The 61,405-nt window shown below is 43.1% G+C and overlaps 1 protein-coding gene and 1 long non-coding RNA gene across 9 annotated transcripts; one reads left to right on the top strand and one right to left on the bottom strand.

Moving 5' to 3' along the window:
* Window positions 1–3,938: 3,938 nt before the first annotated feature.
* Window positions 3,939–45,571, bottom strand: ZNF592 (zinc finger protein 592). 6 transcript variants are annotated; one of them, XM_063092301.1, is made up of 11 exons: window positions 45,494–45,571; window positions 33,447–33,555; window positions 29,206–29,289; window positions 19,006–21,244; window positions 14,552–14,730; window positions 8,671–8,847; window positions 8,249–8,408; window positions 7,849–8,136; window positions 7,517–7,629; window positions 6,771–6,906; window positions 3,939–5,344 (listed from the first exon to the last, which is right to left on the bottom strand). In XM_063092301.1, the coding sequence occupies exons 4-11, from the start codon at window positions 21,223–21,225 to the stop codon at window positions 4,841–4,843; spliced, it is 3,777 nt and encodes a 1,258-aa protein (XP_062948371.1). In that variant the 5' UTR covers window positions 21,226–21,244; window positions 29,206–29,289; window positions 33,447–33,555; window positions 45,494–45,571; the 3' UTR covers window positions 3,939–4,840. The 6 variants fall into 6 exon arrangements, with proteins under 6 accessions (XP_062948371.1, XP_062948370.1, XP_062948373.1 ...); XM_063092300.1 differs by lacking the exon at window positions 29,206–29,289; XM_063092303.1 differs by lacking the exons at window positions 29,206–29,289; window positions 45,494–45,571 and adding an exon at window positions 44,954–45,248.
* LOC134374103 (uncharacterized) lies at window positions 45,121–57,190 on the top strand. 3 transcript variants are annotated; one of them, XR_010023013.1, is made up of 3 exons: window positions 45,121–45,259; window positions 50,879–50,982; window positions 56,557–57,190. It is a non-coding gene; the product is annotated as an uncharacterized LOC134374103 (long non-coding RNA). The 3 variants fall into 3 exon arrangements; XR_010023014.1 differs by having other exon boundaries at window positions 50,879–51,020; XR_010023015.1 differs by lacking the exon at window positions 45,121–45,259 and adding an exon at window positions 45,773–46,551.
* The last annotated feature ends 4,215 nt before the right edge of the window (window positions 57,191–61,405 follow it).

The raw sequence follows: 61,405 nt of genomic DNA, 5'->3' as shown, positions 1-61,405 counted from the left end.
GAGCTGCCACAGCTCCAGCTCAGGCAGCTGAGCCTCTATTGCAAAAGAGGGGAGACTTCAGGTCCTGCTGCTCTGGGATGAACTGGCCACTATGGCACGCTCACATCCAAGGATTGGAGATGTAGTCGCAGCCGTGCTTGGTTAACTGGACAGCAATTAAAGGATTAATGGCAAGAAGCCACTCCTGATTCTGTTTTAATTGGGAGGGGAATTGGGGACTCAAGGATAGAGCTGCCCCAGCCAAATGTCGTCCCCAATCCACCTGCTCTGATTCCACTCTGGACTGCCACAAATCTAGCTAATTTCCATAATAAAGTAATCATTAAATGAGAGGGTATCAGGGGCAGCAATTAGTCAATTGGCCCCAGGTCACAAACCACATCTTCAGTGGAATCTAGCAAAGCCCCCTCCCAGCCCAGGCCTCTCCTGGTCTTCTTGCAGGTTGAACCAGTCTTTTTCCTCTCTTCCAAGTCTTTTTCTGAGTAACTCTTTGTATCTCAGCTCTTCTTTTCCTCAACAGCTATATCTTCTCATTCTTTAAAAAAAAAGTCCAGCTGCCAAAATATTTTAAAAATTGAAAAAAAAAAAGTCAATACCTCTCAGCAATAGCTGTCGCAGTTACTGCTCAACCAACGGATGTCACTTAACTGCTCTGAACATCAATTTTACTGTCTTCAAAGCCTAACAGTAGTGTCTATCTTATAGGATTGTTATGAGAACAAATAAGAGAATAAATGTGTGAATAATGTCTGTCATAGAGAAATGTTCAATGTTAACCACTGTTATAATTATACTATAAATTCAACAATGAATGTGGTGAACAAGGACTGGAAAGTGATATGCAAAAATTAAAATAACTGCAAAGGTAGAATGAGATTATAAATATGTGTTAATTTTCTCTAAAAATGTTACATCATTTTCCAATAAGAAAAAGATATTTTAAATAGGGATCTGGGAAAAAACCCATACTTGGGACCTGAGTCCTAGTCTCTGCTCTTTCCTTCTGGGGCCCGCCCAATCCTTCTTCTACTCAGTTCCTAAGACTGCTATGGCATCTGTTGATGAAGAAGGTGAACAGCAGCCTGAACCCCTTGGAAAAGACAGGGGGACATGTTCTAGAATCTAGAAGGTCCTGTCTTGATCAGACCCTAAGAGAACTTTGCAGCTACTAGCTGAATCAGACTCATTCATGCACTCACTCACCATCTGTATACTTTTTGAACCACTGTATGTAAGGAACTGTGCTAGGAGGTTTTGAAGAATTACACTGACCCAGTGTATGAGTTTGGAACAATCTCCAAAAACTATAGAAATGAAAAAGCAAGCTTCAGAACACTGTGTATAGAATGCTACCATTTGTATTAAAAATATATATATAAATATACATATTTATAAACTTGTAAATGCATAGAATTGCTCTGAAAAGATACACAAGATAGAGAACAGTGATTAACTCTGGAGAGGGGACTGGAGGCTGACCTCCACTGGGAAATTTATTTTTTATTATACCCTTCTGTATTGTTGGAGGTCTTACCACATATATGTATTAATTTTTCAAAACAAACTAAAAATAAAAGTAAAAGAAACTGCCTCGTACTGAATACACAGTGGTGAACAGGGCGGAGTTTCCTCAGTCTTGGGGAAGGCAAAGTATTGAACTTGTTGGGCCACAACTGATAAGTTTTTAAAAACCAGACTGTTTACATAAGTTAAGGGGAAAGTTCTTTCTACAATTAGCTAATAGTAATTCAGCATATCATTTTACAGAGATAAAGCCATTGGAAATTAAATACTAGTCATCTGTCAAGCCTTAAGAGTATATTAAATTGTAGTTTCTACAAGGGTGGGGATCTTATCTGTTTAACTTGATCAGTAGAGCATTCACTGCAGCATAATGTGCAGATAAGTGCTTGTTACAGCAAGCATTTTCTGATGATGACAAATGATAGCACAACCATTAAAAAACATCTTGAAAAAGAAAAGATCAGAAGATACTGGACTCTGAGGGAACCATGTGTTCCCTACGAGGGTTAGGCAACCTTTTCTGGGAGGTTCCCCCAAAATCCCAGTGAGAATGAAAGGTCATAGAGACACTGCATGTGTCCTCCTTGGGGTGACAAGGCACAGATGGACTCAAAGAGAATCTGGCACTTGTGGGGCACCCCAACTGTATGGGAAATAGAAAAATGGACTTCTGGATGGCTGCAAAGCACTGACAAACTGGCAGCCAGCCAAAGTAGGCTTGGTCACTAAGGCAGCACAGCAGTCAATAGGCTTGACTCAGCACCATCATTACAGGTGGCCCACCATATCATTTAACCTCACTGAGCCTCAGCTGTCTTCTCTTTAAAACAGAGAATAAATGCAAGATCTTTGTGAGGATTAAATGAGAGAATCACCAGAAAGTGTTTAGCAAGATGCTGGGCACATGAGCAGGGCCTAAAATGCCACTATCATCACTATTACTGAATAATGGATAGGTGTCCCGGGCCAATTCATAACTGACAATCAGCATCCAAGTCTAAACAGCAGACAAGGTGTGCTCTACCCTCCATGCCCTAAAGTCAAGTAAAGAATCCCCTACATTCATATAGTATAAGCCAGAAAATGCTTCCAGATTCATGATCTCACAAAAGCCTGTGAAGCCAGTTGGATGGGAATTACTAGCCCTGTTTTGAAAGGGAGGAGCCAGTGAAGTTACGGGTTTTGTTAAGAGCTGGTTAAGGGCAGAACCCAGGCCATGACCCAAGTTTGCCAGTAAGTGGCTTGCCATTCTTCCACCCCACACTTTTTCCCAGGGAGCAGAGATGTATCTGGGGTCAGCATGGATGGTCAAACCTGCAATTTCACCACCTCGTCTTTATATGCTCCAGCTTTCATTGTTTCTGAGCGGAAGGGGGTTCAGCCATCCATTTCAAACCCTTCTATCAGCCTCCTCTAGAATCTGTTCTTGTGAATGGACCCGGGGTGCAGGGCTGGCTCCCTGCAATTGGAATTAGGAAAGGGACAACAGCTAAGTGCGGCTAGCTCTGGCTTTGCAGGCAGCTGGAAGTAGGCCTGGCTTGCCCTTGCTGCCAGCTTGAGAAGCAGGGAGGTGGTGGCCTTGCAGGGAACAGCCATCATTAAAATGGCACAGACAGCCAGAGTCTCTCTGAAACTGAGGCAAACACTAACCTTTTCCATTGCTAGCATTTTCACTAAAAATTTGGCATTCGATAGAGGAAGAAATGTATTTTTTTTTTCAATCTGGAAAAGGTCAGGCATATTTATCTGACTTAATTTATAATTGATATTCAATGCCTGCCTTGAAAGATCACCTCTCAGGACCCAGCCAGCACCCACTTCCCTTCACTACACTAGATCCTGCTGGGTACAGCCCCATGCCACTGGGTACAGAGGTCAGAGGACACCTCTACACAGCTTGCTCCTAGTGTTTGGGGAGGCCACCAATTGAAAAGATAGCCCAGCCTCCCAAATCTAACCCCAATTCTGCCTTATCTGAGTTCCCTGTGGCAGTGGCAATACCAAAGTCTCTTGACTACTACAAGAAATTACAGAATTCCTCCTCTCCACCTCTTTTCCCCCCTCATCAGTAAAGGGTTCCCTTACATTGAAAATGCATTTGTAAGAAAGATGGAGGTGACCAGAAAACTTTAATAGGCCATAAAGCCAATGCCACTAGCCCAGGGGAAACCTTAGAGGTGACACTTGACCGGTATTGAGATCCTCCCCTCACCCCTTCACAAGGTCTCCAGAGAACCAAGTCTGGGGCTCCTGGTTTCCTAATCACAAGCTCCAGAATTTAGAGAGGACCTTCTTTGGACAGTAGGAAGCACTGTTCTCCTCAGAGATGGAACAAACAAGGGAAGTCTAGGAAGGACCCTAAGGTGGAGCAGAGTAGGGCCAGGCTCCCTTGAAGAGGAATACAAGAGCCTACCTGCATAATAAGAAGATTTTTATTTGAAATATAGTCTGAGCAACATGAGTGTAGCCAAGAGGAGGAGGGGCTGGCCTACCTGGGGCAGCAGCCTCTCTAATGGCACAGAATACAAACATTCCAATGGCTGTGTGCCGCAAACCCCACTTGTCAGGAAGGGCAGAGCAGCAGCAGAACAAAGACCCACCCACAGCTCCTTCTGAAGGGAGTCTGGCTCTTGGCACCTGCCTGCCTGCCTTTGCCATACCTCCCATTCTCCCTGGGTTCCAAACAGAGGTGTCCTGCAGAAGTTTCTCCCACCCACAGAGACATGATAAGCCAGTGTGACAATTAGTTCTCCGGACTATTTTGGGGGAAAAGAATCAGAGAAGACAGGAAGGACAAGGTAACCAAGGGCCCTCGCCAACCCAGGCTGAGCAGAGCTCTCCCGGGGTGACTGTGTCAGCACTCTTCATGCCCCTTCTTCTTAGGCTCTGAAGGCAAGAAGGAGAGCTGATGCCTGTAGGCAAGCAGAGATCTGAGAAATTCCCCAGCTGAAGGCAGCAAGCGGGGAGCCTCCCAGAAGAGCACAGCTACTGAGGGGTTTCAAGCTAAGGTGACAGCATTGGGATTGGACCTCATCAACGGCCTGGGGTGTGAAGGACACAGACAAGAGTTGGGGTACCAAGAAGCAGCACAAAGCCATAAATAACAGAAGCAAATTCAGAGCTGTGAAGATCCTGGGCGACCCCACATTTCCTGGGGCTGGGCAACACTCAGCACTGGCAGCTCAGGGCAGATGCTGCTCTAGGGCACACCTGGCCACACTCACACTGGGGCAAAGCCTTTTATTTCCCACAGTCCACACAGCAGGTGGAGGGCTCCATGGCACCTCCCTGACCACACACAGTGCAAAGCCTCCGGTCACACCTGAGGGGATAGTGTGTGACTGTCCTGGTCCTGAGAGGCCTGTGGTTGGCTCTGAGCGTCTTGGGCACCATCCTTCTCCTGGGCTGGGCCCAGTGATCTCCTCGCCTCTGGGTTAGCCAACAAAGGCTCGCCGGCATATTCTTCCAGTCCGTTCTCTCTAGCATCCATGGACACCTCCTCCCCGGAACCCTCCTCTGGCTCTGCCGCCTCCTCCTCTTCCTCCTCCTCCTGGTCTCTCACCTTGTGGACAATGAAGAGGTGGCGGCTGAGGGAAGTGGCAGAGGTGTAGCACAAGCCACAGAGGAGACACTGGGCTGTGGAGCTGTCCATCTGGTGCTGAGGTATGTGGCTCTGAAACTCGAGCTCTGAGTCCGTGGCAAAGCTGCATTTTGCACACTGAAAAAGGGGCTTGTGCCTTTTGGTGGAAGAGCCAGTCGCACCATTGCCGGTGCCTGGAGCATCTCCTGCTCCGCTGACTGGTCTTTTCAGATGGTTCACCTGAAAAGAGAGACAGTGTGAGCAGAGTCCAGGCCGAGCCCTGGACATGAGCCCCCAGACATGACTAGTACAGCCCAAGGACTCAAAGTAGACACCACCCAGACCAAGGTCACCCTAGCCCTGAATACTGGTTTAGGTTTGGTTTGTTTCACTTCTTTATTTGTTTTTTAATGTAACATATGCCTGTGATACAACACTACAGAGGTATGGAAAGGACATAGAGATCAAGTTTCTCCTACCCCACTCCCCAAGCCTGCTTTCCAGAGAACACCCATTACTTGGGTTTTATGGCTCCTCCAAGAGATATCCTATGCATATATAAAAACAAAACGATTGTCTTTTACAAAATGATAGCATGCCATGCACACTTTTCTTCACCCTGCTTATTTAACAACATATATTGGAGCTTGTCTCCATGGGAGCATGTACAGAGGCTTCATTCTTCTAACAGTGACACACTAACCCATTGTGGGGATGAACAGTCCCCAGTGGCAGACATTTAGCTGAGTAGGATCTTTGTTACTGCATGCAGTACTGCAGAGAACATCCTTGAACACACTTCTTTATGCCCAAGGCCAAAGATCTCAAGTTCTACAAGCAGAATTGCTGTATCAAAGTGTATGTGTATTTTGCGGGGAGGGGAGGATGTGCATTTTACTCACGGACAGATGTTGCCAAAAAAAACAACTGATACCCCAAAAAAGGCCTTTGCCAACTAGCGCCACTCTCTCTTTTTTTTTTTTTTTTTGGCGTCCCTTGGTGGGCACTAGCAATACCCTCTGAACAGCCAAGAAAGTTTCAAGAAAGCCCTAGAACTCAAGGCAGCTCTCAGAGCTTCCAAGATATGCCTGACCTCTCTGTGGAGTACCCCCATCCTACCATGGGGTGAGAAGAGCTTACGTACAGTGAGGAGGAGAAACCAGGTTGCTCCAGAAGTTCACCAGAAATAGGAATAGGGCATGGAACAGAAATGAGATCATGGGGCAAAGGGCCAGGACAGCAGGTTCTAGGCCTGTCTCTCCCCATAACTAATGAGGGGTGGGTGGGGAAAGTTACTGGGACAAGCAGTATCATCCTCATGAGACATGGCAGCCCCACCTGCCTCTGCCCCACAGGACTGCTGTGAGGCAGAAACAGGATGGTATGTATGAAAGTGCTCCAATGTCCACAGAGCACAGTGCATCCCTACGGAGGGGATCACAGTGACAGGGAAACAGTAAGAAAAGACTGATGGGCTGCCTTGTGGGTCTTGGCCCCTGTCCTCCACTTGTCCTCTACAGTGCTCAGGTGGGTCACACAGGACTAGAGAGTGACCCACATTGTGGGCAGTTGTCACCTGGTCACTCCATGGCCACAACTACAAATGGGCCCCTTGTGGCCTTCTTAATGCCCCTCCAGCTCCCTCCAGCAGGGAGCCCACACTCACCTGAGGGGAATGTCCACCCGGAGGTCTGCCTTTGGATGTCTGGCTCAAATCAGGGTTTCTGATACCATGCATAAGGCTGATGTGGCTCTCCAGGAGGGAGGGCCGAGGAAAACTGGGACTGTCCTCTGTGCAATACCTACAAAAGTAGGTGAGATCCTCAGTTGCAGGCTCCCTCCGTCCTCCTCACATAAAGACCAGGAGGGAGGAATCTATAGCAGGCAGACAGCTGTGTCCTCAGGCTGGCTGGCTGGAGCTGGGTGCTCCCTGGAGAGATCCAGCCAGAAAGCCAATCAGGGTGGCAGACAACAGCAAGTTAGAATAGTGAACTCTTGACTCCTGGCCCTTAGCTATGATCTCACACTGTATTCCCTGATACCACTGCCCAGAGGCTGGTCAGCATGAAACTGCCAGGGTACATCCCGAGGCACAGGCAGATGGTGTGGAAGCCTATTTGGCCAGGGGAGTTCACATCATGTCCCCACCACTCCTCTTAAACTCAAACTCATGACTGACTGGCTGTGCAGCCAGGGCTAGAGAGTAAGATGGGGAGGGCTCAGGAGCTGTAAGGTTCTGGAAGCTGGTTTCTGACCTGCCCCTGACTTCTGACTTAGCTACGGTGTTTTTCCAGTTAGAAAATTGCTTGTGTTTTGCCTTAGACTCCTGATCTCACAGCAGAAAAAAAAGCCCCAAAGGTGCTAGAGTCTTTTGTACTTCAGGTCTCCTCACTTCCATCTCTAGGGACTCACCCACAAGTGTAGACCTTCTTTACTGTGTCGTGGTTGTTTCGGATGTGTTTGCGCAGGCTGTTGGGGGTGTGGAAGGACTGTTCGCATTGCCGACATGGGTACCGCTTCAATGTCTAAGGGAGGAGGTGACAAGACATGAAGCTTCAGAATCATAGCTCTGGATGCATGGTTCTTGTGGGCAGAAAGGAGGATGCCCCCAAGACCTCAAGATCTGTGGTACCCCCATGCCCAAATCACCAGGAACCCTAAGGGGTCAGCTACAGAAGGGGGTTCTGATCCCACAGAAGTCCAGAGAATCTGGTGCTGTACTATGACCATGTGGCTACACTTACCCGACCGTGGCTCTTTTTCATGTGGGACACATAGCTCTCCCGATCAGGAACCCACTCCTGGCACTCCTGGCAGGTCCAGCCAGTGTTCCTCAGCCGGGGCCTGGCTTCAGCTCTGCGATGGGCTTCAGGCCTGCCCCAGCGGCCAGAGGGCAGGGAGCTGCCCCGAGCAGCCACACTAGTGGCTGGGGGCTCGGTGGGAACTCGAGAGCCAGGGCGGCTTGAGGACGTGTCCGTTGAAGACTGGAGGCTTGACAGCTCGTCCACATTTCGGGGAACACCGTGGGTGCTCTGGGGATGGGGAGAGCGATTACTGACTGGGCAAGGGGAAAGATGCACAGAGTCAGACCCCTGGCCTGAGGTATGTGCCCTCCTCCCCAGCCTCCTCCCCAAGACATCCCACCTTGACATGTTGCATCAACTCCGGCTTCTGCACGAACAAGAGTGGGCACTCAGGGCACTTGAAGATGCCCACCTGCGTCTTGCTGACATTCTGGTAAAAATGCTGTTGAATGTGCCTCTTCTTGTTGAAGACCATTTCACAGGAGCACTTATAAATGAGCCTGATGAGACAAGCCCCAGGGCATGAAGTGGCCAAGGCTCTGCTGACAGAACCTCACAGTCCCTCCACCCCATCTTGGCCAAGTTGGGGAAAGCACTACACTAAACCAATGTAGATACTCCCCTGCCTCAGAATGTCTTTAGTAGACTAGAGTCCAGGCACCTCTGCCACTAATCTTGGCTCCCCAGCCCTACACCACCCCCTACAGCACTCAGGCCACTCCTCTGACCCACAGGATCTACTAGCCCTGGAGCTGCACTCACTGGGAGGGTCTGTGGGGCTGGGTAGGGTGCTGTGTGGCGCTGTGGTCCGCTGTGCTGCTGGCAGTCTTGAAGGCCATGGGACAGAATGCACATTTGTGGAAAATCTGGCAATGTCGCTCTTGGATGTGACTTTTCAGCAAGGCCAAGGTCAGGTGGACGACACCACAGTGGATGCACCTGGACAACAGAGGTGGGATAGTGTGGGTAGGGTGGGAGGAATGTTAAGACCCAGAAGCAGTGCTAGAAGAGGAGAGAGGGCAGGAACGGAGTCATCTTGGGGACCCTTTCCCTCCCTCAAACACTCAAGTCTTCTAGCCTCCACACATACATTCTGAGAGCCTGCTTAATGCAGTCTGGCACAATAGGGCCATTCCAGGCTCCCAAACCCAAGGCCATGCCTGGTAGAGAAGGAGGAGAAACCCCAAACCTTCCCCCACTGGCCAGACCAAAAAACCCAAGCCCACCTGAGAAGTTAGCAGGAGTGGAGAAGGAGAATGGTTCAATAATGACAAAACAGTATCAATTTAAGTGTGATATGACCACAGAAGTCCAAGGGGAATTTCAGAAGGAGACTGCAGAAAGCCTGTGCCTTCTCATAGGCTGGTATCTACAAGGAGGAATGGCCACCTAAACAAAATATACAGTCAGGAAATGCTACGCTCACCATAACAACTACATTAAAGCCCAGGAAGAAATACTTTAGAGTAGAGTTGTCCAATGAACTTGCTATGATGATGCAAATGTTCTATAGCTGTACTGTCCATGTGGCTATTTAAATTTAAATTAATAATATAAAATTAAAAAGTTCAGTTACTTAGTTGCACTGGCCACATTTCAAGCACTTAATAGCCACATGTGGCTGGTACCATTCTGGGCCACACAGCTCTAAAGCATTGTAATGTCTCGTTGGTGGGACTATGAATAACTCTTTATTTCTTTTTCTCCCTACCATTTTGTATTTTCTGAGTTTTGTTTGGTAAGTGTATATTTCAGCTTCAAAATATCTCTCTATAAATACTGCTTTTCCTTTTTTCAATATCAGAAAGAGATATGACCTTCGTCCATGCCAACTTGCATCCATTAAGGTTCTAGTTCCTCTCGTGTGTGTAGTGTTTCCTCCTGCCTCCCCTACACAAGAAAACACCTTCCCTGCTCCCTGCTATTTCCTTTAATCTTTCTTTTGTTGCAGTTTATCTGTCCCTATATCCTTGACATCCCAATAGGCATCAGAAGAGAGGTTGTTGCTTTACCAAAAGAGCATGCCTTCACTTAAGAACTCTTTGACTCCTGAATTTTAACCTTCATTTTACTATATTAGCCCATTTTCTCAATCCATATAAATCATGGATTTAATCAAGGACCACAGAATCCTGATCTATCTTTTTTCTTCCTTTGCATGTGTGTTGGGAGTGGGGGGAGATCACCTTTGCAAACTTAATTAGCAATGAGGAGCAGCCCACAGAACCAGAAAGCTGTTTGCAATTAACTCTGAAGAGCACTCATTACTAAATTTGTACATGCTTTAAATTAGAGTTTCTATACAAGCTACTTACTTAATTTTCTTTTTTCTTGTGCTAATCAACATAGTGAAACCAACTTCTAGCACAGAGAAGTACCTCCATACCACAAGGTATTATCAGGAGAAAAAAATTAACATATTTCCAAAGTGGCCAAGTACATACACCTGATGTGTGTAAAGAATCTATTTAAGTGGCTGTATTAGTGCAGTTTGACCAAACTCCTACAGAACTAATATAAATACATTCTTCCCAAATGCCATTGAAAATCTATTTATCCAGTAGACATTCTCTGAGAAACCTCACTGAAAGCAGAGCACAAAGAAGTAAAAAAACACATGCAAAGTAGCCTCAGTGAAGGACTGAATCCAGGACTGAATCTACAAATAGATGAAAAAGTGTGCAAAAAAGAAATCCAAACAAATGACAAAACCCTTGGCCACATTTCTTTTTTAAGAGAAAAAGAAAAGGAACAGACAACTCAAACAATTATGAATTCATAATTCATATGCTGTAAAATATGTGAAGTTTTAGAAAAGATAATAAAAAGCATAATACTTAACTTTGCTAATAATCACAAATAAGAAAATAATATTATTAAAACAGCCTAAACTTGCTTCCTTATAACATCATTGGCTACTCTCCTAATAATCAACAAAGAGCAGAATAATTTATAAAATTCTAATATATATATATATATATAATGTGTATATATACATTTTCCACAAAACACAAATTATAATGTGAAAGCTTTTTACATTGTCTTCAAAAAAAGCAAAAATAATACAAAACACAAAATAGTACTATAAAACTCTGCAGTAGCACTCAATGAAATAAAACATAGGTATCTTTTGAGAATTTACTAAAAAACATTAATACCCACAGAATGAGAGAAAATATTTGCAAATAACATATCTGACAAGAGATCTGTATCCAGAACATATAAAGAACTCTTACAACTCAATAATAAAATACAAATAATCCAATTAAAAAGTGGCCAAAGGGTCTGAATAGACATTTTGCCAACAAAGGTATACAAATGACCAATAAGCACATGAAAAGATGATCAATACCATTAACCATCAGGAAAATGTACCACAATAAAATACCACTTCAAACCCACAAGGTCGGTTACAATCAAAACATCAGACAATAACAACGTAAAAAGCTCTCACATTATAATGTTAGCAAGGATGTAGAGAAATCAAAACCTTCATAACCTGCTGGTGGGAGTGTAAAAATGGTGCAGCCACTTTGGAAAATAGTCTGGCAGTTCCTCAAATAGGTAAGTACAGACTTACTATTTGACCCAGAGATTCTACTCCTAGATATACACCCAAAAGAACTAAAAACATATGTCTACACCATAACTTGTACACGAATATGCATTACCATTATTCATAATAGCCAAAAGATGGAAACAATCCCAATGCCCATCGACTGATGAATGGATAAATAAAATGTAGTATATATCCATACAATGGAATATCATTCAGTCATAAAAAAGGAATAAAATACAGTCACCCCTCCGTATCCATGAGGGATTGGTTCTAGGACCTCCTTGTGGATACCAAAATACACAGATGCTCAAGCCCCAGATATAAAATGGCATAGTATTTGCATATAACCTATGCACATCTTCCTATATACTTTAAATCATCTCTAAATTACTTATAATACCTAACACAATGTAAATACCATGTAAACAGTTGTTATACTGTATTGTTCAGGGAATAATGACAAGAAAAAAAAGTCTGTCCATGTACAGATGCAATTTTTTTTTCCCAAACAGTTTTTTGGGCAGCTGACCAGTACAGAGGTCAAACCGTGCAACTTGGTGTTATCGGCACCATGTTCTAACCAACTGAGCTCACCAGCCAGCCTTCCCTAATATTTTTGATTCAGGGTTGATTGACTCCACTGATGAGGGACCCAGTGATAAGGAGGGCCAACTGTACTGATAAATGCTACAATGTGGGTGAACCTTGAGAACATTATGCTAAGACCACATATTATATGACTCCAGTTAAACGAAACGTCCAGAAGAGGTAAATCTATGAGACAGAAAGTAAATGAGTGGTTGCCTACGGCTGCAGGGATCAGAGGATTGGCAGAAATAGGGTTTCTTTCGGATGATGAAAATGTTCTAAAATTGTTTGTGGTGATTGTACAACTCTGTGAATATACTAAGAACCACTCAAATGTATACTTTAAATGGGTGAATTGTATGGTATGTAAATTATACCTCAACAAAACCACAAAAAGACAGTAGTTGAGGATCTTGAGTGGAATGAACACTGTAGTAATGTGTATGTTTTCTGAGTTCAACCATAGATTATTGAAGATTTTAATGTCACTATTTTCAAGAATCTCTATAGCCAAATCACAATACTTTATGCTTGGTATTCCTTAAAAAAGGCTTGATAAATAGAATTGCTTTTGAGATACTATATTTCTTTTTACTCTTACAGAACAAAATAATATAAAATACTCAATTAAAAAACAACAACAACAAAAAGCTATTAATCCATCTGTGAGATTAAAAACTTCTTGGATTCAGGATTCAAAGATAAATATTTAAGTGTTGATTATATTGCTATTGAATTGGATCTGACCTTAGAACAAGCAGTACAGACTTAAGTCAAAGTTAGAAAGGTATTTTTAAATGTTATGGGATACTATAAAAAACACATGTTCAGGTGTTTAGTTTAAAATGTAGCCTAGGATGCTGCCAAGCAATGCTCTTCTGCAACATGGTGGTAAGGGCTTTGTATAACTCTGTTTCTGGTTTGTCTTGCTTCTCATGCACTTTAGAATTCATCATCCTCCATAATACGTACAAGAAATCAGTCCACATTTGGCAATGTTTATAACAAGACAGTAACCCCTCCCCAGCCCTCTCTCCCCTATATAAGCTATCATCAAATCTTGATGTTTCCACTTCCTAAACCCCTCTCAAACCTTCTCTCCATCTGAACTGCCAAGCCTCAGCTGAAGCCCTCAGCATCTCATCTGGACCATCACACTTGCCTCACAAGCAGTCTCTAGTTTCTCCCCTTGCTAATCTATTTGTCAGCTTCCCAGAATGATCTTTCTAAAACACAGACGAGATAGATCACTGCCTGCTGCAAATCTTTCTATAGCTCCTCACTGTCCACTGGATAAAGTCCAAATGTCTGCCAAGGAATACAAGATTTTGAATGGCCTGGCCTCTGTCAACTCTCTAGTCTCATTTCTCACCATTCCCCTACTTCATCCTGATGCACCTGTATACAACCGCTTGTCATTCCCGTAAACCCCTTTTGTGTATGCGGGCATCCTTGCCCATACCCTTGCCAGAGTTATAATTAGTTGTGTTCAAATGTTTGCAACCTACCAGACTGAAGCCCCCTTGAAGGCAAGGGCTGTGCCTTAATCATCTTTGTATCCTTAGTGTCTGGCAGAATGCTAAAGACAAGAATATGTACACACACAAAAAATCAAATGAACTAAATCAGAAAATTTTTAATTGCCAAAGAGCATAAAACTTTACTAAATTTGGTAAAAATTAATTTTCAGAAGTGAAAATAATGAAGCAGAAACTCCCAAATGTAGTAAATCAGTAAAAGAGGCCTAACTGGGCCAATGTAAAAATTACAGATCAATGAGTTTAAGAGGGAGTTTTCTCCTCCAAGTTGATCTTTTTCCTGAAAATGACTTCTTGCTTATATGTTTGACACAATGGAGGAGATTCAGTCTAAAATAAGAGTTTTCTTGGTTTTACTATGAGGCTATTTTTTTCCATTCTCAGGTTTTGACTGTTTCTCAAAAACTGACAAAAACTAACAAAAATGAAGATACCAGAGCCCTTTGAGTTTGATGTCTTACAGACTCTTTTGTTAACGAAAACTGAGAACATTTCTAAGTACTGCAATTAGTAAATTTATTATTGAAAGAGTACTTCAAATTTAAATGCCAAATACAGTAACTTTGAGAGCAAATTTAATTTGTATACTTTTTAAAACCAAACTGACAAAGCAACTGTTATACGAGTTAAAAAGTTCATGGGAAAATAGAATTAAAAGAGAATACGAATCTTTCCATGAACTTTTTGAAGTACCCCTGTATATATTCTAATCTCCCCAAAACCTTTCCCTTCAAAGCTATTTTTTAATATTTACTTTTCAAAACTCCTTATTCTTCTCCCCTTGCTCTTCCTGCCCTCTACAAAATAAAAATGTCTATCCATATACCAACCCACATTCTTGTTCTATTAGGCTGGAACCCAGGCCTCTTAAAACCAAACCTCAGACTAAACGAGTTCTGGCCTAGGAAAAGGACCAGCCATCAGGCATTACCAAGACATCGAGCCAGGCAGCACCCACCTGTAGCCCACCTTGCGGGCATAGTGAAGGCAATTCTCCTTTACGTGGGTCTGGAAATAGGCAGAGCGACAGAGGACCCCACACTCTGGGCAGCAGTAGGGGGACTTGTGTGCATGAATCCGCTGGTGGGCACAGAAACTGCACTGGTTGGGCAGCAGCATCTGGCATACCTGGCAAGTCTAGGAAAGAACACCAAGAAAGCAGATCATGCAGGTGCCGCAGGCCTGTGGCTCTCCAATCAGAGCTGTTTGGCTTTCCTAGGTCATGGGCCAGAATGGCTCCCTTCCCCAACCACTCTCTCTACCAACTCTCCTAGGACACTTGTGACACCTCCAGACCTCATTAAAAGTGTTAATACTAACCAAGCAAGCGTTGCCTGCCACCTTATTACTCAGAGACAGACCTGACCTTATTAATCAGACCTGGCCCTATTTTCCCTATTTACCTCTAGTACTATTAAGTGTTTCTTTCCTGTGGCTTAGCAGAAGACAACCTTTTCCTTTCCAGAGGCCTAAGGCAATTCTTGAATTCTAAGACCTCACTGCACTGCCAGACCCACCAGGGCCTCTGTCGCAGCTCAGCAGAGGCAGTTCCCGGGTCCTGCCCCTACCCACCCCAACAATGGCCTGGTGGAGACCGGCTCATGACCTCTAGTGAGGTGGTTCAGTGACTTCCAAAGCAGACCCAAGCCCACCCTGATTGGTACTCACAAGGCCCCCAATACAGACTGAATGGTCTTGCTAGTTTCCATTTTCCCAGCCCTGTTTGCCCATTCTGGGAGGTGACCTGAGCCACAGCTTACTAAATATACCCACTGATAAGGGCAAATCAGGCAGCAGCTCCTTTGTTCCTAGCCCCAGAATAAAATCAGGGGAAGACAGGTCCTACAGACTCACTAGACAGAGCTCAGACAGCCCAGGGGGGGAAAGCAACAGACTGAGCTGTTGCATCCTGGAGAGGCCCTTCCTAACTTCTTAGTAAAAAGGGGACACCTGCACTATTCAGAGGGGGCCATGGACCTGGGGTCAGAGGAGTTGCTCAGAGGGACAAATGTTTTAATCAGCAAAATCCATAATGTGGGGCTTCTACAGGATTTTTTCAACAAATTGCAGGGGTAAAAAAGGAATTAACAGATTAAAAGAGATTTGATAGATATTTCCAAATAGCTGTAATGTACAGCCCCTATTTGGTTCCTGATTCGAAGAAGCCACATATAAAAATAAATGAGACAATCAGAGATATTTGAACAGTAACTTAATGATAACATGAGTATTAGTACATTTGACACTTGATATTAAGACTTGACAAAAAATTATTAATTTTTAGATGTGATATGTTCATTTTTTTTTTTTTTTAAACCTTCATCTTTTAGAGATACGTACTGACATATTTATAGATATGATGATGCTGGGATTTGTTTAAAAATAATTCATCCACTGGGGTAGAGCAGTGGGTAAAAAAAGATATGAAACAAGATGGGTCATGAGTCGACAATTGTCAACGAAGGTTCATTATACCATTCTTTCCACTTTTGTGTATGTTTGGGACATTCCATAATAAAAAAAAAAAATTTTTTTTTTTTTAAGTTTCTACGTTAGGTGCAGAACAGCATATACAGTATACTACCTTTTATGTAAAAGAGGAAATATCACACATACACACACACACACACGCAGGTGCGTGCGAGGGGTCTTCAAAAAGTTCATGGAAGGATTCGTATTATCTTTTAATTCCATTTTTCCATGAACTTTTTGAAGTACTCTCATATTTGTAGAAAAGGAACAATGGAGGAATAAATAAAAAATTAATAAAAATGATTACCTATGGGGAAAGAACAAGGTGAAAAGGACAGGGATGGATGCAAGACTTCTCCAAATGTAACTTGTTACAGTTTCAACTTTGGAATCACATAAATGTTTTAGATCATTGAAAAATAACAATAAGATAAAACTAAATTAAATAAACAAAAGACTCCCTAAATACTGAAAATCAGAAACAACTCATCTAAATATATATCAAGTTGGTGACATAACCATATAGAGAAAAAGATTATCTCTGGTGACCTTAAAACACAGGATGTTGGCTGTATATAAATTCTTAGTGTATTTGTTCTTCAATAAGTCAACAGCATGAAAAAAAGGGGGTCTGGTGGGGTGGAGCAGGAAGTGGTACTATTACAGATTTGAGTGATTGAAGAGATATAACAAACAAATGTAATGTGTGGCCCATGTCTAGATCCTGACTCAAAATAAATCCAACTGGGAAAATTTGCATATGATCTTGTATTAGGTAATATTAAGGAATTGTTAACTTCGTTAGGTGTGATAATGACAATAAAGTTAAATAAAAGCTTAAAAACAAGAAAAATAATCCCTCTGTGTTGACATCCCGACCCAACAAGATGGCTTGGAATGCAAGGGGAAGGATGAAAAGAGGGAGGCATATTTGGTTCAGGGGCAGACTCCCAAGAAGACGAAGGAAAGCTCAAACACACTGTCCCCATGGTCCCTGCTCTGCTATGAAGCCCAACCCCACCCCATCTGTCCACACCTTGCCCCGGACACATGGCCTGAAGCCTGGGTACTGTCGAGGGGAAACAAAAGCCCAACAGCCATCAAGACTAGTTTTTGATCCCAGAGCTCAAGGCTTACCCTTTTTCCCTGAGACACAGAGGCCACATTTAGTGGCAGAAGATTTTGGGAGGGATTCGAGCTAGGCTGAAAGAAGCCTGACAGCCTTCTTGAGCACTCCTCCCTTGCTGTCTGGGGGGGTGGACTTGTCTGACTCTCACTACAGAACGACACAGAGAAGATGTAGGATAAGGGTGCCAGCCTGAGATCCTACACCCAGACCTCTGCATACTCAGATTTTAGAAGATAGGTAAGGAGCAGTGTAAAAAAACCACAGGCCCAGGTATCAGACCTCCACTGCCAAGGGTCCTTATCACATGACTCAGAAAAAGTAATCTTGGTCCAACTCAACCATGCCCAGCAAGAACACTGAAGCCCCCAGGGAAGGGGTCCAGGTAACCACACTCCATCTGACTCATCAGAAGGAAAATGCAAACTGAAACAGAGAGAAGGTAAAGATGAAAGGCCCCAAAGTGACCCTATGGTACTGCCTGGTGCCTTTCAGGAGCTGGGTCCTCTTCAGAAGCCCAGCAGGCCTACCAAATTTCTACCCCAACATTCCAAAAGCCACCCTCACGCCCAACAACTCCCTGTTCCTCAGACCCTTTTTGTACTTTCATAGACCTACACCTGGAGCACCCTTGACACTCCCCCTCCTCCAAACTCATACTGCAGGCCCCACCTTCCCTATGTGTGGAGTCACCAAAAATTAATTCCTCTGAGGTATTCTGTGCAACTAGGTTTATAACCCTGTTTTAGCCCCTGTCGTACATTGTAGCTGTTTGGTTGGTGACCCCTGCCCTTGCTGAGCCACTGGAGCTCCTGGAGGAAGGTGCAACTCCTTCCTGCTGGCATCCCCCACTGAACACAGAGCCCCAATGCACAGTGGGCCCTTGGAAAATATATGCAAAACTCATCAGCCACCAACACATGCACAGGCCCCTTGCTGAACTAAAGTAAAAACAGCTGTTTTGCTTTCCTCCCAGGCCCCTGTAGCCCTGACTCAGGGAGGCACTGTGAGGGGTGGGCTTGGCTACAGCATGAAGAGAATCACCTTCTGGAGACATACCTGGAGGCCTCCTTCTTCACGGGACCTGCTCAACACAGATAGCCACCTACACAGAGGGTACCAAAGGGTACAGCACAGATCTCATCAAGCATAACTAAGAATGAGAGCAAGCAGATAAGCATGGTTGCTTTCTGGGAGAGATGATAACATGAATGAAAGGAGGCCCCAAAAGCCTCTGCCACAGATCCCACCTGTCTGTCTACTCTCCTTCCTGCCACCTGAGCCCTGCCACTGGACATACTGTAGTTTCCCCAAAGGGACTCTGCAAAAACAGCTGTGTCCACTGCAGGACAGAACAACTTATTAAACACACAGTTCTTAAAAGAACACACTGAGGCGAAGGAGCAGTGACTCGAGTACTTTTGCCCCCAAGTTCTTTGGACACATGCCAAGCCTGTGGTGACATCCATCAGAGACCAGAAGGAGATCATCCAGTAGAGACTTATCCCAGACCCGACAATGGACCAACTGCCTGCTGGAGTGGGAGTTGAGTAGAACATGGGGCATGTCCATAAATACAGCTGCTAAATCTTCAGGGTCTCCCCTCAGTTATGGGCAGGCCACCTCTCCCAATAAACATCAAGCAAGTTTCTTTCGGGCATCAAACCTAACTAACTACCAAGCAAGATCACCTCTTCTCAGTCCCATAAGATCCCATCACTGCCCCTACATCAATGAGCTTTTCCCTCTGTGCCTGATCATGGAACCCCTGTGAGCCAGGGGCCTGACACCCATCACAGTGAGGGCCTGCTTACCAGCCCCTCGGTTTCCTCTGTCGTCCTCTGGAAATGAGCAGCAAGGACCATGTAGTCCCGCATCTGCTTGTGACATTCAAGACACTTGACTGCGTACCGGATGAGCCTCACAGGGTCTGGGTAGAGCGGCAAGGCTGGAGGAGGGGGGCTAGCACTGCCCGAAGTGAGGATATGTTTTGGGGAGGATGAGGGGGCCGGGATTGCTGGTGCCACGGAGTTCACTGGGGCCGACACGAACATTTGGTCAGCAGAGATGGGCTTCACGAGCAGCTGAGAACACTGCATGATGAGCCCCTTGCTCTTGTGGTCACGGGCGTGCCGGAGCAGGCTGCACTTGTTGAAAAAGAGCAGTGTCTTAGAGCACAGCGTGCACAGCACCTCAATGTGGACGCTCCGACGGCCATAGTGCTGGCTCAAGCTCTTCTCTAAGGCAAACGCATCTCCACACTCCAGGCAGCAGTACCCACTGGCCGGCACGTGGATCCTGCTGTCCGCAGGGGGGCTGAGATTTGGCGCATAGAGGGGCACAGGGTTAGAGCTGTGGAGGACCTTGTTGAAGACCTCCACAATCAGTGGGGCAGCCTTTTTCACCTGGTGGACCAGAGGCACTGACATCTGTGTAAGCTGTGTCTGGCTCCGTCTCTGCGCTGAGGACTTGGCTGTCACGGATGCAGCAACACTATGGGGGACCAAGTTCAGATTGGCCAGGTGCACCGCTTTGGGCAGAAGATTGGCAGGGGCTAGGGTGGATGCCTGAAGTGCTGTGCCCTGTTGCTTCTTACCCGTCTGCGAGCCCGAGGCAGCTCCCTTTGGGACCTGGGGCCCAGAACTGCAGCAGGGAGATGAAGAGTCACTGGCCTTTGTTATGCTCTCGTCCTCTTTCCTGTCACCCTGGGGGCTCCCTGAATTTGTGCCTGCCTGAGGAAAGTGCTCCTCCACAGGCACCTCGTCCCCTGGCACCTCACTTGGAGCTTCAGCAATGGCACTCCCTAGAGGTGAACCAACAGGGGACTTACTTGGATCATCAGGGTCTGGCAATATCCTCGTGACGGTCCGTTTGATTTCCCCCGATGACGTCTTAATGGTTTTGATTCTGACTTTGGGAATTGCTGGTGGGGAGCTGGCAGCTACAGAAGGGGAGCCTCTGCTGCTGCTATCACTGCAGATGCTCCGAGGGCTGTCTGATGGCTTAATACTTTTTCTAGTGGCCTCCAGAGGGCTCCGGGGACTCTTTGGTGACTTGGGCATTTTGGGACTGCCTTTAGAACCCTCTTTAGTAGGCCCTGAAGGATCCTTTGTGTAGCCATGCTGATCCTCCTTGGTGACACTGGCCACTCTTTTGGCCTGCAGGGCCACCAAGGCTGCAACACAAGAGGACAGCTTGGAATGAGCTGGCTTAAGACGTTGCCTAGGGGGGACTGATGAGCAGGTACCAAGCTCGCGGGCAAGCCCCTTGGGCTCTCTGATACTATTGCTAGGGTGGCTTTTGAACTCCAAAGCTTCCCCAAAGAATCGACTGGCATCCAGCTCTTTGTGAGGCTCCACTGCCTTCTGCTCACCTCGCTCGTGCTCCTGCTGGCTCTCCAAGGACAAGGGTTCTGGCTTGGGTTCTTTCTTACAAAATTGATCAAACATATGCAGCTCCGGGACTGGAAACTTAGCTAGAGCCTCCAGGACTGGACCCCCCACAGTTCCGCACCCAGGAGGGGGTGCGAAATAACTGTCAGAGTGCTTGGGCTTTATCCCAAACCTGTTATCTTTGATGGGATCCTCAGGTTCTGGGCTGGAGACTGGACTGAACTGGTTGAAGGTGGGTAATGGCTCTGACTTGGGAGGTTCCATCTTGCCAGGGAAACTCCTGGCACTGTCTCCATTCATGAAAGTGGAATCAAACTTCCCACAGTTGTGAGGATCTGGAGGCAGGTCTGAGCCCCGGAATCCATTGTGTAGGAGACTGGGAGCAATGTGGTCTTTTTCCGCTTCAAACGACTCCTGGCGGCTGGTGTTCTTGACAATGACACTCACAGCCGGCACATCTGGGACTGATCCTGAGTGAGACAAAGCCACACTCTCATCCATACACATGCCTGGAGGTTTTAGGGGACTCTCATTCTCCTCACTAGGCGTCTGGATGGCCTCCTTGGCATCAAGGCTGGTGGGGTCTGGGATGTCAAAGGCAGCCAGAAGGTCATCAAAATCAGGGGTTTTCATATCCCCCATGGCTGGATGCTGGCAAGGGCTATAACAGAAACGGAGAACAGAATCAGTGATCACCAGGGTCCCACTGGACTCTGTCCTGCATCATCTTCATTGCACACCCATCACACTAATGCACACACGCAGCTGGCATACATATGTGCTACTATTGTAGGAAGTCACACACCTGAGTTTTACCCCAACAGGTTTCAAAAATGCTGGAGAGGTGGAAGAAGGGGTGGAAATAGAAGTTTACATGCGGTGACAAGCCTGCTTGGCAGGTCTTAAACCTCCATTCCTGCAAATTCCTGACTGGCTGCATAGCCAAAAAGAGGGTACACTCCTTCCACACTCTTTCAATTTCCCAGGGAACATCATTGCTCCATGACCAAATATGCTAGCAAAACACCAATCACTCAGCCTTCCCTCCCCTTTCTTTTTTTTAAAAAGGCATGGTTCAGTACTGCCTTCCTTTAGAAAACTAATGATCCAGGCCGGCCTGTGGCTCACCCGGGAGAGTGTGGTGCTGATAACACCAAGTCAAGAGTTAAGATCCCCTTACCAGTCATCTTTAAAAAAAAATAAAAGAAAGAAAACTAATGATCCACACATGAGACTTGTCTACAACTTCCTCTGCTAATATACTCTAAGTAATTAACCACTAACTTTATCATTTGTGGTTTTTTGCTGCAAGAATTCAATCAAATCCAAAATAATTTATTGCCAGGATTTGTGTTGTCTCATGAATAAACTCTAGAAAATTATGTCATCCCCTAGGGTTTTTTTTCCCCCCTCTGTTCAGTAGACACACTTGATTCCTTGATTTTCACCCTGAAATTGCCAAAGGTTGGTGAAATGGACCATTAAACCTAAGAAGCAAGATGACTCTCAAGGAACCATAGTTATCAAATGGGCCAGGTAACAGTTTTGGGGAAGCCTAAATTCTATCTTAAATTAATACACAAAAAATAGAGTAACAATTCTATTTTAACTTAATGCACCCATTTCCTTCATGATCTGGAGAAGAAGAGCTACAGAACTATTGCAACAGGGGAAACTCAAGGCCCTAGGAAGAAGTCTTCCACTGAGAAATTACCATAACACTCACACTTAGATGAAATATAAAACTGGCTGGCTCAAACCTGTTAGAGGAAAGAAGGAAAACTTCACCATTTCCCTTGTTTAGCCCTTAAATCCTGCATTTGCTTCAGCTTCCCAGGGCCTTACTGGTTTACATATTTCTTACACTATATTTATGCTGAAAACGTTTCTGGATGTGTCCAAGAACAGGGAAAGGTTAAATGCTTCATGGACTATGCAGTCATTAAAAATTCTGATTACGAAATCTACCTAGCAATATGGAAAATTACTTGTTAAGTTAAAAAATGACCTACACAAAAATGTTGTCAAACTACAGTTATAACAACGCAAAACTAAGTATGCATTTGAGCCAGAATTAAATGAAAAATAAGAATAATTATGCAGAGTGGTGGCATTATTGATGGGTTAGTTTTTCCAAAACTTTTCTGGGGTCCTGACAGATTGCTTTAATAATTTTTAAAAGGTAAAATAAAGAAAAAAATCTCTTAGAACCACAAGGGGAGCAGGTGGCATGGCAGAGGCATATCTCTTACCACCCCGTGGGATCAACAGGTTTGCAGGTTTGGTTTCTTGCCCCCACAACAACCCCCAGCAAAACATATCTGCCTGCTTAAGAGTTCTCACAGAAAATGAAGAAAACACACCACCCCCTTCCTATTGGGAAAATACCTAATTATAGTAGGTATTAATAAGGTGAAATACCAATTATCTAAACATGGGTTGGCAGAATACCTCACTGGAAAGAGATGTAAAGTTTTTGAACAAAGCAAATGATTAGCTCCTGGAATAGATAGTGTTGGAGCCCAGAAAGAAAGGGAAAATACTGGAAATCACTGAAAGTATTGGGCATCCCAATACCAAGCAGACTACTATGCAGGATGATCATAACTATGAGGAAACACCTGCATGTTATTTGCTTTATAAGCTTATTCCTCTTCCTTCCTTTTTTTTTTTTTTTAATGTCTAGGGAAAAAAGATTGAGAAGGACAGAATTGATTGGTCCTTTTAAGGAGCTGAGAAAAGCATGTGGGAGAGGAAGGGGAGTAGTTGGTGGTATGTACAAGGATTGGCTGAGAGCCTGCTATTGCCCAATACAAAGTTGCAGGGGCTTGAAGCAGAGGGCTATTACATCAAAAGAAAGTAAGGTTCTCCTCACAGAGAAAGTTCAAGGACTGGCTGAGAATGGTCAAAGGTAAAGTATTTCTTTTGCTAGAAAATCAGAGCTAAGAAGTGGTGTGGTAGCTCAACATAAGCAGCAAGAAAAACCTTATAAAGATTTTAAATACCAAAGCTGAAGCCTTTAAAAGGCAAAGATCACACCCTGTTTTCTATTTAGCCCTGGTAAGGAAAACCGAATACTAAAAGGAATATTTGTAACATATAGTTACTATCATTAATATTTAATTAATAAACAAAAAGCCCTTACAAAGTAATAAGTAAAAGATAAGCAACCCATTAGAAAAACGAGCCATGGTGATGAGCCGACAATCAAAAGAAGAAACATAAATGGACAATTAATATATTAAAAGTTGTAACCTCCCAAGAAATTAGAGAAATACAAATTAAAATAATAAGAATCATTTTTTGGCTTATCAAATTGACCAAGATTTTTAAAAAGTGACACTCCCCGGTGTTGACAGAGATGTGGCAAAGCAAGTATTCTAAAGGTAGTATAAATGATATAACCTGTCTAAAGAGCAATTTAACAATGCATACACAAAGCCCAATAATTCTGCTTCCAGAAATTTATCCTAAGGAAATAGAGATGCACAGGACCAAGAAAATCATTACAGAATTATTTTTAAAAATTATTTGTAGCAAAAAATGAGATACAACCTAAAGATCCAACAATAGGAAATTGATTCCACTAAATTATGATATATTCATAACTAAATACTAGGCATCATTATAAATTATATTATAGACCAATATTTAAGGCTATGAGAAATGCTCCTGATATAAAATGTGGGTAAAAAAGGATACCAAAGTGTACATACAGTACAATCTCTATTTAAAACAAAATTTAGTAGTTAGCTCAGTTGGTTAGAGCACAGTGTTATAACACTAAGGTCAAGGGTTCAGATCCCCATACCAGCCAGCTGCCAAAAAAAAATTTTTTTTTTAATTTATATTTTTTTATGAAAAAGGCTAGAAGGATACTCCCAAATGTCAAAAGTATTTCAACAGATGATGGAATTATTTTTTCTTTTGTTTATTTTCACTTTCAAATTATTCAAACTATTTCAAATTATATTACTTATGTAATTTTTTTAAGTTATATTTTTAATATACAAAAAGAAGAAACTAGGTAGGCCAAAAAATTTGAGGAGCTCCTTACACACAGGACTCAAAATCACTAATATAAAATTCTTAAAGCACATCTGGCATGACTCAGAAGAGAAACGCTAGCAAGGAAATCAATGGAGTAACTTAATTAAAATAAAAAGCATAGTCAAAATAGAAAGCTTCAGCATACACCAATGTCTGCAACCTGTTGGAAGCAGCAAGCCACAGGTGGGAAGAGCAAACCAGAGGCAGCAGCCTACCTTGCCCAGGGGCAGCAACTTGGGGCCCAGAGCCATGTCCACGGACACCAGCCTAGGAACCATGGCTCAGCTTGCAGAGCATTTGGCAGAAGCTCAACATGAAGCATCTGAACAAGCTAGATCCAGGCCTGGAGGGCTCACTGAGTGATCTAGAGTGGCCTAGTCAACAGGCAAGGGCAGGGGTGCTCGTTCTCTGTGGTCTAGGCTGAGAGCAAATTTCACTCAAAGGTGAGATGGTGGAACTACACAACAAAATGTACAACTCCCTTGGGGGTAAAGAACAACTCCAAGACTGGCACTGACACTATCCTCTCTCTCAGGATAAGTTTCTACTCCAGGGAAGACACAGAAACTTTAAAAAAATAATTGCCCTTGTTTATTACAGGGTTTACTAGTTTGCCCAGGAAATTTTATCAAACCCTTAAGGAAACCTATCAACTGGGGGGGTGGGGGGGAGTATCTTAAAATTGTGAAAGGGCCTCATCAGGCTTAATCAGCCTATTAGAATTCTATGAGGGGGTAAAAACAATATAATTATATATAATTATGGCAGAACTTGTAGGTAGAGTTTCTACAGACTTTAAATGCCAAAATTCCACTGAAAAACAAAACAAAAATAAAACAGAATTCCATAGAACTTGGGTGAATATATGTTGTGTAAGTATATGAGTGAGTGAGTGAGAGAGAGAGTATGTATGTTTGTATGTGTTTATGTGATTGTCATTTACGGGGAACTATGAACAGTGGAGTTTTTAATCCATTGACCATTCTGGTCTGGAGCTTAATGCTTTCATAAATTACTTAGAATGGTGGTTCCCAACCCATAAAGTGACCCAACTTCACATCCCCATGTGTGTTCTCAAAGACCAGCCACTACAAACACCACTAAGAAATGAGGTCTCATGAAAAAATTATTTTATTTTATTTTATTATTTTTATTTTTTCAAAAGATGACCGATAAGGGGATCTTAACCCTTGATTTGGTGTTGTCAGCACTACACTCTCCCAAGTGAGCTAACCAGCCATCCCTATATAGGGATCCAAACCCTGGCCTTGGTGTTATCAGCACCACACTCTCCCAAGTGAGCCACTGGCTGGCTCCTGAAAAAATTATTTTAAAAAGGGTGTCTCATACTCAAAATACTTTGGTAACCAATAATCTAGCAGAAGAATGTTAGGCTGTAAGCCTCATGAAGAGGCCAATTGTCTCATTAATATTTATCAAAGCAATAAAGTGAAACCTCAAGTTTGCAAATGGCCTTAAAGCTATTCCAAATCACAATACAAAATTAAAAGACAAGTTCTCTCAAGGCAATATAAATAGGTGACATTATGGCAAATGATCATCAGTAAAGGCAAATGTGAAGCAACATTCAGGGAAAAGCAATTCTAATTATACTTATAGAATAATGGGTTCTAAGCTCAATGGAGAGGCCTGGGCATCAGCTTAGACTGTTCCCTTAAGAAACTACATTGCATGTTTCATCACAAAAGCCCCCCAAAATGCTGGGTATTATCAGAAAGGACACTGGCAGCAGACTAAAACTTGTGATCCTGCCCTCATTCAAAACCACTCTATGTCCACAGCTACATGTACTATGCAGTTTTAGTTCACCACACCTTAAGAAAAACATAACAAAGGTGGAAGAGATCCTAAGAAATGAGATTGAAGTTATAAAGTAGATAGAAGGGCTTTCTAATGAGAGCCTAAAAATAAGAAGTCTATTTGTATCTAATGAGAGATACAAATTCAGGGAAACGGGGGAAACATAACTAAAATATTCATTTGTTTATCAAACTTCAAAATACTAGAGAGAAGAGAGCAATATTTTAAAGTTTGAAATAAAAGACATAGATAAATAAAAGATGACTTTATCCATTAGTTGGGAAATATGCTAAAGTTGTTACAGGTAAAATATATATAAATGTAGTAATGTCCACCCAATCAAATCTAGAAGTTGAAATAAAAAAGAAAAAGAAAAAAAGCTCTGAGGAACTAAGAACAAGGACTTGTCACTAAACCTACGAGCTTGTTCCCCCTGAGCATCAAAGCTTTCAACCATTAAACTTGGTCAACTATTTTTCTTAGCAATGCTAAGTTCAGTAGTAATGGTAGAATAATAAAAGTATAAAAAATTCAGTAACGGGACATCAAGGAAGCAGAGGCATTCCAAAAGCATTAAGAAAAGTTTAATCTCTATTCATTGTATTCTGTTTAATAAGACAAGGAAGCAAATAACATGTTGCAGATTTACAAAATGAAAGTGAAAGGCAGCATGATTTAAGGAACACCAGACCGTGAAAAACAAAACTAAGTTTTCTTGAATTTGTAATTGTTTGTTGGATTAGGACTGGAAGGAAGGATGGACGGATGTTCTACAACCTGCAGGTGAACTTTTAACCATATTACCCCACATGATTGACTATGGCATAAGTATTGACATCATCTGTGTTCAATTATTTTTTATAATGGTTAAGAATTTTTAAATTGGTAAATGAAAGTTACCCTAAGCTGTCTATTTTAGAAAAAGGAGCATCCCAGGGGACAATAGAGCAAAGAATAACTCAGGCTGTGGAATGCCAAGGAGGGGGGTTTGGGGGAGAGGGAGAAAGGGAGGGGAAGAGACAGGGGGAGGGACAGAGACAGAGGGAAGACAGAGGGAGGGGAGAAGGGCAGACACACGGAAGGAGAGGGGAGAAGGGGGAGAGATGGCAAACAGGGGAAGCAGGGAGAGGGGGAGAGGGAGAGAAGAGGGAAACTGAGACTAGAGAAAAGCATTGTTGAGCTGATTGTCAGGTGAGGGAACTTCTTTTGTACCAGGAATGGAAGCTGAACAAGAAGAAAGAAAGAATGAGCAAGCAAGCTCTAGAGTAAGCTGCTGCTCCCAAGACCCACAGGAGCTTCAGCCTAGACTCTGCCAGGAACTTTGATCAGAGAGAGACATTGCTTCCATGGACGGTAGTGAAGGGAACTCAGTGAAATTTCAGCTGGAAAGGAAATGGAAAAAAGAGCCCCATGTTCCTGGACCCAGAAAGAAGACCCAGGCTAGGATAGTAGAGCCAAAAGAAAAAGGAACTGTGAGCCACAAATAACTGGCTTTCATTCCTATCCTGTCATTAATTACCTGTGTGAAGTCCATGGGCAGGCCTTGGTTTAATATGTAAACTTTAAGGATCTCTGAGTCCTTGAACAGGCTAGGCTGCAACAGCTGGGCAAATTAATCTAGAACTAATGGATTTCTATATATAAATTCCTAAGGTGGACAAGCAGACACCCTACCATACGCATACCACTGCCCTTCTGAAAATACATTTAAGGACTGCTTTACGGGTTTAAGTGACCCCAAGTCACAGAGGTTCTGAGTCAGTAGCCAATGTTTTATTTTAGGAGGCAGCTCCTGAACTATTAACAAAAAATGCCCCTCACCAAAAAAAGAAGAAATCAAAATAAAATTTAAAAAAAGAAGAAAAAAAAATTGGCCAAGGAGATCCTCAGCAGTATACAAGAAAATAGCTGCCCCAATGAACCCAAGCAAAACAAGAGTTTTTCACTTGTTTTTTGCTCTATCTAGTTTAGCCCTCCAATGCACACTTTGCCAGATGGTTGCTGTAAAACACACATCTGATCACATAGACGTCCCTGTTCAAAACTCCCATCATCTTCAGGATAGAGCTTAAACTCATCAGCCTCACATGGAGGATCATTCTCATCTGGTCTCTACTCACCTCTCCAGCCATTTCCCAGAGTGCCTTTCATTCTAACCGTATAGCCAGACTATCATGCCTCTGTGTCAGGGCCGAAGCTATTCCCTCCGACTACAGAATACCTGATACACCAACCCTACCCTGGCCCAAATACAAATCTGCCTGAGAATTCCTCCTCATCCCCAATCTTCAGCTCCAGGGTCTCCTCCTTCTGGATACCTTCTCTGAGTGCTGCTAATCCTCTGCTTCAGCACTAGTCCTTTGCCCTCCACCTCTTCCTTCACTCTCTCAACACCTAGGACTCCCTTCCCATATGGCAGCTCTTCCCACAGTGGACTGGAATCATGAGTTTTCTCTTCAGTCCTTCCAATCAGTCTGTGAGCCTCTCCAAAACTGGGGTCATGTCCATCACCTCTATTTCCAAGATCTAATATACCTGGCTCCCAGTGGCAGGTAAGCTGTCAGTGCTCCCACTACTCCCAGAACCATTCCTCAATGGCTTTCCAAATCCCTGGCTGAGGTACTGATGTTTCCAAATCCCTGCTGGCCCTGCCCAAGATGTCCTTCACCCCCTCTACATCTTTTCCACTCCAACCAAAGATCCCGTTTCCCAAGAAAAGAATTATATCATATGCATTCTAACAAGACTCACAGGATGGCAGAGCTGAAGGGGACCTCAGAAATTATCTGGTCCAGTGGCTTCCAAATGCCTGTCTGCAGGCTGCTGCTGGACCAACTGCAAAAGAGTAACATGGGGAGTGACTTTAAAATACAGGTACCAGGCTTCAGCCATGAAAATTCTAATTTAATAGGTCTGAGATGGATCGCTACATTTTTTTTCTTTTCTTTTTTTTTGTTTTTAAGTTTCCCAGTTGATTCTACAGCACTGGTCTAGTCCAACCCCTTCACTTTGTACATGCAGAACTGAGGCTCTGAGAAGAAAAGTTAATATATCAGTTACCAAATGCCAAGTCTTATGATTGGCACTGAGGACACAAGCTGAAGGCCCAGACCCTGCTCATGAGCACCTCCTCCCCTCAACCCATTGAAAACATCTGTTGGCGCCACTGAACGCTCATCAAGGGCACAGGATTCCTATAGAAATCACCTCACTCACCCACCTTGTGCTCCCTTTTGCTTTATTTATTCTCCCTCACAGCATAATTCTCTATCTTTACTGTAGTTATTTCAGTAAAATGCTCTCTCCTGCTATTTTATAATCCCCTCAATAGGCACTCACTAAATTATTAATTCATATTTCTATATTTGGATCTTTACTTGATGTCTAATACTCATTTATACCTAATATGTCTAAAAATCTAAGTCTTGATATCCTCCTACAATCTTTCCCATTTCAGTAAATGACAACTCCATCCTTCCAGTTGCTTAGGCCAAAACCTCTCTTTCCTTCATATCCTTCATCAAATCCACAATCAATTCTACTTTCAAAATATATCCAAATCCATCCATTTCTCACCTCCAACCATCATCATCTCTCTCCTGGATTCCTGCAAAGGCCTGCTGTGTGGTCTCCTCGCATCCCTCCTTGCCTTTACTACTTATCCTCAACACAGCAGCCAGAGTGATGCTTTTATTTATTTATTTTTTACAGCTGGCCAGTATGGGGATCTGAACCGTTGACCTTAACGTTACCAACACCATGCCCTAACTGAGCTAACTGGCCAGCCCCAGAATGTGGCTTTTAAACACACATCAGATTATGACACCCTCCCTTCAAAACCCTCAATGCCATCCTATCTCACGCTGAGTGAAATCTCTAGTTTTTCCCACAGCTCACACACCTGGATGATCTAACTGCCCTCCATCTCCTCTGGCTCTCTCTCTCACCCAGTCTGTTCAGGCATGCACAGGCCTTCTACTGTTCCTCAAGCATGCTGGGCATGATCTTGCCTCAGGGCCTTTGCATTTACTATTCCTTCTGCTTGAAATGCTCTTCCCCCAGATCTCTGTGGGCTCACTTCCTCACTTTCTTTGAGTCACTTTGTCAGGAGCCTTCTATGACCATCCTACATGAGATACCAATCCCCACCCCCACCTTTACTCAGCTTTATTTTTCTTCACAGCACTTTTCACCACCTGACATATAATTCTTTATTGTCTATTTATAAGCTCCAGTGTGTTTACTGGAAGGTAATCCACCATTAGAAAATGGGAACAATCTGACAAGCTCATCTGTCCAGAACTAAGACTGTTCAAGGATAGTCACAGATTCCCAAGCAGGTTTATTACCAGTCAAACATTTGGCAAATATGCAACTTTTTTGTGTGTTTCACTTTTTAAAACTTTTTATAAATAGCAAGACCTTCATTAGCGATGGAACCTCACCAGTGGGAAGGGGCCTACCTGAAGTAGCCTAGTCCATGAATCCTGGGCCCCTGTAGGGCCTGATTAAATTAAATATTTTATCAGTCGAAAGTGCCTATGGGTTAATGTCCCCACGATAAAGTCATCTGTCTTAAGGATGGGATCAGTGTGACACCAGTGGAGAGGGAAGGCTAGCTCTGAGAACCACAGGGAAAAGGAGGGAACAGAATGGTCCTGAGTGTTAAGCGGACACAATACTGTGAACAGACTAAAACCATTGAATTGTGCACTTTAAGTGAGCAAACTGTATGGCACATGAATTATATCTCAATAAAGATATTATATTTTTTAAAACATGAAAGAGAAAAGGATAGACTGGAGAGAGTTGGGATGATGCGGGACTGTAAAACTGACTGAGACAAGTGGAAACTAGGTATAGGCAGCAAAGTCCACACAGGGTTGAGAACTTAGACGGAAACTGATACCTTTGTAACCTGTACGCCCTTCACCTTTCTTTACTTGCAAACAGATCTCAGTACTAACTGGGTAATACACTTTGTTAGAAGGGAACAGAACACAGAGACTTGAGAAAAAGGGTGCAGGACTCTTGTTCACATACCACCCTGGGGGTTGGAGGGTACCTCCCACTAAACTCTATGAAAGCATCATCTCTTGGTAACGGGGACCCCCAAATTTAAGCAAAAAGCCAGAAGCTTCAAACCAGCTGGGAACCAAGCCTCCACTCCCTGAGCAAAGGGTTTCAAAAAAGAGAAAGTGTCCATTTTGCAGGATCACTCTTTCCCCATCTCTGGTACCCATGTGTTGATAGTTCTGAGGTACTACCAGTCTCATCTACCACAGGCAAACTACAGTCCCAAAGATTCCAAAATTGAAAGGTTTGGAGGGACACAAGGAGCACACTACTAGTATTGGAGCATCTCTGTGATTGCCTTAAATCATTACAGTTTAGGAGCTGGTGAGTCAAGGGGTTACTAAAGAGTTTCTCTCTCAGGTTCCGGGCTCTCTCATTCCCCTTCATTTACACATCCACACATATACTTCTCTCTTTCTCACCCTCTCTCCCCTTATTCCTTCCTCCACAGTGAGCTTTCTCTCCCTCTGTCTCCCCATCTCCCTGTCTCCCTCTTGCTCTCTTGGTCTTCCTCTTGCTCTCTTGCTCTTCCTCACACCGTCTCTCCTCCTTCTTCTCTCCTTCCCCTCTCAACAGAGATCTGCGTGGGCTCTTCCACCATAACTGCTCAGACCTAAGGGCAGTCAGCCTTCTGCAAGAAAGCAGCACCCCAGACAAGGCAGCCTTTCACCAAAAACCCAGCGTGGTAACAGAACCACCCCCAGGTGTTCATATGTGTGCCCACTGTACATGTCCCTGATGATCCAAGGGAATGATAGGGAATACTGAGTCCAAAGGAACATCCCTATGTGACTTTCTTCCATCAGACAGAATGGAATATTAAGAGTTCATATCTTTTTAAGACACTGTGAAATGTTCACAGATAAAATGATATGATGTCTGAAATTTGCCTCAAAATAACACAGGGCAGAAGGAAGAGAGCAAGGAGCAGGTACATAAATGAAACAAGATTGGCCATGCACTGATAATTGAATCTGGGTGAGGAGTGCACGCAGGTTTATTGTATTATTTTTTTCTACATTTGTACATTTCAGCACAATAGAGACCAGGTCTTTGGCTAGTGGGCTATAAGGGTCCAACTAGATAACCACCAAGATCACACTCATTTGGTTAGCTATTGTGAAAACAAGAAAAAGGGGGGAAAAAAGAAAAAAACCCAGAAAATAACAAATATTGGTGAGGAAGTGGAGAAATTGGAATGCTTATGCATCACCAGTGGGAATGTAAAATGGTGCAGCAGCTATGGAAAACAGAATGGCAGTTCCTCAAAAAATTAAACATAGAATTACCATATGATCCAGCAATTCCACTTCTGGGTAGACATTCAAAGGAATTCAAAGCAAGGTCTTGAGATATTTGCACGCCCATGTTCACAGCAGCATCATTCACAATATCCAAAAGGTGGAAGCAACCCAAGTATCCACCAATGGATGAATAGATAAACAAAATGTGGTATATACATACAATGAAATATTATTCAGCTTTAAAAAGGAAGAAAATTCTGACACATGCTACAACATAGACAAACCTTGAAGACATTATGCTAAGTGAAATAAGCCAGATACAAAAGGGCAAATATTGTTTGATTCCACTTACATGAGGTCCCTAGAAGAGTCAAATTCATAGAGACAAAAAATAGACTGGTGGTTGCCAGAGGTTGAGGGGAGGAAGATAGGAAGATGTTGCTGAAGGGTACAAAGTTTCAGTATAGGGTTGTAAGGTTCTGGAGATGAATAGTGGTGATGACTGCACAATTGTAAATGTACTTAATGCCACTTAACTGTACACTTAAAAATAGTGAATTTTGTTATATGTATTTTAGCACCAAAAAAAAAAAAAAAAAACAAGAATCAGAAAAAAATGTGTCCAAACTCTCTGCTCTTCAAGGCCAGCTCAGGTCAGCCTAGACATCATACCTTAGTGAGGTTCTCAAAACAAGAGTGTGGTGAGCGTTGCTGGGGGAGTAGAGCTGCGGAGAAAAGAAAAACTTCTACCTAGGCACATGATCTAGTGTCCAAACTCCACCTAAGGAAAGAAGAAAAACAAAATGGTTTTTAAATGGGTGTAAAGGTAAATGTTAAAATAAAGATAGCTTTAAAACTAATGATAATAATCCAAGTGTAAGCAAGACCCAGAGAAAAATCTCCAAACATAAATTCAAAGCAGATCCCAAATGTAGTCAAAGACAAAACTTTTCCCAGCCCCAGACCTGTTCCTCTTATCATAATCTGGTGGTTCAGAGCACAGACTCTACCTGGGTTCAAACCCCAGCTCTATTACTTACTAGCTGTGTGACCTTGGGCAAGATTCTTCACCTGTTTCCCCATATGTAAAACGGGGAAAAAATACTTGTAAAGCTCTGACCACTGCCTTTCACACAGCAAATACATGTGTTTGTTAAGTATTATGCCACCAATCTCAGTGGCCAGCAAGCCTTCCCTCAAGTTTTCATAGTGCCCCAGCATATTGTTGACTGGAAGCATGCACAGAGGACAGAGAGACAAGGGAAGAGATGCCTGGTTTACCCTCCACACAGCTGCTCCTCCAGTGCTCAGCATGCGCACTTGAGGCTGAGGAAGCAGAGTCAGGGAGTGGGAACAGGTAAGCTGGGAGAAATCACAGGTGGGAGCGGGGCAAGCACTGAGTAGGTAAGGCGAATGAGAGAAGAAATGGGAACCCATTTTTTAAATCTAGATAGTCCTTAACCGTAGCTGGACATGAAAATCATCTTTGGAACTTTGGAAAGTACTAATGCTTAGCCACCACCCCCCAAGACTCAAACTCAATTGGTCGGTATTAAAAAACCGTTAACAGTCCATCAGGTACATGACAGAATAAAAGGTCTCATCTCCTGAATTTCTCATTCTGCCCATTCTCACTCTAATCCTGCATTCCCTCACTTGACTTCATTTTTGTCTTAATTTTGACAGACCAGCATTTAATTTGGATGCTAAATAGAGATAGACAGTATTAATGGAAAAATTTAGAAGGAAAAGGAAGGAAAACCAAGTATCCCAATTCTACAGAAGAGAAATAGGAAAACCTTTTCTTTTCTTCAAGTTTTTCCTTTTCTTATTTGGACCTTCACACTTCAAAGCATATACTAACAGACACTGTGCTGTCCAAGTGAAGACAAAAGAGACTGAAGGCCAGGGGGTGTCTTAGGTCTGTCATCCAATAGTAAATAAGTTCTCAGTTGTTCCAATGAGTGTACCTGGTTATTTACTCTTAAGTTAACCTTGGTTCCTCCAGCCATTGGATTCTGTTTGGTAATTCAGACAGTCTCTCATACGCAGTAATGCAGTCAGGCTTCACTGACACAGGCTGGCTGCCTCTACAGGTCACCCTGATCACATGTTCACGCCACTTTACAAGGAGCCTAACCAGTGAGTGAGCCAAGACTAGCACTCCCGCCTGCCTCTAAGGACCAAACTGCCCTTACACTATGAAGTCCGAACTGGGAGGTCAGCATTCACTTTTCAGATTTCCCCAAATCCTCATCATCGCAAGGTGCTACTGAATATGGCACAAGTTTTCCTTCACTTTGGTATTAAGACATTTACTATAGCCCTTGCCATAATTATGTTGCACCTTAGGGTGTTATAAGACCAAGATTTAAAATACCCTAAGGGTAAGGGTTCAGATCCCCCTACCAGCCAGCAGCCAAAAATAATAAGTACGGGCCAGTTAGCTCAGTTGACTAGAGCGCCACCATATAATACCAAAGTCAAGGGTTTGGGGTCCCTGTACTGGCCGGGTGCCCCCAAAATAATAAAACAAATAAATAATTTTAAAAATAACAATTTTTTAAAAAAGCCTGTGTCTTACCCTGGGCATGTGCTGTGACTTTAAAAAATAAATAAGTAGGGCCAGCCTGTGGCTCACTTGGGAGAGTGTGGTGCTGATAACACCAAGGCCACGGGTTCAGATCCCTATATAGGGATGGCCAGTTAGCTCATTTGAGAGCGTGTTGCTGACAACACCAAGCCAAGGGTTAGGATCCCCTTACTGGTCATCTTTTTAAAAATTAATAAGTAAGTAAGTAAGTAAGTAAGTAAATAAATAAATAAATAAATAAATAAAATTGTTCTAGAGCACTGTTCTAGATTAGAGGTCTTCCAACATTAGAAAGATTAAGGACTGTCAGAGCCAAAGAGACTCTAGGAAACCATTAAATATAAGCCACCCACTCTACAAGCAAAGAAACTGAGGCCCAGAGAAGTGAGATAATCAAATGAGAAAAGGTACATAAACTTTTCAAGAGTTTTTATTACTGTGGAAGATTCCTGCTATTCTTGGCAAGGTCATGGGGCCCTGCCATGGCCTTACCATCAGAGGGGCTAGAAGTCTCCTACTCAGTTACCCATTCAAATCTCTCTATCAAATACCAGGGATAAGGCTTATTTAACCCTTAGACCAGTGATCCTCAGCCCTGGGTGCACATTAGAAACACCTGGGGAACAATCCAAATGCCTGACCCCAGCTCAGATTATTAACTCAGAATATCTAGGGGGGGGCCACCATCCCCGGCCTCCTCTCTCACTGACTACGCTGACTTCCTTGCTGTTCTGAACACCTCAAGCATTCTCTGACTTCAAGGACCTTTGTACTTGCTTTTCTGTCCATCCTGATTGCTTTCCCCCAGACATCTGCATGGCTCACTCTCTCACTTCCTTCAGACCTCTGCTCAAATGTCTTTTAATCAACGGGATTTCTCTGACTTCTCTATTTAAAATAGAAAATCTGCCTCACTACCTAACTCCCCTCTCTACCATCCCCTCTTTATTTTTCTCCATAATACTTTTCACCATCTATCATAATTTATATTTTACTCCTTTATTGTCTGTAAACCCCACACACTAGAATATGAACTCTATGAAGTAAGGTTTTTGTTTATTTTGGTCCCTGCTATATTGCCAGTGCCTAAAATAGTGCCTGTGAAATAGCAGGTCCTCAAATATTTACTCTAGAAATTAATAAATACACCAGAAACAGCAATCTTAAAACATGACTTGTACCAAAAGATCATAAAGAAGCTGATTATACCAAAATCACTTCTCTACTGATCTCATCTTGGCAAAAGCCTTTCTTAAAACATGCCAGAAGCCTAATGAAACAGAAACCAGCTAGAAATAAGTATTTCCAGTCAATTAATCCAACCCAAATGTGTTTGTGAGTCAAAGACAATTTGTCCTGAGAAACAGATAAAACTATGGAGACAGAAAATGAAGTTGAAAGAAGGTGATCAAACAAACAGATCTCAGATACCATCGTGGTATGTGTGTAGGTTCAGAAGAAAGCCCAAGAGCACTGATAGCTATACCCGGACAGGAAACAGTTTTCAGCAGACCAGAAAGAACAGGGAGGCTCTTCCCTGGGGTTACAGTCTCTGAGATGCAGGCCCAGTGCAGGATGTTACTCCCTACTAACCACCTGACACATCAACCTGATAAACACCATCAAAAATCTGAGGAGGACCCTTGCTTATATTCTATCTGCATCCAAAACTCATTTGAAACCAATGACAATACTTTAAACTCTACCAAGACAGAAGTGCTAGGAACCTTCATCAAGGAGGCCACACAGAAGTTGGGGAGTATCCTGCCGTCACTAAGTCTCATTGATGTAATCTGTTTTCTATGTCTGCTGATACCCCCTGTCCTTGTTATCTCGTTCTTCTTGCCACCTCTGGGCTCTCCCTACGTGGTCATCCTGCACATCCCTCTAAGACTAATCTTCCCCAAACACCATTTTCATCAGGTCACTCACTCCACTAAAAAAAAAAAAAACCTAAAATAGTTTCCTATAGCCTACCACATCAGGTCCAACGCTCAGGCCAGGCTTTCAAGAACCTCCCTAATCTAGGCCTAGACCAGATCTACTGATTTTATATTTCAGCAGCTGCTCCTTCACCTGCCTCACTGCCTTACCCCTCAACTACACCAGCTAGAGACCATGTTTCCAACCTACATTCCTGCAAAGAGCATCTTCACTCTCCTCCACACTGTCCACACTCATTCTCTCCCCCTCCAGCTGCTAGCTACTCTGCCTTTTCCCACCCCATCTTCACAATACACACACATACTACACACATGCATGCATGCCCATTCATACATTCAATAATATTAACTGGGCACCTACTATGTGGCAGGATCCCACAGTGAACAAAACAGACTAAGTTACTGCCCATATGAAGCTGACAATCTACTAGAAGTAGACAGACGGACACAAACAGATTCATAATATGTCAGACAGCCATATAGCCTTTTAAATTAGGGTTCCTCATCTGAATTCAGAAACTGGAGTGAACAAACCATTCTCAATTCTGAAACAAGTGAGAGAGCAAGCCATTAGAATATGAGGGAGAAGAGGTTTTAGGTAGAGGGGGGAGCAAATAGGCCCTGAAGCAGTAGTAGGAGACGGGGGAGTGAAGCGGATAACAGAAGGCCACTGCAAGGACTCTGACTTATATTCTGAGACAGAAGACTACAGGAGGATTTGGGATAGCGGAGTGATGTGCTCTGACTTATATTTTAAAAGGATCACTCCCCTCCACCTATATATCTCAACAGTCTATCATTAGGAAGAATTATAAGAGATCTGCTTTCCTCCTGAATGTTTCCAAATTTTCTAAACTGAGCATATATTATTTTTTAAATGAGAGAAAAAACAATCTCCCAAACCCTTAGACTCAGCTCAAGTTCCACCTCTGTCTCAAAGCCCCTGTACCAATGCTAGCCAATGCTATATCCCATGCCCCAGCCAGCAGGACCACCAGGGTGGGCCCAGAGCCAGCAATGAGGCAGCTCAGCAACACTCACCTGCACCAACTGACAGGCATGAAAGTTCCCTTTGCTGCCCTCACTTCTCTCCTGCCATACAGGAGTGTGTCCCTTCAGATGCTCTTGCCCCCAAGTCCCTGCCTGGGTCTCAGTCTTTCTCTCAGTTGACTTAATTAATTCCTGGTAATTAAAGCTACTGCTTGGCGATGAACTACGAAGAGTATGACCTCTTCCAGGGGGTGTAAATATTTTAGAAGAGGACTCTAAGATGGAAATGCAAAAGTCTTAGATTCAGAGGAATGGAACTATAGTGGTAGAATGACAGACACTGGGGTTCATACTTTGTGGACAGGGAGCTACCTTCTCCTAAAGGGTATAGGCACTTAGGTAATGAAAGATGAGATTACATCTTTGAAACCACCTCTCTCCTCCCAAATGGCCATTCAATCCATTTTGAGTGCTAGCGAATGTTCCCAAAGGTAACCCCAGCCATCTCAGAGGTGACCTGTGTGAGAGTAACCACCAGCCTCAGAAAGAAAAGCCCCCTTAATACACTTCTGGTCTGGAAGCAAATTGTTCTCTTAATTGCTTTCAGTGGGGGAACTCCTTGAGGACAAAGTTCACATCATATGATTATTTCACGTTCCACAGAGCACCCAACTCTGCGTTGGGCCCAGGGTAGGCCTTTTTCACAAGCAACTGTACATTACTGATCAACGATAGGCTGGTTGCAAAGAAGCTCCACAGGATTTTAAGTACAAGTAACCATCCTAATTAAGAATAACGGTAGTATTAATCACACATCTAATATTTTTAAGGGCCTGAAGATTTATAGCCTTAATGAAGTATTAGACAGTGAAGCAGTTTTAACAACCTCAGCGAGTTCATTTCAGGTTTGGAGAGTCTAGCAAGGCAAAGGCAGAGAGCAGCCCTTCCCCTGACTACAGCCCCAGCTGGGCCAAGACCAGAAGAATCTGAACAGCTGCTCAGTGACCACCCCTGGGCTCCCTTCTCCTCTGAAAATGCCAAAGCTCAGCCTCAAATGTGTTTTCAGGCCCTGGAATAGCTATGAGATGGCCTGAAGTTACAATGGACATCTACTTTCAAAGCCTCTCCCTACGGTCTCACTCTGTCCTTCAGCTTGCTAAAGGAACACTTTCAACTTCAGGAACTGAATTGGCAGAAAGGAGTAGAATGCTATAAACTGCAGCAAACCAGAGGAATAAAAGTAGAGCCAGAGCCCACTCTACTGGCTCATGTTCAGCTCCAGCTTGCCAAGGCAGTGTGGGTAAAATGTTCCTACATCCAAAGACTGCATATGAGAAAGGAGCAGCCCCTCACCACACACCAGGATGGGCTGAGCCCCCAAAAGGAGGGAAATCCCAGGAATGCATTTGAAGCTTACACATGGGAACCCTTTCTCTTCACAGTTCCTTGGCCTCCAGGTTGTAACACCAAGGCCTCTAGCATCCCCCATGCCAATGTGCAGGTGACTGAGCCCAGTGGACCACAGAGGGAGGCCCTGGGACACACCAGAAAAAGAGTGATTTCTTTAGAAGCATTCCTAAAGAAAACACCCAATAAATGAAGCTAGAAGCCAAGTCATATTCACTCTACTCACCAGCTCCTCCAAGGTGAGTGCAGCCCTGGCTCTCTGAACTCAGGGACTATCTCAGTCAGAGGTGCTAGCCTAAATCACCTGTCAGGGAGAGCTGCCTATCTAACAAAGGCATCGTCTCCTGAGAGTGAGTGAGGAAGCGCAGCCAACTCCAACATTATATCTGTTCTACAGGGACCTAGTTCTGGGCAGTTTTGAGTTTTTGCTTTAGGGCATTTAATGTTTGCCCTCAAAATGAAAACAAATTTACCAGTAGTTTGTTTTTATAAAGATACTATACAAGCCTGTATAGAATTCAAATGATAGGAAGAAAATATAAAGAATAAAGTAAAAACCACCCAATCCCACCACTCAGAGGTAAAGAAATCTTATGGTAAATTCTGTCCTACAGAGTGGAAGCAAGTCTATTCTAAATTGAACCTGGGGTGTAGGTCTTGGATTCTGTGGAAAACCCTGTGGATTTTTTTTTTTTTTTTTTTGCAAGAGACCCATAATGCCACCTCAGGATTAATCAAAAAAGCTTCCGTTTTAAAACAAATGAAAAATTAAAAATAAATTTAAAATTTTTTTTTAAGTTTCAGAATCTCTGAAGGGGCACCAATTATCCTGGAGCTCTCAAAAACAGACATAAGTTAAAGTCACACAGACCCCCAGCCCACACACATACTGATTCGAAACCAGGAGGTCATCTGTTCAGCAGACATACTCCTTTCCTTCACTTGACACATTGTGGCAGTCTTTCCACAATCAGTCACACATACAGACATCATCATCCTTTTCATCTCCTGGAGTTTGTTAGTGAAAGGAAGGGGGCCACCATTACCTCTTGATACAACACCTTCAGAATCTGAAATAGAGAAAGTAAGTCACACAATGAGCAGAGGACAGCCCATAAATGCTGACAGCTTTGAGAAATGACTCTGTGGTGACACCAAACTCAAAAGGTATTCATTAACTTTTCTTTGAGCCATAAAAAGGATCAGATGTGTCATTTCAATACACACTTACATATACTTCCCTGATGTCAAATAAAAGCAAATGGTTGGCTGAAGGAGCACTCTGATCCTCTGAGCATTTCTCAAAAGTAATTAGCTAATGGATATAACATCAAACATCCCTAGAGAGGGGGGAGGGCCAGATGCACACAAATGGAAACATACAGATTTTGGGTACATGCAACTGCCCTACCTCACAAATGCTGACATTCAGAACTTTCTCCTATTCAGGATGTCCCTATTTTTGTAAGAAAAGAAAAAGTTAAAACAAACTTACATATCAAGATAGGGATGGAGATAAAGGTCTAACATAAATACCAAAATATTAAAATGTTAACAGTAGCTCTAGGTTGTAAGATTTATCAGTGAGTTTTATTTCCATTGTATGTCTATCTGTATTTCCTAAATTTTCTACATGAATATGTATTTCTTATGTAATTATATTTAGAGTTTTAAAAGAAAAATAACCCACAATCTAGGTTAGTCTATTTGAATTTTATTTTTCACTGTAGAAAAATACAGATTCAAAGCTCTAGAAGGTACACTACTCTTTCCAGTCTTGCAGGAGCAGAAAGAAGTGTAGGACAAAGCTCAAACCTCATGAAGATTCCAATTCAATATGACCAGGCTGAGTTGAGGGCAAAAATTATTACTGTCTTTTCTGTCTCCAATGTGTAGGGAGGGTGAAGATTCTAAACTAGTCTCTCCCTCAAGTGCACCAAAAAGTCCTCTACCTGCTCCAAGGGTTCATAGACCTCTGCTTCCAGAACAACTTCCAATGCATCTGTCCACAACCACTGCTTAGCCACAAATAACCCGCATCGCTTAGAATCTGCATACCTTCTCCATTAACCATATTTTGGGGAATCCCCTTTTCCTGATATTTCTAAAAAAGTTACTCCTTTTCTTTCTCAAGTTTCACAAACACAGGATCCCACCCAAACGATACAGAATCATTCATTCCATCAATTAATAATCATTGTTGACTATACTGAATAATGCTTGAGGAAAGATTATGCTAACAGAAACAGTTCGTTTCATGCAGCCTGAGAAAAACAAACAGGGATTGAGGAGCAAGAGTTTGTTAGTATGTCCCAGCTCTGTCCAGAAAGGGAGGGTGGGAGGGGGCAACGGCCGGAGGACAGTAACATCTGTCATTCGGCAGTTTCATTTCTCATGGTCAGTTGATAGCCTAAGTTTATTCATCAATCTCTTCCAAGTTTGGTTAGTGAGTCAGTCTCCCTGGACCCAATCAACACCAAGTGCTCTGCAAAACTGAATTTCTGGTCTAGGAAGCTGAGAACCAAAACAGTGATCCCGCTGAAGTAAAGCCACCCCCAGAAAGACATGTGTGTCCACTTTCTAACTACAACACCCGTCGTGGTATGTATATGATGTGTCTAGTACTCTCTGGTAGTACTCTCTGGCTTACAGAATAAAATCCAAATTCCCTGACCAGCTTTTCACTACCTCAACTCCATTATTGGCCCCAGACAATGGGGCCTCTCATGGCTCCATGATTTCACACTTATGGCTCTCTCTACCTGGAATGTCCTTATTTGTCTGCAAAACTCCTATGCTTCCTCCAAAGCCCAGTTCAAAAGTCACTTCCTCCCTGAAGCCTCCCTTACTTCCCCAAGCATTTAGTCCTTACTGCTTCCCACAGCTTTTTAACCACTTTAATGCAGAGCTGCATTAGAGGATTTAAGTACATAGTAGCTCATCCTTTAAAATATCTGACCTCCCCTGGATACTCAGAGCTCCAGGAAGGAACTCACTTTGTATTCACAAGTTCTAACACAGTGTCAGGCATGAAATGGGAGACAATGTTGAATGACTGATCGCATGGAACATAACATTAAGTTATTAAGAGAAAAAGGGAGGGAAACGTAATCACACAAAGTTCAATAATTAAATTATCTATATATTTAATCTCATCCAAAATGGCCACAATGTGGCTGAGAGGCAGCAGGGATATTCTTAAAATTTAAATAATTATAGCAAATAACATTTGAACTAAGTGCTAAACTGTTTACATGGCTTAATTTGATCTGCACAACAATCCTATCAAACAGGTAATTTTATTTGAATTTAAGATGAAGAGGTTTAAGATCAAGATCACTCAGTTTGCAAGCGGCAGAAGCAAAATGCAAACTTCAGTAGTCTGGTTCCTGGGTTTGAATCCAGACTACGTTACAAATGTGACTTTGGATAAGTCATATACTCTCTCTGGGCTTGTATCCTTGTAAACTGGGTATGATAATCTCTTTCTCTTAGGGTGTAGAGAAAATTAAGTTAAATATAATAATATATTCAAAAGTCTTTAAAATTGGTCCTCCCACCTGGCAGGCACTGCATAAATGCTAATTTATTTTCCCTTTCCTTCCCCAAAGCTGGGCAAAGCAGACTCGCAGACAGATGGGATCTCCCCAGACTGCTTGAGGCCTTTCTAACAGATCAGGTAGTTAGGCCATTCAACACAGAAAGCATTGCCTTACCTGCTTATCTCAAAGTCCATTCCCTGCACAGGGGCCAGAGACCTTTTAAAATGTAAATGTCATCATGTCACTCCCTTAAACCCTTAAAATGTTCCTAATTACACTGGAGATACAATCCAAACTAAGGAGGAAAGACATTCTGCCCCCAAGGCCCCAGAGATTTGGCTGGGCCTACCTCTCCACAGACTCACCTCCACTCTCCCTTGCCCCTTCCAGTCCCACAGGCCTCTTTCACGTCCTTCAACTTGCCAAGCTCTGCATTGCCCCACACATGGTTAACTCAACCCTCTTTCAGGTCTTGGCCTACATGTCACTTGCTCGGAGAAGCCTTCCCTGAACCCCCAACTCAAGTCAATATCTCTTACCCTTCACTTCATCTTTCTTTCCTGTACTGACCACAGTTTGAAATTATTAGTTGACCACTTCACTCAAAGTTTTATTGGAAAGATACCTTCTTAGGAAGCCTTCCCAGGCCACCGTCATGTAAATTCAACCCTCACCCCTTATATCTCTGACTCTCCTTCCCTGTTTTCTTTTTCTCTTTAGCAGTTAGCACTTTTTAACAGACTATATTTTTATTATATATTTTATTTATAATGTCTTCCCCCCCACCCTCCACTAGAATGAAAGCTCCACAAAGGCAGTTATTTTTGCTTGCTTTGTTCACTGCATCTAGAACAATGCCTGGCACATATTTGTGGACAAATATTTGCTGTTGAATATATTTTCATGATTTACTACTGGACTTTCCCCATAGGATAAGAGCTCCACAAACTTAAAGCGCGGTGTCTTTCTGGTCTATCACTGTACTCCCAACACCTAGCTCAGTGCTGGGCACATAATAAGTGCTCAGTAAAAATTTACTGAATTAATCAAGCAACAACCAGTGGAAAAATTGGAAAATACGCGCACTAGCACCCACTTCCTCCTCTCTTTCACCATGCAATGGTACCTGTGAGGTTGAGGAACAGATCCCTGAAATGCCGCCAAGCACCCACCAGGCCAGCATCTGTCTGTCCACATCCTCTGTGCTCAGCTTCACTGGACACCCAACAGAAACACCCTACAGAGCCTTCACGAACGCAGGGCTGAACGCAGGTGGGCAAACCCTAGACCAAATACCATCTTTCCCCCCCCGAGTCCTTCTCCTATTGCCAGCCATATTCTAAGCTAGTCCTGAAGGCCAAACCTGCTTCCCTGGGTGGGCCTGTGGATTTATTCCAATCCAGGACTTTTAATGCCACCTCTGGCCTACTCAAAAAATGGTTAAAAATCCCTGAACAGCTCCAGTAATCCTGCAGTTCTCAGGAACGGGCATACCTAAGGACCCCTCCCCCTCACAAAAGCTGATCCAAGGCCAGGAGGCCATCTGTCCAGCAGACACTCCCCTGTCCTCCCTCTGGTCACATAGAGCCTTCTCCGCCCCCCCCGCCCCATGTTGGCAGGAAGAGCCCCTGCAGAGAGACAATCTCCACCCTGATCAACAGGCCTGGTCACCCCCTGACGACCCCAAGTCTGGAGCAGAAATACCTGTGTGCTCCGAGAGAAACCTTCTCCAGGATCAAAACTTGGGCGTAGGGAGGGGAGTGGGGGACTGAGGGGCGGCCAAAGAGGGTCGATCCCCGAAGTGTCTGCCCAATGACGGCGCCAGCTCTTCGGGCGGCGGAGACGGTCAGGCTGACAGGGCGTCACAGCAGGGGAAAGTGGCACCGTTATCCGTGCCCGGGCAGGGGGGCCGCGGGCTGTTGCCGAGGGCGGCCGCCTGTCCCGCGCGGGGAGGACAGCAGTGTGCCCGGCCGCCCGGCCCGGGAGCGGCGGGTCGCGGCGGCGGAAGGGGTCAGTGGCCCGTCGGCCGGGGGTGGGGTGGCGGCCGGGGCCCGCCAGGCGGCGGTCGGGGGAAGTGGCTGCCGCCTCGGGCGGCGGGCAGGGTCCGCCAGGCTGCAGGGCCGGGCCTCAGCGCCGGCGCGGGCTCTGTCCCGGCTCCGCTCAGCCCCGGCCTGGGCTGCGGCGGCCCGGGCGGCGGCCCCGGCCCACAGGCCCCGCCCGGCTCGGCCCGCGGGGGGCGCCTACCTGGCGGTGGCGGCGACTGCAGGCCCCGGGCTCGGCCGCGCGCGTCCCCAGCGCCGGCTGCGGGAGCCACAACATGGCGACGGTGGTGGCGGGCGGGGCTGCGGCTCCGGGGGCGGAGCGGGGGCGGGAGCCGGCCTGGCGGCGGGACCTGGCTGGGGCCGCGGCGGGGGGGGCAGGCGGAAGGCGACTCGGACCTGGGCACCGGCCCAGGGCGGTGTGCTGAGGGGCTGCCCCGCTGACGGCGACGACGACGGCGGCGGCGGCGGCGGGGTGGGGCGGGGCGGGGACGGCGCCGCTCAGGGCTGGACCCCCGACCCCGCCGGCCCCCTCAGGCCCGCCCGGCACCCAAAGCAGTCGGCCTGGCGGCCGCTCCCCACAACCTGGGCTTCTCGTCCTCGGATGCGCCTCCAGCGTAGGGGCCTTCGGTAGGGGTCGGGGCCGTCCGCTAGGGGGACACGATCTGCCTACGAGGCTGTACCCCTCAGCGGTCGGCCAGCGCCTCGGGAGCCTCTCCACTTAGATCTGCACGTAGTGGGGCCTAGTACAGGCTAAGTGAAAGGAAGCAGGGGTGGTGTGGGCCTGGCACTCAGGTGCGCCCTAAATGTTTGGTCATTGCTGGATATGAGGACATTCACTCAGGCCTGGAGGTACAGGGCACTCTGACGTGTTGCCTCTGGAGTAATAAAAGGGACTCGCCGCCAACGGAGTTGGAGGACTGGCAATCGGTGCTTCGCAGGGGTAGACTGAGAGATTTCTTATGGTTACTGGCGAAGCTATGACTATGCAGGGTGAGAACTCGGAGAGGCACGCGGAAGGCCAGGAGGGTGACCCGCAGGACCTTCCAAGAACTCGGAGTCCCTGGAAATGGGGTCTGTAGCATTAAGGTCCGGGTGTGGGAACACGGAGGCGTTGGTGATCGGCAGTGAGCACCCACTGCCAACTCTGGAGAAATTCCTTTTGAAGAACCAAGAAAGGGGTGCCTGTTTGCAAGAGGGCTGGAACTAGCATTCAGCTGGGGCTTGCTGTGCACCAGGCACTGAGCTGAGTTGAACACTTGGGTAAGGAGTGTGTTGGTATCCAAGCAGTGAAGGCAGTGAAAGGTGGTGATTCTTTCCAGAATTTTGGCAGTGAGAGGAAAAGTAGGCCTGTAGCTCAAAGGGTAGTAAGAGTGAAAGAGAGAGGTGTTTTTGTTTTTGTTTTTTCCCAATTTGAGGAGGAAACCTCAAACAGAGGAGCTAAGGTGGGGAAATGAGAGATAAGAGATAAGATAATTAATGGTGCAAGATCCCAGAAAAAGAAAAGGAGAGGAGGAGTGGGGGGGTGGGGGGAGAAGTCAGAGAAGAGGCTCACCTCTTCCTACAAGATTTATATCACCATGCTGTAACCAACTGAGTAACCAGCCAGGCCCTCTTCCTATAAGATTTAAAGGATGCATAAAAATAGAAATATTTTGAGGTAAGAAGGCATGCATGTTTCCATGAATCAGCTGCCTGGATGACGCCCAAAGTCCTCCATAGGCCAGCTGGGGTCACTATCTTTTAAAATTTAAGTACAATTGGCTCAAACCCCTATACCACTTAACATGGGAAACCCAGCAATACCTGCCAAATTCATACATGCTATGAATTTCTCCTAATTATCTCTGGCCCCAATATCTTGTTTTCAAGAAATACTCTCTTGTGCTTTTTCAGTAAATTTGTCACCATACTCTGTATACACCCCATCTATATTCTCCCAAAATACCGCACCATATGTGTAAACAAGCAAAATGCCCAATGTTATGTGATTGTTAAATAAACTGGAATTCATTTGTAGCTGTTAAAAATCATGTTTAAGAAAAAGATTTAATGATGTTGAAATACTTTTAATTAAAAAGTACATTATAAGGTGATATAACAACAGGTTGTAAAATATAAATTACATAAATATATATCATGCATAGATTTTAAAATGGGACTTCTGTTTTTTCTGTGACTTCTGTATTTTCTTATTTTTACATTTTCCTAGTTTTGCATTTATATTTCTCTTGGAAGCAAGGGAAATTTTTTAAAACGATTTTTAAAGTTTTTAAGAGAGGTATTTTTTAAAAGATATTCATGGAGTTCAAAAGAAAAAGATATTAGGAACCAGGAAAGGAAGGAATTCAGAAATGGATCTTTGAAGTGTGGGTGGAACTTAGCAAACAGAGATGGGTTAGGTGAGGAGACTGTCCCAGGCAGAGGAACAGTATAATCAGGGACCCAGAGAAATGGATGGAAAGTTCAGGGAACACCCAAGAAGTCCATTTGGGTGGAACACAGGATTCCTGTAGAAGAGTAGGGGAATCAGTCTATTAAGGTAAGTTAGGGCTATACCAAAAATGGTCCTGAATGCCATGCTGAACCCTTTGTACTTTGCAGGTCAGGAAGAACACTGGAGTTTGAACTATGCTGGTGATAAATTCTGAAATAAATCTTCCTATAACCTCTTCCCCAGTGAGGTTGTAGGTCTCAGCCTTTCAGTCGTAATATATTTGATTGACTGAGAGCAATGAGATAGGGGCAACAGTCTTTGCACGCCAGCTGTTTACAGACTGAGAACTTGGCCTTGCTTCTCTGGCTATTAATTACTACAGTTTTTATTCACTAGGCAGCAGAGTTTCAGGGAAAGGGAAATTAGCAAAGAGTGAAAATGAAAGGAAGAGGAAATGTTCACCTTAAACCAGTGCTTTGAAAACTTTTTTGACTGTGATCATCCGTAAGAAATATATACTACTTCTCAACCTAGAACATATACATGCATATACACACACATGCCTCTAAGACAAAAGTTTTATGCAATGAATGCTGGTATTTTCAACATTATTATTCTTATTTCTTTTTAAATTCTGATCAGGACCCACTACATTGATTCTGTGACCCACTTTTGGGTCACAATGTGCCTTAAAAAAGGTTGAAAAGAGGTTAGACTATTCCCCACTACGTATACAGTTTTCATTTTGAATAGCCATATAGCCCTTTGACCTTAAACTTGCCATGTTTACATGTCCCAGAAATCAACAAGACAGACAAAACTCTCCCAGGATGCTGTGTGGGAGGGCAGAGAGGGGTTGGCAGGAGCCATGTTTGGGTTCCTGTTCCCTTCTCAGTAAATATTTCCTAATATCAATATTTCTCAGGGGCTATAAATATTTTCTTTGCCCAGCTTGAGATTCAGATTAAACTTCATAATACCTGCAAACCAGAGACCACTTTTTATTTGAATGAACAGAATCATGGACTAAAATAAAAGGAAAAATAATGTCTCTTGGTTATAATAGTTACCTTAATTTTGACAATATGCAGAAGCTATCTTATCCAACAATGTTAGAGTTTTACAGGGACAGTATCATCCCTTTCTTAAAAGTTTGAAACCAATAAAAAGGTAAAAACATCAACTTTATTACCAATAAAGCCGAACTGAAAAATGTGGCTTGGAATAAAGATCTACCCACCCATCTACCCCTCCCCAGCCCCTGCTGCCCAAACAAATTGGATCAGGCCCAAGAGTTGGTCAATTAATTGGAAAAGTATATTTAAGCAATAAATTATAAAAAATAGCTGATACTCACCCTAATATTTCATTTTAACTTAAAAACTATAAGGAACACCCCCTTGCCAATCTTCAGATGTGGGACCAAACCTTTTCTGATTATCGTTCTTGAGCTATCTTTCTTATATAGATCATATTCATAGTGCATTTTTCTATGCTTTCTAATTTCTTTAAAGTTGACTGAGGCTTAAAACCTTTTGCAAAGCAATATAAGTAGAGACTTCTTTCAAAAAATCTTTTGTAATTATCTCACTCACATGTGGCTTAACAGTAATTTTTTTTTTTTTTTTTTAAAGACTGGTAAAGGGATCTTAACCCTTAACTTGGTGTTATCAGCACCATGCTCTCCCAAGTGAGCCATGGGCCAGCCCTTAACAGTAATTTTTAACTGGTCTTTAGCTAATATTTCCAAAGCGTTCAACTGACATGCCCTAGAAACAACTTTTTCTTTTCATGCTTATGTTTCATCACTTTATGTATTTTAATTAATTACACTCTGGCATACAGCTGCAATAAACAGATTTAGTACCAAACACAACAGACTCTTGTTAGGCATCTAACTCAACTGGTAGGAAGAAATGTGTAGGTATTCCAGAGAGTAACTCACTAATCCAAATTCAGCAGGCCATGGGCAGTAGTGATATGTTTATTTGGAGGGAATGGATGGTGTTGATTCCAGAGATCCATTAGAAGGAGAGCAATTAATGCTCATAAACTAATATGACCCACTGTATATGCATGTATCTTAACATTCTTCTTCCATCATTTATCCATTTAATAAATGTTTATTGATATTCAGGAGTCGCAGGCACTATGCTAGGCCCTAAAGAAGCATAACTCACTGAAGAGAGGGAAATTGCTATGTAAAAAAGGTGAAGAGGCTGGATGAAGATGGAGGAACGTTGGAAAGCAAATCCCTTTACCTTCTCTCTTTCCCATTCCCTCAAAATCACTGTTCTTGCAGTCCCATTTATCTAAAAAACAGGCTTAGGATTGGTATGGCTACCAAAGAAGTTCAAACGGTAAGACTAAGATGACCTACTACATTAACAAGATACCTTAGGTATTTTCCAATGCTAATGAAATGATGCAATTGGTACATTCAGAGAAATCTGTGGCAGTGTAAATTGATATAATCCTTTCAAAAAGCAATTTGACAATACTCTGAAGAGCCTTAATAGAGATGTAACTCCCTTTTGACTCATCAGTACCACTCCTAGAAACTTTTCTTTGAGAAATAATCCTGCCCAGAAGAGAAAGGCTACTTGCACAACAAAATGTACTTTAATATTATTTGTGATAGTGAAAATGTGGAAACTTAATGAATGGTCATTGATGGTATGCAACATTGTGTAACAACATTGAGTACACAGACAAGGGGGTAACATAGAAAACACTTGATTATATACCAAATGAAAAATGATACAATTTGCTGGAGCATACTAAGAATTACTGAATTGTACACTTTAAAAGGGTGAATTTTGTGAGTTATATCTCAATTTTCTTAAAAAGATACACTTGCGTATTTTTGCTTTTCTATCAACCAAGATCAGTAGGAAACAGATGGACCACTCAAAATGTACAACTGAGGAGAGTTAATGAAGGTACAAAGTACAAAGTTATGGGAAGTGCTGAGGAAAACCAGCAAGGGATAGTGAAGCACTCCTGGCTAGCATCTGCTGGGAAGCAATGACCAACCACTGGCCTGAAGGGGCACAAAGCTGAAACAGCTACCACTGCTCATGTAGCTTTAGCAAAGGGAGAGCCAACAGGAGCTTAGAGCAACACAGCCCTACCTCTCTTTCTTTCTCTCAGATCTCCTGTGGTCCCTCTGACTGGCTGAACGCAAGAACAAGTGAGCCCAGATGATGCTGCCCTTCAAGATCAGCCTCTGGAAGTAAAGAAGAGAATAGAGAAGGGTGAGAGTCATGAGGTGCAAAGGCAGAAAATTTAGCAAGTATGTGATCATCTAACAATGTGAAAACTGTCTAAGCATGTAGCCAAAGACTATAAGGGAATCTGGAAAACCAAGATTTCTAGAGATAAAAAGCAGAGGTAGTAAGAGAGCAGGTAGAACAGGTAGAGGGGGCAGGAAAGATTAACTCATGCTGAGAGGAGGCTAAGGGCCAGAAGTGGAACCATGTTATTGTTTGATTAAATATTGAGCTGGAGTCTGCGCTAGGGAAGGAATTAATAGGAAACGTATATGAGTTAAATTGGACTGGAGCATTACAAATTCTTCCCCTATTGGCTATTAGCCTATATTTCTCCTTGCTAGCTAAACTTTATGTATTCAGCAAATAATTATTTAGTATCTATCATGTGCCAAAAACTGTTAGGCCCTGGGGATTTAGAAGGGAAAAAAATTAACCTCCTTGATTTTATGGAGTTTACGTCCTGGTGGGGGGAGACAGACAATAGATACGTAAATATGTCAAGTCATGATAGGTGCTATAAAGAAAATAACAGGAAAGTAGGAAAATAAAATTCTGCCCATGCTACCTCTTAAAAACCTCTTGATTTAGACCACACATGTCCACACACACATGAGTAAATTTACTCAGAGCTCCTGAGTAAATTAGGCCCTCAACCTCTCTCACCTGGTCTAAGATCGTAATATCCTAATAGATCTTCCTGCCTCTAGCATCCTCCAACTAGTCCTCCACTCTGCTGTGATAATCTTCCTGAACTGAATCATGTCAGTACCCTGCTTAAAACCCTCCAATGCTCTTAGCTGCCTATACGGTGAAAATAACATCTAACATGCTTATCATGGTTCCTTTGGTTTTATTTTTTTTTAGTTTTTGTTCCTCTGGTGAACATGGTCCCTTTCTTCTCTTCTGGATCCATTGTCTGCCTCTTCCTCTCTCATTCTCCTTTTTACTTGTACTAATGGCTGTAGTTTACTGGCCATGCCACACTGTCTCTAATTTCTGTATCTTTGCTCAGGCTGTTCTTTCCACTTGGAATGCCCTCTTACACCCTCTGCTTCCTCCCAAATTTGGCAATCCTCTACATATCTTCTGAACCCATCAACTGTTACCTCTTTGGTCAAGCTTCCCTGATCTTTCCAGGGATGAGAGTATCTTCCAGTTCCTTCCTTTGTGTTATTAGTATATTTTATAGGTTCCTCTGAATGTGTTTATCATACTATATAATCTTATTTCTTAGACATAAGCTATAAAAGGTTGAATTAAATATAACCCACGGGTCAGGACAGTGTATTCATTGGTCCATGTGTGGCCCTCTTTTGTTACTTATCACACACCCTAAAAACTAGAATTGACAACTTATACATATCCACCCCCCACCCCATGCTTAATCTTATGTTTATCATTTTCTTGCTCTTAAAAATATCCTTAATTTAAAAACTTTATTAAAAGTAAAAAAATATATAAATTTGACCTAGCTTTATAAAAATTTAAAGTTAAAATTTCTTGCTTTTAAAAAAATTGAGATTGAATGTGCTTTTTTATATTTATTAGCTATATATATTTCTTCTTTTGTGATATATCTATTCATATCTTTTTTGCCTGTTTTTCTACTGGTTGTTTGTTCCTTTCTCATTAATTTTCAGGATTTCTTTAATAATCCTTTGCCATTTTTTCCTAGAATTCAGGTACATAGATGAAGTTTTTTAATATTAAAAAATAAACATGCATACTTACTCCTAAAACATATATTGTTAATTTAACTGGAATTTTTTGTTTTCTTTACTAAAGGGATATCATTCCTTATGTAACATCCTGGGACTTCTTTTTCACTTTTTGTGTTACATTGCTAAGATTCCTCTCACGTTGCATGTAGCTACGTTTATTTATTTTGGCTGCTGTAAGCTATTCCAATGTGTGACTGCTATGGAGTGAATGTGTCCCCCAAAAGTTCGTGTGTTGGAAACTTGATCCCCATTGTAACACTTTTAAGAGGTGGGAAATCCAATTATGGCATTTGAAAGGTGGAGCCTTTAAGAGATGATTGAAGCGTGAAGACTGTCCCTTCATGAATGCATTAATCCATTCGTGCAGTAATGGGTTAATAGTTTAATAGGTTATCATGGATGTAGACTGGTGGCTTTACAAGGAGAACATGTGAAAGAACTCTTGCCATTCTTGCCATGTGATACCATGTGTTGCCATGGGACCCACCCAGAAGGCAGCCTTCACTAGACATGGCCCCCAGACTGTGTATGTCCCAGCTTCCAAAACTGTAAGAAATAAATTTCATTTCTTTATAAATTACCCAGTTTCAGGTATTCCAGTATAAGCAACAGAAAACAGATTAATATAGTGAGTATGCTAACATTAATTTGTCCCATGCAACAGTTGCTCTTGGTGCCCTGTATTCTTCCCCTTGGCCCACCTGTGATTTCAGCTGAATATGTGGTGAGTTTCATGGGAGTTCCCACTTACTGACAGTTCCCTCTGCAAGTTCTAGGACTTGGGCCTCTCCAATTTCAGCTTCAGACCCCTCCCAGAAGCCACAAGGGCCTACTCAGCCTCTCATAGGCACAGCCCAAAAATAAAGAGAGTTAACATAACCCTCAACCAATGAGGGATGCGAGCAGAGGGATAAATGTCCCAGCCTCCCATCCTTCAGGTGGGCAACTCTGGGAGGCATTTTGTGCATTTTTCAGAGGTCTCTATGGAATCACGCCCCCAGGCTGGCTTTTCCTCGTGCCCTGCCTCACCTCTCTTCCATACCTGCTGTCCACACACAGCACTTCTCAAATATACAAATTGCACCCAGATCCTTGTCTCAGGCTCTGCTTTTAAGGAAAACTAATACATCTAATTTCCTGATAACAAACATTTGGGTTGTTGCAGGTTTCTGCTATTGCAAAAGTGCTACTAAGAGTATACATTGTAAAACCCACTGATGCACAAGTGTGAGAATTTCTCTTGCATATTTATATAGAGTAGAATTGCTGGATCAAAAGTTATGTGAATGTTCACCTTTACAAGATAATTCCTCTGTTTGTCAGAGTATTTGGGTTTTCTAAAACAATTTACAGTTCCACTGACACTGTATATAAGATCCGATTGACCTACATTCTCTCTAACACTTGGTACAGTATTGTCAGATTTCTTAATTTTTGCCACTCAGTTAAGTATCAGACGGAATTTCATTGTGGTTTTGACTTGTACTTCTCTGATGATTAATGAGGTTGGGCATGTCCTCATATATATATTGACCATCAGTGTTTCATCTTCTGGAAAATGTCTATTCATAGCTTTTATCTGTTTTTCTATTGGTTGATTGTCCTTTCCTCATTAATTTTACAATATTTTTGATAGTTATGGGTTTTTCCCTTGCAACTCAGGTGTTCAGAATTGAAATAATCATAATATTCCTGTGATAAGATTTTTTTTTTCTGGTTACAAAAGTAATGCATGCATGTTGTAAAAGACATGTAAAAAGTACAGACATGTTTAACTTGAAAGGAAAGTCTTTTTTACACTCAGCTGTATCCAACCTGCAAACAGTAATAACTCTCATGGACAGTTATTCATTCCATGTTTTGGGGGTATTTGTGTTTAAATCTCTCTCCCAAATTAGATCGATAGTTTCTCAAGGGTAAGGACTGTGTTGTATTCATCTTTGTATTCTCAGCCCTAGGCATGGTGCCTGGCTCAGATCAGGAATGTAATACATTATTATTGAATGGACTGCTCAAAGATGGGTTATAACAGAAGTTCTGGTTACGAGACTTCAGTTTAACTGGGGCAGAGGATTCAAGCAGGAGAAAAATGGGAGATAGTAGTGGTAAAGTGTGCTGTGGCTTGATTACTGAGTTTCTTGGCCATTGGGACAAAATGTTTGATTTTTATCTTGAAAGCAGTGGGGGAGGTATTTAAGACTTTTTAGGTGGAGGAAAGTTATTTATTTTTGTTTTTACCAGTGACAGAATTAAAACAATGCATTCACTATCCAGGCATCTAATGGCATTGTACAGGATGTAAGGGGGAGGTAAAGGGAGAAAATGAAACTGTAGACAGAAAAATGAATGAATCAAGAAGTTGTTAACTATTTTTGGACACAGATCCTTATGAAAAGCTCATGAAAACTGTGGCTTCTTGCAGAAAAATAGACATAAAACTAACCCCATGTACTTTTCAAGAACCCCTGGATTAGTGGGTTATTCTAAGAGTGAGAGTAAGAACCTGCAGCATGTGTTCATTCATTCAGACAAATTTATTGAGCTCATACTATGTAGGTGCGAGGCACTGTGCTGAGTGCTGGGAACAGATGCCATCCTTATGAGGTGTGGGGCATAGTATGCCGTAGTGATCAGGGGCACCAACTCTGAGCCCAACTCTCTGCCTTCACCCCTACCAGGTGACCTTGGCTAATTTATTAAATCCATCTGTACTCCACAAGTATTTTACAGGGACAATACAATCACCACCCTTATGGGCTGCTGTGAGGATTAAATGAATCCTACATCCCTGTAAAGCACTTAGAATTCAGGACATGCAGTCGAGCCTTGGCAGAGCCTTGAGGCAGAAACCAGAGTGGAATGCAAGAAGAGAAGCAAAAAAAGCAGGAGCTTGATTTCAAGAACTTTGGCTGAAATGAGGGAGGAGAAAGAGGACAGTAGCTAGTAGGGGGAGTGAAGGCAAGGAAGAATTTTAAAGGTTGACAAGGAAGGGTTCGGACCCCCATACTGGCCAGCTGCCAAAACAAAAACAAAAGGCTGACAAGGAGGATGTAGTGGAGTGGGAGAGACTGAAGATACATCCCTGATGATCTGTTCTCTCCTCTAAAGTTGTCCAAATGGCAGGAGGGTAGGGGTCTAGGGCAAAGGTGGAGGGCCTGGCTTTAGCTAGGAAAACACTTCTGCTTGTGAGCTTGTGAGCTGGAGGGGAGGAGTCAAGTGTGGGTGCAGGTGCTGGCTCTGAAGTAACCACAGGCAAGTGGGAAGGAATGTCATGAATGGGGGAAGGGTGGTGAGAGAGGAAAAACTGTGACACACCATTTCAGAGGGGGATAGAGGAAGACAAGAGAGTCAGGTTTTATTCAGGGACAGCAAACTGATAGAAATACTGACCTGCCTGGTTGGGTAACTTCTTCTGGTGGTCATGGGAGCTACAGGAGGAGAAAAATGTAAAAAAAAAAAAAAAAAAAAAAAAAAGAGGTGGGGAGGGTGGTGGTGGTGGGTGCAGAATGTCATGGTGGTGAAGTTGGGAAGAATGGGGACAGACGGGATTACTGGATTGGCCAACCCACTTGTCTTCTCTTTACTGATGTAGTATCTTGAGGACCACTGTAGTGTCAGAGCAGATGACACATGACAGAGAAGAACAGAGATAAAGAACAGTGAGGCAGTAAACCACATGCAATCCAAGAACGCTGAGTCTGAAATTAAAGGGAAAAGTAAGACATTAACCAGAGAGAGCAACAGAGTCAAGTGAGAGATATTCTTCTTTTCTGAAGGTCAGGAAAGCTGTACTTTTTCTTTTTAATTAATTTTTTTTTTTTTTTTTTTTTTTTAGGCAAAGGCAGCTGTTGTAGATGCTGGCAGGAAAGGTAGGAATAGGGCCTGAAAAAAGTCCTTTTGGGTATGATGTCAGCACAATATAGTAATAAACAACTCCTCTGGGCCAGGTATTTTCTATAAGACTATGTTATCCCCAATTTACAGAGGAGGAAACTGAGGTTCAGAGAAGTGAAGTCATCTGCCCAAGGTCACGCTGCTAGTAAAGGCCAGAGCCAGGATTTGAACCCAGTCATATGACTGCAAAATACCAAAGCTTGCCTACCCCTACACCAGAGACAAGCAGAAAAGTTGGCCCTGTGGGGGAGAAAGGATACTTCTGTCAACACAGAGGAATGAAGAAAGGGCTGGAAGGGATGTGTGCATTTATGATTTGTGTTTATCTGTTACTTAGAATTATTCTCCTTCCCGCTTACATATATAAGCAAATGGACTTTTAAAGCTGACATGATTGAGAAAGCCTAACTTTACATAGAAGAAAATTCAAGCCGAAGAACCGAGCTGACCTTTCTGTAGTCAGAGAATGAATTGGATGTGGTCAAGAAAGTTACAGCTGAAGATTCAAGACAATTGTGTGGCCAATTGATTCACCCAGCCCTCTATCCACATAGTTGCTTCATGGAAGAATTAATCCTCCCTTAACTCAAGAGAATAGAGGGCAAAACAGTTTGCACATATTGACAAGTTGTTTATTGCAATTATAAAGATTTTGTGATGTACTTCTCATCTATCAATATTTTCTGATGGGTGACTTCAAAATACCTGCCCAAAGAACACACCTCTTTTATTTTTGCCAAACTCCCACATACAACGAATGAAGAGAAAACCAAAACCAAACCACAGAGCAAAGGGACTGTGCAGTGTCATGGTCAGGTCATGGCCTAGAGCCAGAGACACGAAAACTGAGAGCTGTTGTGAGCAAACTGAGCAAACAGGACCCAAGGTCCAGGACACGGCAGGGGAGGTGGGGTGGGGGCAGACCCTGTCGCCACACAAACATCCCAGCCCCATAGGTCACACCACGGTAGCTGAGAAAATGCCAGAGTTCAAGGGCGTCTAGCAGACCAGGAAGGAACTGAAAAAGCAGCAAAAAGGAAGCCACCACCTGACCCAGCTGGCCAATTAACCCCTACATACACAGCCCACCCACTTCTCAGAAGAATCCTGTTTATCACAGCATACTTTGTATAGAAGTATGATGCAAGTCACATACATAATTTTAAATGATCTAGTACCCATATTTAAAAACATAAAAAGAAACAGGTAAGATTAATTTTAATAATATACTTTATTTAGCTCAATATATCAAAAGTATTCTCATTCCTACTCATAATCAGTATAATCGATAGTTTATATTCTTTTTTTCATACCAAGGTTTTCAAGATCTGGTTTGTATTTATCACTGGCAGCACATCTCAATTTAGACTGGCCGCATTTCAAGTGCTCAGTAGTTACATGTGGCTAGTGGTTATTGTGTTGGACAACGCAAACCTAGAAAACCATACTTAACATTTTAGCATTAGAGTATTTTGCCTATACTTTTTTCTTTTCTCTTTTTTGCTTTTTTCTTTCTTTCAAAACATATTGAATTGGGTAGGGCTGGATTTTGAAGAAAGTGGGAGAAAACTCATATTCTGAGAGTCTTTAGTTTGAAGTTTTGAGTGATTCAGGCACAGATCTCCTAGTCAATTTTCTTTCTATCCCTGAGACATGGCTCTTTTCGTTTTTTGTTTGTTTGTTTTGTTTTAAAGCCCCATGGTGCACAGAATCTTTAGGGAATATAAAAAGGCAGGAGAATATGATGCAGGTGTCTGCTACCAAGTATTCATTCCCTTTCTTCAATCATTTGTTCATTTTTTTTCTTAACAGTTACTAAGCATCAACTATGGGTCAGGGACTATGCCTACAGGTAGCTTTACAGACATATTGGCTGGCTTATAAAGCCTACAATTTAGCAGAAAAGCCAGACAAATAATTACAATAACATGTAGTAAGTGTTGTGATAGGATAAGTATGAGGGGCTGAGTGGCTACCTAAGAGAATAATTTAACCCATTTTGGGAGATAAGAGAATGTTTTGGGGGGCCAGTGGTGGAAGGAATGATGTTTAAGCTAGAACCTGAAGATTGAGTAAAGGATGGCTAAGCAAAAGGGAGAAGGGAGTGCTGGAGAATGCCACAAAGAGCAGCTGTAGGGAAGGCCCAGGAGCCTTTTGGGGAACTGAAAGAAGTTCAGTGTGGTTGGGGCCTCCAGGGTGAGAGGTGAGGCTGGTATCTGTGCATTATTCACTGGGCAGCCTACTTAACGGCGGGAGGTGGAAGTAAGGATGTTGACAAATCTGGAATAGGCAGGCCCAACACAGGAAGTACTCCACCCCCAAAATATTCCTTCAGCAGTTCAGTTCAAGTTCTCTAGTTACAGACTCAAATGTGTTAACGAGCTTTTCTTTAAAACAGCAAGAATCTGTGGTATGGAGATTACTCTGTTGTCTTCTCAGATTATGTCAGGACTTGAAGCCTTATTTTGGATTCAGAAAATTGAACATGATTGAAGTTTCATAAGGGACATATAAAAGTACACATAAAATACAAGTGTGGAACTAATGAAAGGGTGATTAACCTCTTAAGGAAGGTCTGAGCAGGTTTCACATAGGATATGACACTTAAATAAAGTCTGGAAGAATAAGCAGGAGTTTGTCAGGCCTCTAAGTAGGAGGGTATTCTTATAATAATAACCACTATTTACTAAGTGTCAGCACTGTTCTAGTGATTTTCACTCATTAGCTCACTTAATCCTCATGAAAAACCCTAGACACTCTAATCCCTGTTTCCAGATGAGGAAACTGAGGCACAGAGAGGTAAAGTAATTTGTCTGGAGTCACATGGTTCATAAGAGTTGGAGCAGTTTGGCTTCAGAGCTCACTTCATTAACCCATCTGCCATATCCTGGGGCTGTAAGTGGTTGGGTTTATATGGATTGTAGGGTAAGGAGTTGGCAAGAAATGTCAGAAATCAACCTGATGAAGGAGGGAGTGGCCAAATCATTCAGTTTCAGCATGAGCACCTTGAAGACAGGCTTATAATAGCCTTTAGGTAAATATTTTTTATTGCTTGAATGCATATATAAATGATTGCTAATGATCATATCTTTGAATGCATTTGCATTAAGAAAAAGTTATATTCATATCCGGATTTACACAAGTCACATTTCCAGTGGTGATTTGTTGCCTCAACAGATTCCTATAGGATCCCTTAAGCTATCAAGAGGGATATCGGGAGTCAATCCCCCTGTCATTAGCCATAAGATCCAAGAGCTCAAAAGGTGACTAATAGATAGGGAGGAGGTGTAAGCCTCAGTTGGAGGGGAGAGGCTAAGGTTGTTCCCACTCTTGGCCCTCTACCCACAAGGTATCCATATTCACAACAGGGCTCTCTCCTCTCTAAGAACTTATAAAACAAACATCAAGGTCCCTTACTTCTTTTAGCCAAAGCAGTATGGCCAAGCAGGAAAGTGGTGTGTCTCCCTCCCCCCACAACAACCGCCCTCACATGTATACACATACCAACCCAGAAAGCTGGCACTTCCTTCTCTCAGCTGCCTCTGCAGCTGTCCGGGACTTTTTAAAGAGAGCTCTCTAAAAATCTTCCAGAGAGACTTGTGTGACTCCAGTAATCTCTCTGCACAGAAGGTGCCTTTGATTTTGGGGAATGAGATTTCTTCTTGACACCCCATGTTATACAGAGCTGCTGCATCTTTTAAAGTCATGTTCTCTGATGTCCATAGTCATTGGGTTGACAGGCAGAAAGTCCCATTTCAGCGGTTCTGTGACCTGACCTCAGGGAGGCAAGGTAGATGGATCCCCCCAGCAAATTCAGATAGATCCTTTTGGGAGATGGCACTGGGGAAGAGCCAGGTCTCCAGTGTGGAGACCTAGTTTGCTGTGGTATACCTGGGCCCCTTCCTTTCCTGGCAAGGCTTTAGGGGGACCTTCTTCTTCCACCCACCACTTCCTTCATTGAGAAGGTCAAGGAGAAACTGCTGAGAGTAGCTATTTTGAATAGGGTTTTTTAAAAATGCAGTCAACTTTGCTTCTGCTGGTATAAACTCTTGATTTGTACAAAAGTAGTTAACCAAAGCTTGATTATAATGACAGACCTCCCTAGCCCTAAGCATTTGGACATTAGTTTGAACACACTTCCTGTTTTTAATAATTATTGACATTCATTGACCACTTATAATTTGTCATCCATTGTGCCAACAGCTTTATTTACATGTACTATCTTCTTTAATCTTCAAATGACATAAATTCTTTTTTATTTCCACTTTACACACTGGAAAACAAGGACAAAAAAGGAGTTTGCTGATTGGCCCAAGATCACGCAGATGGTAAGCAGTTGATCTGTGATTTAAAGCCACGTGGCCCTGACTTCACCTCTATACTAAGGTGCTTCCTATAGGCAGGCCAGCAGGCTCCCTATGAAGGAAAATACCAGACATGCCATTGTGAGTGACAGGGTCCAAAAGACTTATGGGTCAGGAAGATTGGCATTCCAGGCAGCAGAGAAAATAACCTGCCAGAGCCCCATGTTTGGAAAATTTAATTCCTCAGGCTTTACATCTTTATCTTGTCTGGGATCACTTGTCCTAAATATCTGAATTATTTTCATAAGAGACTTTATTTCCATCCCAGCACTGCAGGAAACCTCATTAAACCTCATAAATCCTTCCAGATCCTCCTAGTTTATATTAATCTCTCTCGTCCGATTCCTTCCTAATGCATTCTTTTCATCCCAATTATTTCTTGCTCATTCTATCTTCTCAAGACTGTGAACTCCCAGAAGGGCAGCT

Source organism: Cynocephalus volans, chromosome 3, assembly GCF_027409185.1.
Source record: "Cynocephalus volans isolate mCynVol1 chromosome 3, mCynVol1.pri, whole genome shotgun sequence".
Classification (NCBI taxonomy): domain Eukaryota; kingdom Metazoa; phylum Chordata; class Mammalia; order Dermoptera; family Cynocephalidae; genus Cynocephalus; species Cynocephalus volans.
Note: the sequence above shows the minus strand (reverse complement) of the source record. Positions and strands in the feature narration are given on the sequence as shown.

Bases quoted from the DNA above. Each gene is read 5' to 3' on its own strand.
- ZNF592 (XM_063092301.1), bottom strand. From the start codon at position 21,225: ATGGGGGATATGAAAACCCCTGATTTTGATGACCTTCTGGCTGCCTTT. The intron at 14,731-19,005 runs GTAAGCAGGCCC...GTTCTTTCCTAG, and splicing joins CAGAGGAAACCGAGGGGCTG to ACTTGCCAGGTATGCCAGAT. The intron at 8,848-14,551 runs GTGGGTGCTGCC...TCTGTTGTCCAG, and splicing joins GCCCGCAAGGTGGGCTACAG to GTGCATCCACTGTGGTGTCG.